Raw genomic sequence first — 71,907 nt, 5'->3', positions numbered from 1 at the left:
AGTTGTTTGAGGATGGTAAAACTGTAAAAGTACTTGATTAGTTTAAAAGTTTCATGTTTATGCATTAATATACATATTAAAAAGAGAATAGAATCCTCCTCACAAGATTACTATTCAATTTACTATTCAATTTTTAAATATTTTATTAACTATTATACCCACTAAATCACTAGCATAGTAATAATGTTTTTTATTTCCTTAATTTTACTTTTTTTCAACTAATTAAAATATTTTACAAAACTATATTTTTAAACACTAAACTTGGACAAGGATTGACTTTACATGTTTTATATGTCAGTTAAACGATTTTCTTAAACTTTGCTTTTATATTTTTTTTATTGTTCGTATTTATAATGAACGAAACTTTTTTCATGATTTAAAAGTATCAATCGTCGCATGGTTTTATATATGTGTTTCAACGTTTAATACCTCAACTTTAAATATTTTTTTGGCTTACTAATTCATGTTTATGAATTGGTGTTGGCACCGATGATACTAACCGAAATTGTGTTATTTCGCAGCCGTAACGTGCCAATTTTTTGGGTCTACATATGATAATTTGTTGTATTTTAGCATCGGCGGTTTTATTTATTTTGTTTAGTTTCGATGTCGTAACTTGATACAGACTGACTTCGGGTCGACTTGCAACGAGTTTATGGTTTTAACGTTTTTACTTATATCTTTTTTGGTCAATTTAACAGTCCCGTCGCGAAACGCGGGATCCTAATACTAGTTACATTTTGTTTTGGAATTTATTTATTTTTTGTATGATTTTGGTTTTATCTTAAAATCTTTTATGATATTATGTTTCTCTCAAACGTAAACGTGTTGGTCACGCCTTGCATAGGATCCGATCTTGACCGTTGAACCGTAAGATCAATCTGGTCTTGACTTGAAATGTTGAACTAAAAAACATATAAATGTCCTTTGTTAAAATAGAATGAAAAATTAACATATGAACTAACTGGTTTAATAAGCTCATAAAGTACATATAATAGTGTTTGAAAAATTAACATATGGACCGGTTCCATCGGGTTTTTTTGGGGTTTCGGGTAGGGTAGGGCCGGGTATTGACGGAACCGGTTCCACCGGGTCGGTTCTGGTTCCGGGTGAAGTTCTTGGGGGAAAACCAAAGCCCGGTCCGTACCCGCGGGTAAGGTAGGGTCGGGTCCGGTTCCGGGTATGAACCGCCGGGCCAGGTCCGGAACCAGTTCTTTTGTAAACCTCTAGTGCCAATTAAATCAGCAACCGAAACAACCTACAAAGAACTATAAGCCTTACAAGTCTTGCATGCTATCATGAAGAACAATAATCCATAAGAAAAAGCAGGCAACATCCGTACCCAATAAATCACACAAGTAGCAAAAGTTATTGGTATAATCTGAGAAAAGATGGATGTAGACAAACTTTACTTCTATACAACGGGATGAAAGAATAATTTTTTATTAGAATTTGTGGTCATGGACGGAAAAATTTAAGACAATATTAATTTATGTGTTTATGGTGTGAGAAAAAGTAACATAAACAAAATTTTTAATCATTTTGAGATCTGTATGCTGCTTTAGAGTTACGCATCAATAAAAAACTTCTAACATATTAAATGTATGAATACCATGATTACTTCAAGAAATTTACTTTTGAGAATTCAATTCGTTATGAATTAAAATGTTCTTTTTGGGTTAAAATTGTTTACATATGTTCATAAAATGTCCTTTTTAGAAAATATATAAACAATATGAATGAAAGTTTTCTTCATCGATTTTTGAGATTTTGAAAGCTAGACCGTAAAAAGAACAAAACTAACCAAACAAAAACACAAAGGACCATCGTGCCTCCCAAAAGTTTCAACGAATAAAATTTATTAGGGACACACTATACCATATAAAAAAACAATAAAATGAATATTAAGACAATAAGAAAATGTCGACAAGAAAAAACTCACCTATATTTTGACTTGAATAAGCCATATTTCTTCATCTAATGAAAATGAAAAGCACAAATAATATAGACAGAATTACAAATTTTGTCCTTTAAAAAAAGTCAATTTACGGTTCGTGTCCTTTGTTAAGTTTCTTTGCAGGCGGTGTACTTTAAACATTTTTTTCCTACACGTTATGTCCTTTACGCTAACTGGGTTAGAAAAACTCAGTTAAATACCCTCACGTGAAACGCATGTGAGGGCATATTGGTCTTTTCGTCTACCCTGCAACTTCATCATCATCTTCTTCTTCTTCTTCTTCATTTTGCATATCTCAATCAAAACCCTAAAATCATCTTTAATATGTCAAAATCAAATGTAATTTAAATATTTCAAGATATAACCCACTGTCTCCAACCTCCCGTCACCGTCTTCCCCACTCAACTGCCGCCACCGTCTCCCAGCTCCAACGACGCCACCGTATCTCACCTCCACTGCAGCTAAAAACCCATTAAAACTCTATATATCTCTCTAAAAAACCCTTTACAACCACTGCATCTACCGTCTACGACATCCACCGACGGCCACAGCGAACACAAATCGTCAAACTCTCGCCCTAGTTCCTAAATTAGCCCTAATTAGGGGTAAGCTTGATTCATGGATCGATCGATATTAAAACCATTGAAGCCAAAAATCGAACCCTAGGCATAATTCTAACCTCAACGTGGTGGTGGAGGCTACGCGTGGGTCGCCATGGTAATGGTGGCCGGAAAATCAATTGTGACGTCGATGGTGAGGACCAGACGGTTAAACTCTGACCTCAATAAATTTCATATATGCGAAAAGCATCGTGCAAGGTTTCCGATGACAGCTGGACGGTGGTGGAGGAGTAGCGGTATTCCGGTGGATGGTAATGGCAACCGGACTATGGTTGTCTTCAATTAGATCTGGCGGACTGTAGCAGCCGGAGCTTATCGAGTTTGATTTTCGGTCGAATTACATCGAGAAGAAGCCGGAATTTGATATTTGAAGAACAGAGTGGAATGCCGAGATTGTGATAATGAATTAATGATAATAATCTGGTTATTGTAAGTATGCGTTGATTAATTCAAAGGGATTTTGGATTTTTGTTCTAAGATTAAGATTAATTATGTTTTTTGTGCAATTTGTTTAATTGCTATTATATGAAAGGACAGAACTACCCTCACATGTGCCTCACGTGATGGGATTTAACTGACTTTTTCTAACCCAGTTAGCGTAAAGGACAAAACTTGTAGGAAAAAAAAGTTTAAAGTACACCGCCTGCAAGGAAACTAAAAAAAGGACACGAACCGTAATTCGTCTTATTTTAAAGGACAAAATTTGTAATTGGGTCTAGAAGAAAAGAAGGGGGTGTTTTCTATTTTGTCGGATGTACGTCGAAAACTGATTTAGGCTTCAGTTTCACTTAATAAATGATTCTGGACGTGTTTTAATAAGTTATGTATTATTCAACTATCAATAGTAGTAGAATAAAGATAATTATAAAGTAAATAAAATCAAATGATATCTCCTAACTATGATTATAATGTAACACCAAACTTTGATAATATATTTTTTCAAATATTCAAGCGGAAGGAAAACAAAAACTTAGACAAAGGCGGAAAAAATATGAAGATACATGCTTGATTGCAAGTAAAGCAGGAACACAATCGGTGATAGTTAAGCGATCAAAGCAAATCAACTGCAGCAACGACTATTTGTAGGTTTTTCATGTTTAATAATTATATGAAACGCGAAAGAATAAAATACTTCTTTGTAGAATGCATCATTTTCTGTACCTTATTAAATTATAACTCACGACCTAATTAATCTCTTTCTCGAAGAAAATTCAAAGTGACAAACGATTCATTAATCACAACCTAGGGGTGTTCAAATTCAGTTAAATGTGGGTTCGATTAATTGACGGATTTGGTTAATCGAAAACTCTTAACGATAATTGATGGTCAGTCAACCATGGTTCGGTTAAACGAGCGGTTATGGCTATTTCGGGGTTTTTTTCTGCGTTGAGTTTATGGTGCATAATTAAACCTAAGTTTTCCACTTTTGTTATCGATAGTTAGAATCATATTTCAATTATGAGGGTGATTCAATTCAAAGTGGTCGGTGTAAATATTAGAACTTTAATTTTGTCCTTCATTTCCTGGTCTTTGATTCAGTTTGAAGTTGTTTGATCTAGTAATGACAAGCCGGCCTGAAGAAGAATCGTTGCAAGGTTAATGTCTAGATATGTAGCTTGTGTGCATATCATAGGTTGACCTCAAAGGTACTACGAACGTATGAGTCATAACTAACTACAGTTTGTGCTACAAAGAAGGAAACTGACAAGGTATAAACTCTAAAAAAATTCAAAGTATGACAAGCAACTATTCACAAATCTATTACATTGACTAGCATATGATCAAAAGTTGAAATTTAAATATGGAAAATACTTCTATGTAAAATAAATGTTTCTTGGGATTGGTTCGGTTGAAGTTAGTTAACGAAAATACCTTAACCATAACCAATCGATTTGGTCGGTTTTCGGTTTTCAATTAATTTGCACTTTGGATTTTCATCCCTATACTTAAACTTCTACCTAAAAAATAAATGGTACGGCACAAACATCGTTCACTGCAATGTCATCATAAAATAGACCAAACCCTTGTCTTTTTCCAAAAGTGTGGTTGGTGGTTCGGTCTATAATTTTATCAAACCCCCTCGAAACGGAGTGTGAACATCCTGCAGCAGTTTTAACAATGAACCATGTTTTACCCGGATTACAAACGCAGACCGGCAGACCGTTGCTGGAAACTTTGCATGAGACTAGTGGCAATCTTAGATCTTGAAGTTCATTAATTAGGTTTGGTTGGCTATAGCCGACAGTCATCATGACATGCACGAAATAATTAAACCATATCAACACCAATGCCCACGACAATATTACTTTCTACAATTCTACTCATGGCCAATTAAGCATACTACAAATTCCACAAAAGCAAAATATGCTAATGATAGTGATTGCACTAAACTTGATTCCTTATATATATTTACCAAACATTATATAACTATAGGAGTATGAAACCTTGAATATTTCATTAACATAATTGCCCTATATATACAAGGAGAGAATCCCTCTATTTTGGGGATAAAATCACATTTCTAATAAACTAGATATACATTCAAATTAACAAGATAAACTCTATATTTAACACATGCTCTATTAGACCCCCGCAGTCGAATCCGGAGGTTTATGAAGGCTGAGACTGGCTCTAAAATAACGCCCTCGGTAAGCCCTTTGTAAAGATGTCTGCTACCTGATATCGTGAGGGGAAATGTAGTACGCGAACTAGTCCCCGATGAACCTGTTCACGAACGAAATGAATATCAAGTTCAATGTGTTTTGTTCGTTGATGTTGCACCGGGTTACCAAATAAGTAAATGGAGCTGATGTTGTCACAGTAGACCAGAGAGGCTCGTGAAAGAGGGCGATGAAGCTCAAGAAGTAAATTCTGGATCTAACAAATATCAGCAACCACGTCAGCTATACCATGGTATTCAGCCTCTGCACTCGAACGTGAGATCGTTGGTTGTCGTTTTGACGACCATGAAATAAGATTGTTGCCAAAATATACGCGGTATCCTGATATCGAGTGTCGTGTGTCTGGGCAACCCGCCCAGTCGGCATCGGTATATGCTCGTAACGTGGGGGAAGACACAGGACCGAGAGTGAGGCCAAGATCAGACGTGCCACGCAGGTAACGAATAATTCTCTTCAAACTGTCCCAGTGAGGAAGACGAAGAGAGTGCATGTGCATGCAAATTTGTTGGACCGCATACGAGATATCTGGTCTGGTGAAAGTAAGATATTGAAGGGCACCAGCTAAGCTTCTGTATAACGAACGGTCTTCAAATTCAGGTCCGAAAGAACCGAGCTTGCCTTTGGTGTCAACAGGTGTGGCAACGGGTTTGCATGATGTCATGGCTGCCCGATTAATGATATCATGCGTGCAGCTTTGCTGAGATAAAAACATTGTGTTACCCGTTCTTTTAACAGAGATACCCAGAAAGTAACTAACCGGTCCAAGATCTTTCATAGCGAACTCAGAGCTGAGCTGATCCATAAGGGTAAGACGAAGCTGTTCAGAAGAGTTTGTCAACAAGATGTCGTCAACGTATAGTAAAAGATACGCTGTGTCTTGACCCTGATGGTATATAAATAAGGAGTTATCACTCCGACATTGTGTGAATCCCAACGATAGTACAAAATCAGTGAACCGTTGGTACCATGCACGTGGAGCCTGCTTCAAACCATAAAGTGACTTCTTAAGTAAGCAGACGTGGTCTGGACGTGTCTTGTCTTTGAACCCCATGGGTTGATACATGTATATTGTTTCGTTTAAGTTCCACGTCTGGACGTGTCTTGTCTTTGAACCCCATGGGTTGATACATGTATATTGTTTCGTTTAAGTTCCCGTGTAGGAAGGCATTTGTGACGTCAAGTTGATGAACAGCCCATGCATGAGATAAAGCCAACGAAAGAACTGTACAAATCGTAGCCGGTTTAACAACCGGACTAAACGTCTCCTCGCAACCAATACCAACATGTTGACTTCGACCATCGCATACTAAACGCGCTTTATAGCGCTCCAAAGATCCATCCGATCTATATTTATGTCGAAACAACCACATGCTTCGGATTACATTCATGTGTGGTTGGCGGGGAACTAACTCCCACGTCTTATTATTAATAAGTGCATCGTATTCGTTAGTCATGGCATTCCGCCATTCAGGGTGGACAAGGCGGTTTTGGGAGATTTTGGATGCGGTTCAATGGTTGAAGTGTGTAACTTAAAGTGGGTTTTGGGTTTGAAAATTCTGTCCATGGCGCGAGTTTGCATGGTACGGGTGACGGATAGTGGTGGCAGTGGAGGATTAGAGTTGGGCACGGGTGGTGGTGTAGATATGATGGACGGACCCGTGGTGGATCGTTGTCGGCAGGAGTTTGTTTGGAGTAGTGGTTGCTGCTGTTCGGAAATGGGATGGGTGGCCGTGGTAGGGGCAGCGGCTGGGTGGGTCGTGGAGGCAGTAGCGGGTGTGGCGGAAGTAGATGGTGTGGTGGCGGATGAGGTAGTAGTGGAGGGATTTGGTTGCGGATGGGATGAGATTGTAGGTTGAATACGGTTCCACAGGCTAGGGTGTATGGGTTCAGTGAGAAAAATGTACAGGTCGGATGGAGGTTTAGGCATTTTGGCATATGGGAAAGTTGCTTCATCGAATATTACATGACGAGATGTTATAATTTGACGGGTGGATAGGTCAAGACAACGGTAGCCCCGGTGTTTGGGGGATAGCCGAGAAAGACACACGCGTTTGAACGATGTTCGAGTTTATGGATTGTAGTGGGGGGTTTGAGGGGATAACAGAGACATCCAAATACTCTCAGGTGGTCGTATGTGGGTTGACGATTATAGAGGGTTTTAGTAGGGTTGTTTAGGTTGTTTGGTTTGTTTGGGGTGATGTTGAGAAGGTAGGTTGCGGTTTCGAGAGCGAAGTGCCAAAAGGTATTGGGTAGGTTAGCTTGAGCAAGAAGGGTGCAAACCATGTTGTTAATGGTGCGAATTTTACGTTCCGCTTTGCCATTTTGGGAGGAAGTATATGGACATGAGAGGCGGAAGGTCATGCCATATTGGGTAAAGAATTGGTTGAAGGAACTATTCATATATTCCTTGCCATTGTCACACTGGAGTTGTTTAATTCTTTTATTAAATTGTGTGTGAATTAATTTTTAGAAGTGGCAGAAGGTGGGGTATGTTTGTGATTTTCTACTAAGAGGAAAAGTCCATAAGAAATCAGAAAAGTTATCGATGAATAAGAGATAATAGCGGTGACCCCCGGAACTTAAAACTAGTGATGTCCAAAGGTCACTGTGAATGATATCAAAAGGCAAACCAGTACGATTACAAGAAGCAATAAACGGGAGTTTAACACTTTTTCCCAAAACACATGGTTCACAAAAATTTTTATTACATTTAGAAAAAGAAATAAATTGTGATTTCTTCAGAGAATGTAAAGGTCTTGAGCCCGGATGACCAAGACGTGATGCCACAGTGATTGGGAGATCGCCACATTTGCTTTGTGAGAAGTCACCTTGGATAGCATATGTGGCGTCAGTAAGTAGAGATCACCGGTACTGTTGCATCTGAGGATAGGGGTCCGCATCTTAAGATCCTTCACAGAAAAACCGAAAGGGTCAAATTTAATGGATACCCAATTATCTGTAGTTAGGCGACGTACAGATAATATATTATGAATTAAGTTGGGTGCATAAAGGACGTTGGTGAGTTTAAGTGGTGGGTACGGGTCAGGTAGGGTCTGCGTGCCTTGTCCAATGACGGGTATAGTGGTGCCATTCCCAACGATTATATTACGATTATTGCAATTATTAATAAAAGACGAGAAGTTACCTAGTTGATTGGTCATGTGAGTAGTGGCGCCGCTGTCCATCGCCCATGGCGTTTCCGGTGGATTTAGTGACATGGTGTATAACGCCTGCTCGATGTCTGTGGGGGCGTATCCAGCGGCTAGAGATTGGCTTGGTCTCGGACCCAGAATGCCCGGTGATTGATTACCTGTTGGTCTAGGAGTTGTCGGGTACGGGCAGGGAGGTTGAGTTTGCCACTGCGCGGCTTGCATAGAGTTACCCCAGGCCGGTTGAAATATCCACTGTCCAGGCACATTCTGATAAGTGTTAGGAGTGTAGGGCTGCCCACGGCCCAAGTAGGTACGGCCACCAGACCGCCCGCGGCCGTGACCACGGGTTCTGCCGCGGCCTCGTCCTCATTCTGACTGGCTATCCGAGGTTTGATTTTCCGTGCGGATCATAGAGGGGTCGGGTTTAGTGGTTGTGGTGTGGAGGGCGGTGGCGGCGAGTTGGGAAGCATGGAGAGATAGATTTTCCTTCCGATCGTACTCGCGCATTAGTTTTGAGAAAGCCTCGTGGAAGGTGGGTAACGGGGTGAGGTTGGAGATTAGCATGGCTATGCCTTCGTATTGTTCATTGAGTCCCGAGATCAGTTGTTGGACCATCTTTTCGTCCGACAGTGGAGCGTCAACGTTGGCCAATTGATCCGCGATAACCTTGACTTCCTGGCAGTAGGCCGCCATGTTGTCGAAATTATCTAATCGTGTATGATTGAGTTTCTGGGTGAGGTAAATACAGCGGGACGATTTGTTATCTTGAAACAAAGTTTCAAGGGTTTTCCATGCTTCGTAGGCGGTGTTGGTTGGTTTCAGAATGGTGTTAAGAAGGTCAACAAAGATAGTGCCATATATCCATTGGAGGACTATGGCATCTAGTCGATCCCAAAGGTCATCAGATGGTTTGTTGGTATCGGCCGTAGAGGATTCAGGTTGGGGTGTTGTTTTTGGCAGCAGGTGGCCGTAGACCTGATAGGCTCGGCAATAGATTTTAAAGAGGGTTGACCAGGATGTGTATTGCCCGGAGGTGTTGTCAAGGGTGATTGGGATGAGGTTTTTGATATTGGAGACCGTGATGGCCGGTTGAAGTTTAGAATCCATGGGGAAGAGCGGTGTAGGATAGTTGAATAAAGAAGAGAGGGGTTGTTGATCGCCGGAATTAGAAGAAGCCGGCGGTCTTGGGGGTGGCTTGCGATACCATATAGAAGTATGAAACCTTGAATATTTCATTAACATAATTGCCCTATATATACAAGGAGAGAATCCCTCTATTTTGGGGATAAAATCACGTTTCTAATAAACTAGATCACAATCGAAGTTTTATATAATTTACTATATAATTTGAATGTAAACTAGATATACATTCAAATTAACAAGATAAACTCTATATTTAACCCATGCTCTATTAATAACTCATGATGATGTTTTAAGCATGATGATAATGACTCAAATTAAGCAGCCCCCATGCACTAGACATACGTGATAACCTTGTATATGTGCATTGAAACAAAAGCGAAATACACACCACCAGGTTCAATTTAGCAAAGCTCTCTAAGAATGCAATATTTCATTTCAAATTCTTTTTTTCCTCTAAAACGACTCATTTCAACTTGAGCCGAGCCCATTTTAATTAAACTCGTTTTAATCCGGACTTAACTAACACATTTCTCAATATTTTTGATACCCTACGTTTTCCTAGTCTAAACTCTAATATATATATAAATCTTAGGAAGCAAATTAAAAATGTTATCAAAAGATTGATTCTAAATGTACACTGATAACTTTGAAACACATATCTAAACATCTTTGAAACCATTAACCTCTTTGACGATCCAAATTCATCATATTTATTTTGTAAAACCTATGTTTCTTCCGGAAACATGAGTTGGCCAGACACTCTAATTATAGGCATCCGGCCAACATGAATTGCGTTGAAATACTTTTGTGCAATTCGTGCGTCAATCAGATTCTAACGAAATGACGGTTTCAAATGCACCAACCAACGCGCTCACCTTAGTCTTTCTTTTTTCACGAAGCTTGTTTACTGTCTCCTCTATCACATTATTATACGCCGTATTATCATTTTTATCAAGACCCACCCCTACATGGCTATTCACAGCCACCATATTCGTCGCTGTTTCTCTATCCTTTGCCGCCTTTCCACCACCGTCTCCCACCCGTTCATTGCCTTCCCTTTTGACTTCTTCCACCTTTTTGGATTCCACCTTTTTCGGTTCTTGATTTTCTTGGGCTACATTAGGCACCAAGAACCGACTAGCAATAAGAGCAATCTTTGGCTGTTGCTTGGGCTCTGGCTTCTTGTTCGGCTCGAGCTCCAACTTTGGCTCTGGCTTATGCTCTACTTCAGGCTCCTGCTTCTGTTCCATTTCTAGCTTAGGCTCTAATTCGGCTTCCAGCTTTATCTCCGGCTTATACTCCACTTCTGGTTCTGGCTCCAGTTTTGACCCAAGCTTTTGCAGCTCAGGCTCTAATTCCGGCTCCATTGTTTGCTCGGGCTTGTTCTCCACTTCTGGTTCTGACTCTAACTCATGCTCTAATATTGGCTCCGGCTTCTTCTCCACAACATGATTCGACTCTGACTCTTGATCTAGCTCTGGCTTATGCTCAGCCTCAATTTCCTGCTCTGATTCTGGTTCCGGTTTTGGCTCTAGTTCTGGCTCCGGCTTATGCTCCACCTCAACATTCATCTCAGGTTCTGGTTCTGATTCTGGTTCTGATTCTAATTCTGATTCATCTTGGCGACTCCTCATCTCTTGTTGATCATCAACCGATTCGTTACATGGAGAACTCACTTCCGATGCATCACATGATGGAGGGACAGAGTGATCATATTCCATTACCACCGAAGACCGCCTCGAATCAACAGATTCAATATCCATTTCACTCTCATCTCCATGTTGACTCTTGTCAAAATCTTGGTCAGGATTCAATGCATTTTGATCATCTTTCGGTTTTGATTTTGGAACAAGCTTTGTCTTTGGTTGTTTAATTACCTTCTTATTAGTCGCTCCATTACTAGAACTCTCCTTCTTAACACTTGTTGGGCTTCTCTTAGTTCCTGGTTTAGGAAGTGGAGGAGATTTCACAGGTTCTTTAGTCTTTCCCGTCAAATTGGGCGTTTTCAATGATAAAGATTTTGTGTTTTTTTCTTTAATGCTTGGAGAAGGGCTGCATAATCTATCTCGGATATTTGGAGAAGGACTGCGTACTCTATCTCTAATGTTCGGAGAGGGGCTGCGTAATCTATTATTAATGCCTGGGGAAGGGCTACGTAATCTGTTATTAATATTCGGGGAAGGGCTGTGTAATCTGTTGTTGACATTTGGAGAAGGACTGCGTACGCTAGGCGAACGCCCTCGAGCAGGCGTTGGTTGTTGTTTGTTGGCGGTTTGGGCAGAAGAATCAGGGTTTGGTTGAACCTTTTTGGTTTCATTTGGGGACGAGGCTGTTTTCTTTGTCGAGGCAGGATTCGTGGCCGGTTTCTTTTGTTGGGCAGAAGTTGTGGTTGCGGGTTTTTGTGTTGATGATGATGACGATGTTTTTTTACCATTCGTGGCCGCTTTTGACGCCATTCGTCGAGCCTGCAATGTTTGCAAGGATATTTGTTGATAGATAAAGGCTGATGATATCTTGTGGATTAAAGTGATGAAAATGGGATCTTCAAGGCGTTAAGGGTATCATAGGAAATGAAAAAGGAATCATTTATCATTGTATGCAGTCTGTTCCTTAATGTTTTGATTCCATAATTGATTCCATAAAAGTTGGAATGCATGAGTTGGTTTGAGATAATGTATGACAATTTGTGATGTTCCAAAGAAATTGGCATGGTTTGTGGGGCATCATGTTGTGTCTTAATGATCTGTTGATCAATCCATAAAAGTTGGAATCCATACATTTTTGGATATTGGATGTTTATAGGACAATAAGGGGAGGGGAGGCAGATGAGGGCATGGTGGTGGTGATTCGGGTAGTGACGGCATAGAGCGATGGTGGTCGTCAACAGTCACTTAAAAGAAAATGAGAAAAATAAAATAGAGCAAACTGTCAAAATCGTCTCCGAGGTTTGTTTAGAGATTTTATAAACTAGTTAACCAATATTTGCAACTATACTAATTAGTTAGCATATCTCTTGGGCTTTTAAGCCCAGAAAAACATAATTACTTCCCAATCGAAGGTTTGACTTGGTCTTAACTCTTAAGTGTCTTAACTAGTCTATTTATTTCATTGATTAATTCATTTTTTAAAATCATTTATTTTATTAAATGTACACTCTTATTGTGTTGTAGGGAGTTCTGGTCTGGTGGTGTCACAACGACTATCAAGTGACAGTCGGTGGTGTGGTTTCACGAGGGAACGACCAAACCAAACACTAAAGCCAGTGTATAGGCCCGGTTAAGACAACATAGTATAGTCAGAGTTTGACAAGGAGGCTCTCCAAATTGTGAAGTGTGGTGCCCTAACACATAAGAAAGATGTCATTCCAAAAAAAATAGTAACTATAATCAAACTACGTTATCATGTATCAAAGTTTTAATTTTAGGTCATTGTATGTATTACAGGTACAAAGATCGTCGACCATGTCTTTTTTTTTCGTCTTTTACATCGAATAGCTTTACTTATTCAATTAGCACCTTCACCGCTACCATGAACACCTTTAATTATAAAAAAATTATCACCCTGAAAAAAAATGAAACACATACAAACCAAAACATAATGAACATCGTCACCACATCCGACATCATAATAGTTATACACCCAACCCCGAGGAATACGTTCGTGTATAAGAGAGGTGTATTGTCCGCTACATGCCATTAGAAACAATGACAATGGTGATTAGTTTGTCTTGTCAACGTCTTATATGATAACTTATGCATGTCATCAATCAAACCTCGACTAAAGTAAGTTTTGAAAGCTTGATGAATCAAAATATAAGTTTGTTAATTCAATATTCGTAATATGACTGATGTTAAAAATCTATAAATATCCTTAACATGTGTTATTTCTAATATTCTAATGCTTAGCTTTTATTTAATCAAATAATTATTCTAGCAAGAAATAAATAAATAAAATTTTTACAAAACTGAGTACCCTCTCTATAATACTTCGGTCCAGCTATTGTATTCCTTTGTTGTTCACAATTTTTTTATAGTCATTAACTTTTGCAAGCTGTGTTTTTCATATATATTTAGAGTTTATATAAAGAAAATAAAGAATATCAACAACTGAAAAGGCCTCACTTAAAACTATTATATTAACTTGAATACTTGATACATTAATAAAAGGAAATTTTTATTTATATAAATGGAAAAGGATAATATATTTATGTCCAGCTTTACTGTTAATCTTGTCATGTTGCACTTAACTATGATCGCTGCTTTTTTTTATCAATGAAACAAAATATTTTATTTCTAAACTTTTAATTAAATAATGTCAATTATTTGGAAATCCTAAAAAGAAAATTAAAAAACTAGCATACCTACCAACCAATCAAACATATATGGTATGCTGGTATCAGTTAACAAATAATAATTTCATCATGTATCTTTTGTTAGGGTTAGGTTCAAATAAGAAGTTTAATTTTTCTAAAAAGGTTAGAAATGGGGGTATTTTAGTCTAACATTTTAATATCAAAACACATCTACTTTAATCTCAAAACCCACTTACATTAATTTTCAAAAACCCACTTACATAAAACCCAATTACATCTTCACTCATCTCCTACAACAACCACCACTCCACCGCCCACCGCCACCACAACCGTCACCCACCGCCACCACCTCACCGGAAAAGTCCAAAAAAACACAATGAAAAACACTACGAAAAACACAATGGAAAAAAACACTATGAAAAATAAAAAACACAATTGTATGACACAATGTAAAAAACACTATGAAAAATACTATTGTATAACACAATTTTGTAAAACACAATTTGGTAAAACACAATTTATAAAAAACCCACTAATTTTTTTTAATTTTTATATTACAATATGGTACTCATATAAAAGATAAAAAGACACTCGTTAGTATGTTGAATTTGTTTTTCAATAAAAAGGTCATAAAAAAAAGTTATGGACGTTTTAAAATGATGGGGGAATTGGCATGTGTCTTGCATGTGGAGAGAGAAAGTCAACAAATGTGTTATTCCTTTTATGCCCTTTACTTTGTGTTCACACTTGATTTCCCCCTAAACTAATATAAACCCTCCATGTTAAAAATCAATGGACAAGATTACTTCCTATCCTTCCTACAAAAACTATATTTCCTATTATAACATAACCCTCTTTTGTTATTTATAAAATACACTTTGTTTGCGTATTTCTTTTACATACTGAGTTTCTATACTAAGATATAGTCATCGTTATATTCTTTTTCACTAAGGGCGTGTTCGTTTCAAAGACTTTTTTTAAAAGATTTGGAATTGGAATTTGAATGGGATGGAATGTTTGAGAATCCCTATCATGTGTTTGATTGGTTAATATGTATTGGAATTGGAATTGGAATCTTCTTCATTCTCGGTTTTTTTTTTTTTAAGAACGAGGGAAATGGCGGAAACGTTTTTGTTTTTTCACATTTTTCGTTTTTTATTTATATTTTGAGTTATGATTTTTTTATTAATTTTTTCGCTTTTTTTTTTGAAGGGTTTTTACTTTCCATAACAATCCTTATAAAATAGGTGGGATTTTAAAATCCCATGAAATGTGGGATTTTTTGATGAGATTTAGTTTCCATTCCCATTCTTTCATTTAATGAAACGAACATATCAATTCATGGGATTTACAATCTCATTTTTTAGAATTCCTTCCAAATCCTTGAAACGAACAGACCTAAGTGGTTTTTTGATACATATTCTACCAAGTGATAAAGTCCCCTGTGGAAGTCTCATTGTTATCTGGGTGCGATACCATGAGACATGACCATTACTTTAAACCAATCCGTTATGATCTCCTAACTTGACATACAGAGAGATGTAAACGAGCCGAGTCTCTTATTTGCTACACCAGACTAGCTTGCTAAAAGCTCTAATCGTGTTGTTATTATTTTGTTACTAATTATGATTCTAATTTTGTTATTATTATTAGGTTTTTTTTCTTTATTAATGGAATAGAGTGAAAGTAGGTAGTTTGCTAATTGAAATAGTAGATTTTTATAGGTGACACGCCAAGTGTGGCAGAGTGATAAGGCGACATGACAAAATCTAGTCTAGTCAATATGAGTACTCTAAGATAAAAACTTTACTCATAAATACGTACATAAAAGTGGAGTTCAAAGGTCAATTTAAAAAGCTACATACAAACCAAGTCCAAACTTAAACAACATTGATCTTGGTTCGTTTACATCCCTAGACAAAATGACCACTGTAAACAAATTATACGCTTATTTTGGTGGATATATCTTATTATTTTAACCGTGATTAATGGCATTTGGTTTCGAACTTAGAAGTGAGGTAAGTAGCACATGACGATGTTGTAACTTGGCCTGGACAGGAGGTACGTGTCAATTAGTAGACGGTTGCACAGAATAAAAAAGTGCTAAAAAGGAGTCGACTCCACGTTCTACCTGTAAATGCCTACAGATTTTAAAATAAAAATCTGATTCCTGCATAACCAATTTTAGTTATTTTCTATAAAGGCATGTGATTCAAATGAGATATTTTTTTATTTCATACACTGCTTCCATGTACCATAGCTATGATTTATCTCTTGCTTTTCAGCTTTTCTATTCACTTGATCATATATTTAGATATGGTAGATTTAGTTTATTAAAGATTAAATGTATTAACCATATCACAACTAGATTCGATTAAACAATCAATATGCAAATACAATAGACTAGGATAGAGCCTGTGTGATACACGGATTGTTTAAAAGTATAATAAAAAAATTAAATTTAATAATATACATATTAACATATCTTATGGATTCATAAGATATAAATAATTTACTAAAATTCATAGATTAGTAAGATAATTCGTATTTGCATTTTAAAAGTAATAAAATGGAAGGTTGTGAAATTATACCAATTAAGAAAAAGAAAATATTAACATCAATTAATCCTAATTGAGTTGATAAGCAATAAACAATTTAAAAGTAAGGTATTTAATTTCATTCCCACCAACAACATATTTTTTATTTTATCATTCATCAAAGAAAAATTATAAAAATGGAAACAAAAATCGTAAAAATGAAAACTTCTAACACTGCTCGTTAACTTGTCAACTTGTTTATGATTTTTTTACTCATTTTTAGATTTTAGTGTTGGAATTTAAGTTTAGTATTCTGGTTTTTAGCTTTCCATATGGCTCATAATTTTTTAAAAAAATGAAAGTAATTTTCTTTTTAAAAAACTTTTATTACCTCTTAATTTCCAACAACTTATTCATTATTATTTTTAACTTTACAATACACAGTGTCATAGTTATTTATATATATATTTTTTCAATCTCAAGCTAAATATATAAAACTAAGTTTATTAATTAGGAATGCTAGATAAAGAAACAAACACATCTATAAATATCTAATTATTGATGTAACAAATGAAACCTTAATCTAATTATATAAGTTTTTCTAATATTATAAAAGTTCAAATTATTTATTTAATTTTGAAATTATACTATATTTAAAGAAAATAAAAAAAATTCTAAATGTAAACAGAAAATACAAGTGTAAGTATCTCTTGCATTGAAATGAAAACTGCATTTAAATAAAAAGTATTACTTTCGTAGATTAATTTACAATAAAAGAAATTCAAACATAGAAATTGAAAAAAATAAATAAATAAATAAATAAATTATTACTATGTAATACGCGTTGCATAGGTTACCTGTATATGGATGTTGTGTGTTTATTACTGAACAGTTTGAGGAGAAGTGCAAATGGTAAGAAATAAAATAAAAATAAAAATAAATAATAGTTTAATCATCAATCCACATGCTCTTCTAGAAATAAGCAATATTAGATGAGCTGTAGTAACTTATTTATTATTACTAAAATGATGATGTATATATATTAGTATATATATCCTATACCCGATGCAATGGGAAACAATTTACAAAACAGAGGATAGCTAGAGGATTAGAGGTTACCAACCATTCTATCGATGCTGTATCAATCAAACGACTTGCAGTTTAATGGTATCACAAGAGTTAACAGGAGTCTGATTTTTTAACTAATAAGGATTCAAATCTTATTCAAGTCTAATTGATTTTAGCATTTATTCCAATAAATACATAAATAAAAAAGTTTGACATGATCACATATGAGGGGTTTAAATTCCTACTTCAAACTATTAACTTTAGTTATCAAGTCTAGCTCGTTTAATAAGCTAATCATGTACGAATTGACCTACTATTTAATTAAACGAGTCACGTCTACTATAAAATTAGTATGTCGATTGCGCCGATTAAGAGTTTATTAAAGTGTATATATTTACTGTAACACCGTGAAAATACCCCCATCTAATTTTGGCTAAAAATATCAATTCTGAAAGTTAAAGGACTGAAAATGAAAAATTGGAGTTTTAAGACCCATCGCGCTACGCGATGGTCTCCTGACTAACTCCGTCGTGCTACGCGACAGAGAATCACACAGTTCAAGAAAAAGGGGGGCGCCGCGCTACGCGACGACCAAACCCAACTAGTCCATCGTGCCACGCGATGACCAGGTTAAGTAACCCGGGACACGTGGCCAACCACATGTCAACACGTGGCAGCTTCTGATTAATTGCAGCGTCGCGCTACGCGACGACCTTGGGGAAAAGGCCATCGCGCTACGCGATGCTCTGCAAAACTCGCCTATAAAAGGGCAGCTACGGGTTCAAGCCATTTCATCTCATTTTCACCTTCATTTCACACACTTAACCTAGGTAATCGTGCCAAGGGTGTTCTAGGGTGTCGAGGGCTGTTTTCGTGAAGAAACGAGGTGTCGTTACGCTGTTTAACGAGTTGCTGATCTTGTAACGAAGTACAAGTTGAATTGCTACTGATTTCTTAAGTTCTTAAGTCCCGTCGAGCCGATTAAGATAGGATTAATGTTAAGTTACTTTAAATACATAAGATATAGCTTAGTTAAGGGTATAGTCGTTAAACTATAATTATTTTCCAATTAATGTATTATAAAGCAAAGACATTGCTTCCACGTGAAGTAATGTTATCAAAGCTATTATTTTGACGGGCATGTAGTAATTGGAAGGGGGGGTATCATTAGTAGACTCTTCTTGCCTAAACAAAGCAATTCGTACAAATCCCAATCAACCGCGGGACCCGTTTGCTTACCTGGAGAAGTTTACCAACGTGATATCCTTTATTAGGCCAAAGCGTGCTATTCCAAACGTCATATGTAAATCCAAAGTATTTTCATAAAACGACTATAACTTGTCACACCCCGGCCTAGGGCTTAGGCGTATGACCAATAGTTGGTACATGTTTTGCAAATATATTAGAGTTACGTTCTTTTAGCGGAAGTCATAAAATATTATTATAATGAAATCTCGGGAATTTAATACCCGTTTTGATATTTCAAATACCTGCCATTTTAAAATATGATTCTTCAGAATATTTAAATTAAAACATATAAGGCATTAGATCACCTCTAATGACTATGTCTCCAATCTTCTAATCTAGCTTGCTTGTCTGTTCTACCTTTACTGTTTCCCTGAAATGTGGGGGAAAAATACGTCAGCTATGTGCTGGTGAATAACGCTGACTCAATAAAAACATTTTCATAAGTCATCATAATATAATCATATACAAAATCACCTTCGTTATGATACAACACCAATAGTGTTCAACGACTCAGTGAGCCTCATCCCATCTCATCAGAACTAAAAATACCAATAGACCACTTAATCGGACTTCACTCGCCCTAGAGACAGTCACTTGCCTCATGGTCAGTATGTTTGTAGTGGCTCACTACAAATCATATATGAATGGATCCAGACACATGTGTATTTTAGTCTGAGTGTTTAGTACTACCTTGCATCAAAACGTTTTAGAGGATTTGAACCAACCCTCGTGCAAATACTTTCATAACTCTTTTACGTATGGATAACAGTCCATAGTTTATAAGAGTAAACATCTTTTCAAAAAGACAGTACATAGACGTATTCACATCATAAAACATTTCATATTATAAAAAAGTTTGGACGTATTCACCTTATAATCAATATGTCTCACTGATAATTGTCTGATCTTTATCTCGGACCTATAGTACGAGAATAACATTCCATAAATAACTAGATCTACAATCTAGCTATAGACCTTAAGTCTATTTGCATAATCTTTACCTTGATATTCATTTCATATATACATACTACGTTTCTTTATCATGAAGAAACGTGCATATATCCCATTTCTTCATTCATAAGAAATATCTTTATGATAAAGAATAATATTTTATTCATAACCTTATCTTATGAAAGCTATATTTCACTTATTATCTGATCAATGTATAGAATATACCCTCGACTAGGATCTAAGCCATTTATAATAAAATAATCGGGCAGAACCCCTACCTTGTATGGCTTGTCTACGAAATGCCTAGACTTTGTGTGGGTAGCACTCCTACTTGCACGTACTTCTAGACCACAAACGTGTCGGAATTGTCGAGGTAATGGCACGATAACCGAGGTATGATGTGAGTGTGATGTGATGGGAGCTTCATCCCATGGCTGCCTATTTATAGCCTGAAGTTGTGCATCTTCGCGTATCGCGAAGCTGCACTAGCTTAGGTGAGTCATCACTAGGCTTGCCACGTGTCATTCCGGTCTGCCACGTGTCCTGCATCTTCGCGTATCGCTAAGTTGCCTTTCTTGTCATCTTCGCGTATCGCGAAGATGCTAAAGTTTCATTTTCAGTCCCTGGTCTTTGGTAACTTGTCCCATCTTGATCATAGCTCAAAATACTAAAGCGGCCCTTATGCGGCTCGCGGCGATGCGAAGTGCAAAGTGCGCTATCAAAACGCCACATTACGCCCATCGTCCGTGCGTGTGCGCGTCGGGTGCTTTGCACCCTCCGCTAGGACTAGTGAGAGTGGTTAGCCATACAAGAACATTTCCATGGACAACTCCTTCCTTATAAAGTGATTTCATTTCTTTCCCACTTTCCATGTGGGATGGAGTTTTCCTTACTTATTTCCTTAACATAAAAATGCTTTCTTTTCTTTGCCATACATTTCCTATTACTTATCTCATGAATATTTTTGGGTCCTTCATCTTTATAATTTGTCAAATTTAGACCAAAATTTTGTGGATGTGCTGATCAGATCTCGAGTCTGCTGAAACTGAATCAGACTTCAAGTCTGCTGATCAGACCTCGAGTCTGCTGAAACTGAAACAGACTTAAAGTCTTCTGAATAATACCAATTAGGTACTTATGCAAACCTATTATAATATATAGGTTAATAGCATACTGAAGCCAAGGAGGTTAATATTTCCAACTGATAATATAAGGTGAACACGTTAACCTTTTATTGTCTGAACTGATTTTACTCTTGTAATAAACTGGTTGTTTATTACGAAGAGTCTGATAAATGTTTGCATGAGATATAATCTCTAAAATCGTTATAATACAAAATAGATAATAAAAAGCAACTCAGACCTAATACACATGTGTCTGGATCCAAACATAACTGATAATTGGCATACAAAACCAAGTCAGTCATAACCGGTTCTCCAACAGGGTTACATAGCCTAGGGGAAGGTTGTCTCTGAACAGGGGCTGTGTACTCGGGGAACCTTTGAATTGTGTGTGTAGGGCAGTGGTACAAATCCTGGGAATGAACAGGCATTCCTGCTGAGATAGTGAAACAGAAAACTATGTTTGTATTTAACGACTGTTATAAATGTTTTATCGAGTCAACGTTTCACCAGCATATAGCTGACGTGTTTTTCCCACCCTTGCAGGTAATTAGATGACCGTAGATGTATACAAGGATTGGAGTCTTAGAAGATCGCTCGAGATGGCTCGTTTTTGAATACTTATAAATCCTTGTATTATTAATATCACTGTTTATAAAACTGAAACTTGGGTGTTTAATTCCCGAGTAATTTTGGTAATGTAAATTCATATTTTAATATTAAAAGACTTCCACTAAAATGAACTCGCTACTTTGATATATTTACAAAACAGGTACCAACTGTTGGTCACACTCCTAGTCCTTGATTCGGGGTGTGACATTTACAAGTTAAGAGGCCGCTTTAATATGTTAAAATCAATTATTGGACCTTCTCATAAAATTCAAAAGATAAATTAAATAACTATGACGTATTAAAAAACAGTCCATACCCGCTAAGTTTCACTTCCGTTACCAAAAGCAATCACAATCTAATGAAAAAAGTAACTCGGTGTGCCCCTAATGAATAACTGACTATTATTTGTTCCAATCAAAAAGTTTTAAATTGGTTTGAAACAACATAAATTAAAGTGGGAGCATATATACCGGGGTATTTATTCGTTAGAGTAAAATTGCCCTTGACAATAAATATGGATATGTCAAGAGTGTCACTGGTCACATCGACGTCGATATAGATTATTTTTGGTCGGTTAGTAAAATAGTTTGGAACGGGATTATAGAAGTTTTTGAGAAAATATTGGCCATGTGGAAAGCTCACTCCTTGTCCATAGGAGGTAGAGTTGTCTTCATTAAATCGGTGCTCGAAAGCTTACCGGTTTATTATTTTTCTTCATTCAAGGCGCCGGGCAAAGTGGTGGAGAATGTAGAAAGAATTATGAAGAGATTTTTGTGGGGTGGCTCTAACAATGCTAGGAAGATTAATTGGGTAGCTTGGGAGAGAGTGGCTCTTCCAAAAGAAGATGGGGGCCTCAATATCTCGAGTCTTAAAGAAACTAATAATGCGTTGTTGGCAAAATGGTGTTTAAAAGTGGAAACACGGGAGTTTGGATGAATATAGCGAAAGCAGTGAATAAAATGAAATTTGATGGTAGTAATTTTGGAGAGTTGATAAAAGGCAATCTAGGGGATGGGAGTAAGCTTAGTTTTTGGTATGACATTTGGGTTGGGAATATAAGTTTAAAGGATGTTTTACCCAACTTATTTAAGCTGGAAAAAAACAAGGTTTGCAAGGTGAGTGACCGGTATTGGAGGCAAGGATGGTTTGTTAACTGGACTTGGGAGTGGTCAAGACATCCTAGCTCGGAGCAAGAAATAAAAGATTGGGAGAAATGCTTTCAGTTAATAAGTGCAGCAAATTGGATAGGGGGTTCGGATTCCTGGCGGTGGCTGGGAAACAAGGAAGGGGAATTTTCGGTGAGATCGGTGAAAACGTTGTTAAGAAAAAATAAAGATCTAAGCAACAATTATATCATGAAATGGAGTAAATGGGTTCCGGCTAAGTGTAATATCCACGCTTGGAGGGCTGAGATGAATAGAATTCCGACAAAATTGGCACTCGAAAGAAGAAATATTCCGGTGGAGAATAGTAGGTGTTCATTATGTGAGTCGGGTTTCGAGTCGGCAGATCACATTACCAAGGGCTGTTTGGTGGCGGCGGTGGTGTGGGATCATGTTAGTCATTGGTGTAAAGTCCCTCCTATTTTTGGTTTTTCAGTTCGAGATATGTTAGACCTCCATAAAAATACTAAAATGGGTAAAACCGAGAAGGAGGCTTTTCACGGAATTGTAATTATTTCTTGTTGGAGTATTTGGAAAGCAAGAAATGAAAAGATTTTTGAAGGTAAACAAGTGAAGGTTGAAGACATAATTGGGGATATTAAATCATATGGTTTTCTTTGGTACAAGAATAGATCGAAAGATAGACATATAGATTGGTCGAAGTGGTGTAAATTTGTTTTTATGTAGTGTCTATTTTGTTTTGGTGGGGCTTCTTCCCGTTTAGTGGAGGTAGCGGTTTTGTAGCGTTTTGTTGTTTATAAAAGTTTACTGTTCGGAAAAAAAAATTTAAATAAGAACAAATAATTTTTATTTTGGGTACTAACTTGTTTATGTCCCCATCCTAAAATACAACACTTTACAAATCTCTGGTTGTAATCTTTTTCTTGGAATATAATCACTCCAACAAAATTCCCATCTTAGGAATCTTTTCCCCTATATATTTAAGTACTTTACAATCAATAAAAAAAGTTATTAAGAAACCAGACATATGTGTTGTAAAAACTCATAATATATAATTTGTTGTTCAATGCATATAGCCGTTTGAGCTTCTCTTCTTCACATGCTTCATAACTCTCTCTCTCCCCATTCTCTATGCACCACTGATTGAACTCTTTGTTTATTCATTGACTCATGCATCATAACTTTACAGATCTACACACCAACAAATGCTCCACCCAATATGCATGATTAATTTGCAAGGTCAGATTGCCACCATTTGTTTACTTCTCTCATCTGTCATTCAAATGTCAACAATTAACAAGCTAGTATTTGCTAAATATTGAATATTATTAACTTGTTTCAGCAATTTACCAGGTTTGTTTTGATCATATGTTCTTCAGTTTTGGCTTGTTTTTGCATAGCAATCAACAGTATTGATTTCTCAGGTTTCTTTCTTGGAATACCCGCCATTTATTATTATTCTTTTTTTTATATAAAGTTGGGTTTTGATCATTTGTGGATGGATGTATTTTGTGGGGTTTTTTGACATTTTTTTCAAAGACCGAACAGCATTAAGTTCTCCAGCTTCTTGATTTGGGTCCCACTGTGATTTGGTTGTATAAATTTTGCCAATTAATTTAGCCAAAAAAATAAAATTAGTGATTGTTGGGTTTCAAGTTTCAATCTGTAGTTGCTAAATTTTGATTTTGATTTTTTTTTTTTTGCAGATTTCTGAGCTTTCTTGATTATCCATTTGATGATGTTCATGTTCTTCTTCAACCACAGTAGATCAAATTGACCAGTAAGTGATTATCTTGATTCTTAATGAAACAAGTAGCTCTTTTCGATTACTTTAATCGTTTATATATTTTTCTATGATGAATATTAATTGAAACAGTTATGTGAGAAGTGTGCTATATTTTGTTGTTATCAATATTTCCTGAAAAAAGAGTTTATTTTTTCGTTGTTGTAGGACTATAATCTTTGGATTTTAATTTATGTTGGATAATATGTTAAGAGACGTTGATTTTGAATGAACTATTTAACTTAGTTTTAAAGTTAAAGTCTCTTATTTGGCATTTAGAGTGTCAACAGAGGTACTTATAAACGTCTAAATGGCCGAAAAATAAATTGTGTAAACCAAAAAGTTTGATAGGCATGATTAAATATTTAAATTAGAGTATGATAAAGTAAATTTTGGAGTTAAGAGTTTAGAACAAATGGTAATTTTTCGTGTCTAAAAATTACTGTATTTGAACCTTAAAAGTCAACATGAACTTTTGGATGAGAGGTTATATGTTATAATCCCGAAATTTGATATCTATGTTAATATTTAAAAGGCATGTCATGACTTGTGATGAATAAAACATTGGAGCTAAGAACTAACAACTCGTGGTGGTTTCGAATTTGAAAATTACTACGGTTGAAAACTAAAAGTCAAAGTTGACATCGTTCACATGATTAAGTATATTATGATCATTTAGTGACTTTCTGATCATTTCAATGCAGAATCAAACGATAAGCGTTGTTCACGTAATCTGAAACCAACAAATTTCATTACAAAAACGTATCTAAACATCGATATATGATCATCCAACTATTCTGAACCCGACTTCAAAATGGAAGACGGCAATGCCGAAGACATGGAGGTCGAAATATTGTCTTCAATGTGGCCTGAAGACATCGATGCAGCTGGAAAAAAGTTCAATGTGGAAGGACCGGGAGTGGATCAAGACTTATTAGAAGATTTGACTTTAACTGAAGAACCGAGCATAGCTGACTTCAAACGTCTAGTTGAGCTCACAAACTATAGTGAAAAGGGGTCTTCTCAATTATCGTACCTTGTAAAAAACTGGGAATGGAAACAAGAAAATGCGGTGAGACTTTTGAGAGAAGAACTTGAGACTTTAAGGAAACAACAACATGGATTTGAGCTCAAGAAGTTAGAGATTTTAGAAGAACGTAAGTTTGAAAATGATAATTATGGAGGTGTTAAACGCCCGGTTTCTATACTTGATGAAGTTTATGAAATCTTTCAAGATGTTCCCAAGAGGAAAAGTGATTTTATTGTTCAAGACGAAAGATTGGAAATAGAAGATGAACATGATACAAATACGGTTAAGTATTGGAAACAACGCGCTTTGCATATGGAGAAACTATTAAACGCGAGTGTCCAACGGGAACATATACTTTTGGAAAAGTTGGAAGAAAGTATTGAAAAGCTCGAGAAACAGTCGTCACCCGTCGAAGAACTTTCACAAATCTTGAAACGAGCCGATAATTACTTGCATTTTGTTCTTCAAAATGCTCCCGTTGTCATTGGCCATCAAGATAAAGAGTTGAGATATCGGTTCATTTATAATCATTTTCCAAGCTTGAGAGAAGAGGTAAATAACTAAAAATGTAATATGATATCGTGATCACCAAATGATAATATTGATGAAAGTTTAATACTTGTAACATGTTTTAGGATATTATTGGGAAAACCGACGTTGAGATATTCAAAGGTGGCGGTGTTAAGGAATCTCAAGATTTCAAAAGGGAAGTTCTTGAAAAAGGAGTACCGGGAAAGAGGGAAATTACATTTGAGACCGAGTTATTTGGGGCCAAAACGTTCTTGATATATGTCGAGCCCGTTTTCAGCAAAGCAGGCGAGACGATTGGTGTGAATTATATGGGAATGGAAATAACAGACCAGGTAAGACTCATTGTCATCTATTCTTGTTAATCATCCAGCATATAGATGTCAGTTCAACACGTTATACAAAAACGTTTCGATTTTGGCTGAATCTAGTGATATGGGTCAATAGGTTGAGCAGGTTAAAAAAACTCATGTTTGTATTTTATACATCAACCTGAAAAGAAAAAAAAAACAAACTTAACAAGTGTTGGTGCACGGGTCAACCCAACTCGTTTTGAACCGAACTTAAAGCAGCCCGCTATGCAATTCTGTTGTCATTAATGTGTATGTTTTCAAAGTCTCTACTTTTCTAAGTGTTGGGAAATCATGTAGGTGAGAAGAAGAGAAAAGATGGCAAAGCTTCGAGAGGAAATAGCCGTGCAAAAGGCCCGGGAAACCGAGCTTAACAAAACTATTCATATAACAGGTTTAGTGATTTTTTTTTGTTTGCTTTCTCCATTTATTATTATTAATTACTGACTTATGCAATTTAAATGTAGAGGAAACTATGAGAGCAAAACAAATGTTGGCAACCATGTCACACGAGATAAGATCTCCTTTATCTGGGATCATTAGCATGGCGGAAATATTGTCGACTACAAAGGTTGATAAAGATCAAAAACAACTCTTGAATGTCATGTTATCTTCGGGTGATTTAGTCTTGCAACTTATAAATGACATTCTCGACTTCTCTAAAGTCGAATCAGGTTGACTTTCTATCCTTTCTTGTATCATTTTTCATTTGACCATTATGAGATTTGCCAAGTTTAATGTTTAACGGTTTTTAAAGGTGTTATGAAGCTTGAAGCTACAAAATTTAGACCACGAGAGGTGATCAAGCATGTACTCCAAACCGCTGCGGCGTCACTGAAAAAGATGCTAATATTGGAAGGACACGTGGCGGATGATGTCCCCATTGAGGTGAGATATATTTTTCATATTTACCTAAACTAGTATTCCTTTTATCCTGTGAAAAATGTTTGTGGGTCTACCCAATCCGTTTCAACATGTACATTAACAGCATAACAAATTTGCAGGTTATTGGTGATGTTCTTCGAATTCGACAAATCCTCACCAACTTGATCAGGTAGATTCATTTAGGGATATTATTATCTTAATGCATACAACCTGACCCGACCCGTTTTGACCCGTACTGAAAATGACCTGTTTTGACCCGCCCACAATAGTTTTTCCACTTCAATTCTTTTATTTGATTATAAGTTATTTCGTGCAGCAATGCGGTCAAATTCACCCACGAAGGGAAGATTAAGATAAAACTTTATCTAATAGCGGACCCACGTCCCGAACATCAGAAAAAACATGAGAACAATGGGCCACAGTCACACGAAACAGTTGTGTGGATACGATGTGATGTTCAAGATACCGGGATTGGAATCCCAGGTACATTTCTACATTCTTAATCTTCCCAAAAAAAATCCATTTTTCTGCTTTCTAACCCACATTTTTGTAACTGCAATTTGCCAGAAACCGCATTACCGACCCTGTTTAAAAAATACATGCAAGCTGGCGCTGATACAGCTCGTAAATATGGCGGGACCGGATTAGGTTTAGCCATATGCAAACAACTGGTGATGTTTCTTGTAACATTCTTTTTTAAGGAACATGTTTCTTAAACAAGGTTTCTTTCAACAGGTTGAGCTCATGGGTGGACGGCTCACGGTCACTAGTAAAGTAAATCATGGATCTACATTCACTTTTGTCCTACTGCACAAAGTTCCACAAGCGTGTGACAGCTCAGATGAAACCGATGAATTCGAAGACGGACATGACAATGGTTCCATGGAAGAAGATGATGATGATGATGTACACTGCGGGTTTTTCCAGTTCAAGACACGGACTTTAGGCTCTCTTTTTTCTTCTAACCGGCCCGACCTGACACATGACAAAGTAGACAGAATCAGTGTTCTAGAGAATAATAATAATAATAATAACACGAACCACATGAGTGTCGATCAAGACCGCCCGTTTCACGATCCATGCATCCAGAAAAACCGCCCTTCGGTAACAAACACGATCAGGTTTGACTCTGGTCAAACTACAGCCAAGTCATTGGTAAAGTCTAAAATACTTCTTGTTGAAGATCATGTTGTGAATGTGATGGTGGCAAAGCGGATGATGAGGCAGTTGAATCAAGATATGGATGTTGTGAATAACGGGGTTGAAGCCTTGCGTGCGGTTCAACGTTATGATTACTCACTCATTCTTATGGTAACTTATTAGTGTTATTATTATTAAGTCACCATCAATGTACATATGCTTACAAATGTTGTGGATTTTATGTTGCAGGATGTATGCATGCCTGTAATGGATGGGCTTCAAGCTACACGGTTGATCCGGTCATACGAGAAAACTGGCAACTGGGATGAAGCACGCTCGGCCGGAGTTGACCTTCCAGATCAAATGTCAAAGCAGCCGAGAAAGAGAATTCCTATAATTGCTGTAAGTACATGAAACTGATTTGAAGGTTATTTTGGTCATTTTTATTGTTTTAACTCGGGTTAAAACTTGATGGTTTTGTAGATGACTGCAAATGCAATGTCTGAAAGTGCAGAAGAATGCTATGCCAACGGTATGGATTCGTTCATAACAAAGCCGGTTACGCTTCAGAATTTAAAGCAATGTCTTGAAAAGTATTTGCCTTCATAAGGCACCTTGTGAATATATATGTGAAGTTTGTATAGCGAGTGAATACGAGTTATTTAGGGAATTTTTTAATTGTTTTTCCCCAATTCGGGTTAAGTTTTTGTCCTCAAAATTCGGGTTTTAGATGGGTTGAATGGACAGATATTGAGTTAGACATTGACAAAAGAAAGTTACTATGTGGTTGGAATTGTAACTATCAAGTAGTGATTATGAAATAAACTGTTTCTGAAATAAGTAATATTTGTTATGATAGCAGATATGGAGTTAAACCTGTTTTATTCCATTATTTTTTAGAGACAGAAGTGCAAATTTTGTCCTTTAAAATGTTTACTTTCAAATGCTGCCGTTTATATGACAAAGTGTCTCGCTTTTAGTCCTTTTCTAAAACATGAATAACTTTTTTATATGTTAATTTTCAAAACAAGTTATCATAGAATCCAAAAAAATAAAATTCGTTAATTATAGCATTGTATTATTTTAATTTAGTATAGCGGTTGTTATATTAGGGAAAAAAAAGTTTTAAAAGTGTCTTGGGCATGTATAACAATACATAAAGAGTTTTTTAGAACAGTTACTCAAGAGCATATATTTGTGATTAGGAGGGTGCACATGAGTCAAGCCGTTTGCAAGCTACTCAAGCTTGGATCAGTAAAAAGCTCAAAAAGAACCGAGCTTTTTTGAGCTCGAGCTCAAGTCGGGCCCAAGCCTTAAATAAAGCTTGTTTAGTTATCGACCCTGAGCTCAAGCCTTGTACGGAAAGCTTGTTTAGGTTCGTCATGCCTTATGCATTTTTAGATTTTACCAAACTTCACTTCTATGAATTAAAGTTCTTAAAATATACAAAAATAATTAAAAACGTATATAAATTTATTATTAAATAATAAACAAGCCGAGCCCAAGCTTGAAAAAAACAACTAGCAAGCCGATCTCGTGCTTTAGAAAAGAGCTCGAGATAAGTTAAGCTCAAAACCCAACCCACCAACTTCAAAGTTATGGAGATGGGCTTGCACCCCAACACACACCTTATTCAAAAAAAAAGTTCAAATCTTTAATGAAGCATCAACTCATCAAGCAGCATAGAAAGTACACATCTACTTCAAAATTTAAAAATATTGATAAAATATGGGGCCACAGTTCCTAGATGCATTAATACCAAACCAATTGTACACAACAACACTAAATTTAACAATATTCCTTGCTGCTAACCTAAAAAAAAACAGAACCAATAATTATGCATTCTAAGGAACAAAGATACCAAGACTCATTAACTTCAGCTCAGCTGTCTACCAACCTGAAAAATATATCATCATCAATCCACCATGGCAGGTTAGCAACTCCAATAAACCAATACCTCCCATTTCATAAACCAACTTCAGAAACTTGATTCTTCCTTTACACTCTTGAGTTCCTCAATATGTACAAAGGAACCGTTCTCGGCTGATGCCGAAATGATGTCATGCTGATGCAATCGTAGGAGTTGGAGAAGCAGATAACTGTTCTTCAACACCGTTACTGAACTTACCACTCTGTTGTCTGACTTTAAAACTACCATGTCTCACCGGCCTCGGGACATAAAGAGAATTTAGCATTTTTTCAAGAGATTGAGCGGTGAACTTTGCATACTTGCTAGCACTAGAATCTTGTTCGACAAGTGGCCCGTAATTCTGCATATAGCTTCGGTAAACAGGCACAATTGCTTGAATAATAAGATGACATGTCTTTTCTCTTAACTCTTTATCCAAAAGAACCCAAGTTGAGTGCTTTTTGTAAATCTCATCAAAAGCTTCATTAAAAGCTTTAAGTCTCTTTTTCACAAGATCCCGTGCAGTGGCTCGCCCTCCCGAGAACAAAATCAAACCTTCCCGGCTTAAATGAGACGGAAGTTTTGCCCAACTTTCTCTTAAAAAGAGAGTCGAAAAATATTCTGCATAATCTTGGTGACCTTTTAACCATTGATCACCCAATAAAGCTCCAATCTTTGTACCTTTAAGATGCTTATAAAGATGCCAGTGATTATTCATCAAGAAAACATACGAAAGAATTTGATCATTATAAACTTTTGACCAAGTTTCAAGATTCAATTCAATCGCTCGGATTAGGTTAAGAAGCTCATCATGAAGAAGACTTTCTTGAAACTTTTCATGTTTCCAACTTAAAAGACGGTTAAAGTCTAATCTTAAACGATTTAAAGATGCAAAAATGTCTAATAACTTCAATAACTTTATCGGATCCTTCTTACTCTCGGTGACCGTTTTCCCAAACTGCAAAAATGCAAGCATGCCCGCCTGTGCTGCTATATTTGCAAAACAACCCCTCCATACATCCAGCCCTAACTTCTCAAAAACATCATTACAAAGCTTATATTCAGCTTCAAACAAATGCTTAACTGCAAACTCTAAATGCTTACTCCAATTCGCTATGTAACCTTCAATATTCTGCACATTATTAAACTCTGAAACTGAAATCTCCAAATAATCCAAGTTCAGCGCGCGTAAACTCGCTCTAACGATTGAGCTACGCACATCAACATAAATAGATTTGCAGTTTTCAAGCCGGTTGTTTGCAATCAAGCCGCTAAGAATCTCTTGTAACTTTTTAATAACGGGAACGGGTAACGGGGACGGTGAAATTACAGCCGGTTCATCTTTCAAAGGGGATGACGACATAGGTAATGGGATACTATTATCAGTCAACAGGCGACGAAACTCGCCTTCTAATCTATCTAACGCTGCCACTAAAAGCCCGCCATCAAGCCTACCCTTTTCTTCATTCTGCAACTCCTTTAAATAATCTAGTGCCTTTTTCAAACTAGAAGTGTACCGTTCATCCGCCACATTATTATCCTGCAAATACTCAACAATATCATCCAACCACTCGATCGCCATCCTACAATTATCCGACAAAAACTGCAACGCATCCTGTTAATTATCCAACACCTTAAGGTACCCCGAAAGATCCGACTGCGGGTCCGACAACGACTTCTCCAACCCATGAATCGCATCAAACACCTTCAACACAGCCGCGGCCGGCACAACCGCTTTATTAATATGCCCACCGACCGCATCAGGCGCGTCCCGTTGTGCCCGAATTGGTCGAACCGCAGCTTCCAAACATGGCAACCTCTGATTAATCTCATCTAACCTCGGCCCGGCCTGTTGCAAACTTAACCCTAAAGTTTTCGACTTTTCAAAATTAACCTTTAATAACTTCCTTGCAGACATCAAATTCATAATACCCTCTTCACCTACCGACTCCATATTATCCAATTTCACAAACCCTAGACCCAAATCCCAAATTACCCAGATCTAGGGCACAATCGATTAACTTCTAGACACACGAATCACTTCCAGTTGAGCAAATAACTCATAAAAATCGAAACTTGAAGATCACAAACCCTAGAATTGAAAAATGAGATTTGAAATTGAGAGAATGTGAAAGAGGAACTTACGATTGGATGACGATTGATGTGATTTGTGAAGTTTGAAGGCTCAATTGAGTGCGAAATGTGTGAAAGTGTGAGTAATTGGAATTGGATTTGAGGAAATTGGGGGAAAATAAGAAAACCCTAAAAGGCTAAAAGGAGATACATACAGTGAAGACTGACTGATGAGTACACACACACGGTGAACCTTTTTGAGACTACTTTTTCTCTCTTTTTGCCTGTTTGAGGCATAAATTCATGTTTAAAGCTTTTATTTTTGCTTTCAAATGTAAGTACAATTGGGCAATTAAGACTTTGTTGTGGTAAGTTTTTGTTTTGAGTGCGATGCATAAGACGGGTTTTCAGTATAAAATTGATTTTGGAAAAATATGAAAAAGACTCAAATATTTCACTATATGTCTTCCTTGAACACTTCTTTCTACTTTACATGCAACATTGGGATTAGAGTGGTCGAATATTGAACACTCGGTAATTAGGAACTGCAACCTGACTTGAAAAATCTAAACGCTGAATGATATGGCAGGCCAAGAGTTAAGGAGGTGTCACAAATAGTTAGAGGTGCAAAGATCGGTTTTTCAAATACCCGGTTCCGGGTATAGAACAAGGTTCGGGTATGATCGGGTATTGGTAATATCTTGGTCGGGTTCGGGTATTGTCTCTAAAAACCACATCCTGTGCATCGTGTTCGGGTCAGGCATAGAACTAGGTATTTTAAAACCGGATATTTGAATGCCCTACTTTCGGGTATTGAAAAACCCATATTTTCGGGTTTTTTCTGGCTTTTTTCCGGGTATTTTTTCAGGGTTGTACTTATTAGGGCTATTTTCCATGTATTTTTCTGATAATTCCGGGTATTTGAAAAACCTGGTTCCAGTTTTCGGGTATTACCGATATAAATCAGGTCCGGTTCGGGTATGGGTGTTGGTACTAAAATACATACCCTATCCGTACCCTACAGGTTGAGTACGGGTATGGATCCGGGTATAAAAAAACTCAATTGTGTTTTTTTCCCGGTCCGGTTCCGGGTTCAGGTTTTTTGTGCACCTCTATAAAACAGTGATGCATTTTAGTTTTAGAGTTGGCCAGGAGGCGGTGCGGGTCTCGATGGCTGTTCAGAGCTTGATTTCAATATACTCAATCGGATTATGATACATCTATTGGATTTATAAAGACCATTAACCATTTAGTACACAAATCTGCTTCTAAGAATGCTTGCAGATATCACAATTTGTTAACTTGATTTTGTCTATTGCTATTACTTTATCATCACTTTTTAAAGAAAAAAATTATGTGTAAAGACCAGTTTTTCAATACTCGTTTAGAGCATTTAAAATCCCAAAGATGACCTTATTCGTCATGCATATGAACTCTTACCACCCTCTCCTCTCTTTTAAAAATGCTCAAAAACTATTTAAAAGTTGAATATTTTAGCCATAAGTTGGATCCAAAGTGCTTTAGGAGAAAAAAAAAAACATAAAGAATATTCTTTAGAACAGTAACTTTATGGATGAATATTTGAAAGAAGAAAAAACCTTACATGTGGGCTTTATTCTTTTATGCACCTCCTTCAAGATGAAGAAAGCAAATAATATAATAAAATGCTGCAATGCTATGGATTTATGTAGTGGTATGTTAATATTATTCCATACATTTTCAAATATAAAACCAAGTAACTATATATAAAACATCCTATTTTAAAAACCAATGTCGGTGAGGTGGTTCATCATTGGTTTCTCATATGATCTCTACAGACCGGCTCCGAGAATTAAAAAAAAAAAGAATTAGGCTGAATATGAAAAGTATTTTGGGCTTAAGTAATGATTTTTAAATTGACTTACTTGGATATGATTTGGGTTGTGTAAAAAAACTAATATATAAAAATAGGCTTAATCATGCCTCAAATGAGACTAAAACTCACAACCTTTTGATTGGGAGTAATACCCCTTTACCACTAGACCAAATTAGTTGTTATGTTATTGAATTTAAACATTAAATATACATATCTTTTTTCATAAAAATACATATAATCTTTATAAAAAAAATTTGGGGCTAGCGAGTGGTTGGGCCTATGGCCGTCGACCACCTAGCCACATGCCATGGTCGGCCCTGTATCTCTAAGAGCATCACCAATAAGGAACCCTAAAAAAAGAAAAAAATATATCTTGTCAGCTGTCACATCAGAAAAACATTACTCTTCAAAATCTTTATAAACCTTTCTAATAAGAAAACTCAAAAACATGTCAAATCATCACCATCTTTTATATTTAATTTAATTACGGATCTTTTTATTTTAATAAACTATATAGAGAATATTTACATGTTAATAGTTTCAAAATTTGAAACGTAAATATTGAAAGTTAATAAATTATTTTAAGAGTAGAGTAGGTTTAGAATAGAAAGTATGTGTTTGTAGATTAACAAAAAGTAGTAAATTATAGTAAAAGTAAAAGTAATAGACTATTTAATTTAAATGTTAAATTAATTTATTATTTTAGTTTATAACATCTATTGTTTATAATTTTAAGTAAATTTATATTTTAGAACTATGTATATAAATATGTACATATGCTAATTCATATGGAAATAATTTTTTTTTCAATTCAGCCCCAACCCAACCCAACCCATTCATGGCCCACCATCTCTGTCAAAAATGTGTTTTTAAAGATTCTTATAAAAGAACTTCACTTCAAGAAAAGTCATCACATTAGAGTTGATAACTAAAAATCTTCACCTAGGATTCAAGAATGTCCAAAAGTCTCTTTTTATTGTAGATGGTCTAAGTTTTATAAGATTACATAAAAAAATAACTTAAAGGTTGCATAAATAACCCATCAATTTTAGTTATGAAAATAATCCTGAACTTCGTTTTACTTAGAACTCAGAAGTCCGAGCCGTACCGACCAATTCTTGCTGCAACACGCAATTAGATCGCAACTACTTTTGCATCAAGTTTTAAATGTTTCACTTACATTTTTTTTCTTAAATCCCTTAATTTTTGTTGGGCGTTCAAAGATGTGAACATTCTTTTCAAAATTTATTATATTTTTTAAAAAATAAATGACCTAAATGAAACATATGAATCCTAACTAGACAACCCACATCACCCGTGTTTTTAAGTTGTGGGGCCGCATTTGGATGGGTATGATGGAGTTAATGATCCTGTTGTTCATGGCCAATATCCAATGGCATGATCTTTGTGTTGGTTGTTTGGTCAATTTTATAATAAATAAATATATTAAGTGTACAATAAATGTATCAACTAGAGAAGGATTTTATTGAAATTGAAAAATTAAAAATAAATGTAAAAGTGGAGAAAAAGTTGAAATGTAAGAACAGAGAGGAAATGAGTGTTTTTTAATTACTAGTAGAAATAGAAATATGATATGGCAGCCGACTAATGTTAGTATAGTAATAACTAGGGGTGTTCTTTGGGTTAGTTTTTCGGGTCGGGTTATTCAGGTTTCAATGTTCAAATTTTAGACCCAAAACCCAACCCAAATCTCTCATGGTTTTTTCGGGTTCGGGTTTTTTCGGGTTGGGTTAATCAGGTTTTGAGTATCCTAAAAAACAAAGCTTAAAAAAACTACAACACTAAAACAAAAGCAAACATGTTTTTTCTCATTCGTAACGTAAATAACAAATAGGAAAACAAGAATAACATGGTAAACCAAACTAAAAAAGAGTAAAATTTTACAAAGTCTAGTCATAATAAACAATACAAATATAATCGTCTTCAATATGTCGTGATTAGGATATTCGATTATAGTTGTTTTTAGTCATAAATCAAAAACATTAATAAACAATAAATAGTATATTCATAGTAGGTGGAATGACAGCATTAGATATAGACATGTTATTATCAGGTTTTAAAACTAAAAGTTTATTCGGGTTGACCCCAAACTCAGAATTCAGACCCAAGAACCAACCTGAATTACTTCGGTTCAGGTTCGGGTTGTCTTTTCTCAGGTTCGGGTTTGTCAGGTTGGGTTAGTTCGGGTTAGGGTACGGGTTTTCTCGGGTTAGGTTTAGTAACACACTGTTAAATAAAAAAAATCCTTTTAATACAGTTGTAATCCAATGGCTGAGCTTTTCCATGTTTTTTATTTGATATGTTTGTCACACATCAAGTCAGTATCAAAAGTAGTTTCTTTTCCTATTGATCATGTGTTAGTATAGTAACACACTGTTAAATAAAAAATCATATCAAAAGTGTTGCAAATCCCTTAGCCAAATAGTATGACCACAAACCACCATACACTAAAGAAAATGTGTGCATGCTGGCCACTTGTATTTAATGCAGTAAAAACTTTACCTTGCTAAAATAAAAACAAGCATATCAAAAATCCAAGTTTCACTGCCCAAACAATCTTTGCAACCATCTTATAACAAGTAAACCCAAGAATATGGGGTATAACAGAACTACACATATATGCACTTTTACCTGTCCTAAACAAATTTGAAAACATTTTCAAGGGCCAACTCATCTTCATACTATATGAATTAGAAATCTTGATTTTGAAGCAATCTAGCCCAATTTATTGGTGAGGTTTTAAATTCACCGAACAAGATCTGTGATTTTCTGATAAAAGATGGAGAAATCACACCCACTTGTACTTGCTGTAGCTATGTAAGAAATAAACTCATTGAAGACGAACCAATCTACGGTTTTTAAAGAACATCATATCTTCTAGTAAATGAGAACCTGCAAGTAAAACAAAATGTTAGTTAAATTTAAAACTTAAAAGCAGCCAAACATGTATATTTACCATGAAACACAAAACTAAAAGAAGAATCTGACCAGATCAGCTGCTTCTCAAACTACAAAAACTGCAAGAAGCGCATGTATCAAAGCCCAATACAGAATAAGACTTAGTCGAAGAGCAGGCTGTCGCATCAATGTCCTATCACATGAAACCCTGAAAGATAACATTTTTTTAAATCACACACACATATGCGTGGACGAGTGTCTATGTATATAATTTTTAGAGGGAAGAGAAGATACCATAAGCCATCAACAAAATCTGTAACGGGCCTAGTGAATCTTGGGACAAGTTTTGATGTAGTAAGAGACTTGAAACCATGAGCTGGATGAACAAAATAAATGACTGTTATACCCTCAAACCAAGAAGACAATTATATTCTTAAGCGAAATACGACCAATACCTTTATCATCATCGTCATCATCTAGCTTATCTCTATCATCTGAATCCACGTCATCTATAGAAATGGCAAGCTGATCGTTGTTTACTTTACGCAAGCTTCGAACTTGAGGTGCCACAGAGGTCCCTTGTGATGGCCATTTATTTAACTGCACAGAAATTATGAAAAAAAAATGTTTATATACATGAACCTGGTAGACTTTGTTTGTAACTTAGTTAAAAAATCACTTACCAGAGGTTCAACTTCAACAATTTCGGAGGTCGCAGATGCTGGTTGTGCGGAAGAACCTTCATTTTCATGAAAACTTAATTGAGTTTCCTTTTCCCTTAACGAGCGCGTCAACTCATCAACTTTGCTTCTCTCTGCTTGCAATTGAACATCTTTGATTTGTGCCACCTGGCGTGTATCTTTTAATTCTGAGATTATATTTGTGATTTGCTTCTTGAGTATTTCTTTATATTCTTGAACTTGGTCGTTTTTGTTGTCATCAAGATTCACCTCACGTGTTTCTACTCCAGAAGCCATCGAATCTAACCAAGTCAATATGTCTTGGAACTCGATCAAACCTCGTTCATCAGTTTTCAGTGCTTGCAAGGATTCACTGGTGATACATGTAATTTCATCCCTCAAGAACGAGATTTCTGAATCACGTTCTTGAAGCTGAGATTGAAGCTTATCAACTTCAGAAACAAGGGTTTCTGATAAATGATGAAGTTCATCAAATTTGCTCACGGTTACTGAAAGCTTTTTCAAAGCTTTTCCACGTGCTGAGTCAGCACTTTCCAAATCAAGATTCTTTTGCTTAACAACTTGTTCCAGTTCAGTAATTTTGTTTGTTAAGTCTTCCATTTGGGCCTCCTCTTCATCAAGAGCCTGCAATAATGCTTCATTTTCTGCAACCAACAAACAAAATTTGTTAAATCATAATCATAAATTATATAATTAAAACAGTGCACAATCAATATCAAGACCTTGTTCTTTTGCTGCCATTGCTTCTGTAAGTGATTTGACTTTTTCTTGTAAGTCAACCAATACGGATTCTTGACCTTCGAGCTCTTTGAACCTTTGTTCCAACACGTTACACTGATCCTTCAAATCATCTATATGAGCTTTTGCAGATTCAAGTTCTTGCAAGTGGCCCATGGCAGTTGCTTCGGCTCGCTTAATCTGGCTCACAAGTTCCACAGAGATTCTATCTTTCTGAACATCTTTTTCTGTAAGTTCCTTTTGTAAATTGGAAATTGTAGCCTTCATTTCCTTTAATTCAACTTCCACATTTTCAGTCTGAACACTGCGAATATCCTTCACAGCCGACAATAATCTGTTCACAATACTCGTGACACCTTCTTCAGAGACGGAAACAGTTTCTCCACTTATAATATCTTCAACAAATGAATCATCTGCAACCATTTGACCTTTGCTTTTCTCAATTTCCAAAACTGACTTCTTGCAAGCTTCATACAAAACTGAAACGTATTTGCGTAGTTTTAAGTTTTCAGTTTCTTTTTGTTTACCTGTGGACTCTAACCAAGCAATCTCTTCATTTGCAGATTCAATGGAGTGTTTATGGGAAGTTATTTCTTTGTAAAGAGTTGGTACTTTTTCACATAAATGAACAGCTTCTTCATGTAAGTATTTTGAATGGCACTGAAGCTTTTCTTCAAGAGAATTGATATTAGTTATTAAATCTTGCATGTGGGACCCAACAAACCTCCATAAATCGGTGATGGTGCTGTCATTGTGTAGCTCTTCTGTCTTGCTATCTAAGAAAGATTTGAACTGCACATTGACATGAAATGAGCATCTAATTAGAAATATAAAGGAGTAACTGTATAGCATGAGTTGTAAAATTAACTTAAAAAAAAAGGAACAGATGCAATCTGAAGTTAAAAGACTAAGAAGTGCAACTGATTGCTTACCTTGGACTCTGACCTGGAACTGTTTAGGGCTTGACCACCAACATTAGAAGCATCACTTGATTCCAGTAATGATTTAAGACCAGCTCCAAGATTAAAAAGATAATCTAACTCGTTAGGCAAGACATTGTTAAGCAGATTAGAGATTTTGCTTAATCCAGGAGTTAACTGTTCTAAACCAGATTTCAAATTTACAAGTTCAGAAAACTGGCTACTTCTTTCCTCTGAATGAAGAGCAGATAACTGTTCAAAACGTGTTTGAGATTCACGTTTAGAAGCTTCTGCCGAATCCCTTTGCCTTGATAACTCTGAAATTTCTTCTAGAAGATCTTCATTTCTTTCTTGTACTTCATTCAACTCAGCAAGAAGTAATTCAGCAGCTCTTTTGGATTTTCTTGAATCTTGTTCAGCAGATGTTGTTGCAGCGTGTAAATCTTGAACTACTTGCTCAATTTGTTTCATTTTCTCAAATGGGTCATTAGTTCTCGAGTCAACCCCAAGGTCAATCTCGGCCAAAGCACCTAAAATCCTGCTCATTGTGTTTCTTTTATCAACCAGCTCGTTTTCGGATTCATATAGACGGTTTTTGAGGAATTGAATTTCAGAATCTTTATTTTCCATCAATTCTTGTGAAGCAAACAAATCCTGCATCTTTTGTTGGAACTCCAAAATTGTGTTTTCCCGAGCTTTAATTTCGCCATTCAAACGGTCAACCTGAGAGGTCAGATCATTGATGGTTTGCTTCATACTGTCTCTCACTTGAACCAAAGATTTCCCTTTTCTCACTGCAACATTTAACTTCTCTTTAACTGTAGCAGTCTTCTGCTCTTCCTGAACAAGTAAATTCTTCAATTCTTGATTCTTTAACTCTAATGTTTCAACTTCAGTGGTCAAAGTTTGAATTTTTTCCACAAGTCTCTCTCTTTCATCCTTCACTTGCTCTAAATCACCTTCAACTGCCTCCAACTTTCTTTCCAACTCCTCTTTAACTGCAGCAGTGTTGTGTTCTTCTTGCACAAGTAAGTTCTTTAATTCTTGATTCTTGACCAGTAATGCTTCAATTTCATTGGTCAAAGTTTGACTTTTCTCCACAAGTCTTTCTCTTTCATCCTTTGCTTGCACTAAATCACCTTCAACTGCCTCCAGCTTTCTTTCCAACTCTTCATGCATGTTTGACTGGTCAAGGCTTCTTTCTTCATACACAGTGGTGTGTTTGTCTGCTAGCTTCCTCAGTAACCCTTCCAGACACTGAATATCACTTGTATTTGAATCAAGATCTTCTATTTCTGAAACTTGAAGCATCTCCTTAACTAAACCCTGCAACCGCCTTATTTCACCATGAATATGATGTATTTGCTCCTCAACGACACGTTTTTCATCCAATTCTGAATGCAACGTATCAATTTCATGTTCAAGTTTTTCATTCTCAATTTTGTATAATGCAGCTTTCTCAGAAATTTCATTATAATCACGACCTTGAGCTTCCAAACTAGCAGACAGCTGTTCTCGTTCATCAGTGACAGCCTTTAGAGTGGACTCAATGTCAACTAATCTCCTTTGACTTTCTTCAAGATCAGCAGCAAGTGATTCACGAGTCTGTTCCAGTTCACTAATATCTTGCTGAAGGAGGGCACAACGGTCATTTGACTCCAAAAGAGCAACTCTTAACCACTCGATTCTATCTTCTGGCTCCAGTGATCTAAACTGTGAGGGCATATTTATCTTACCTAAAACTTCTTCCCACCTCTGCACAAGATTATTTCTCTCCATTAATGATTGTTCTAGCATCTCATTTTGCTCGGCCAACCCATAAAACTTATTTTGAAGTTCTTCATAGTTTCTTCTCAATTCATCATCAAGACCTGAAGAAGGTTCTAGAACTTCCCTCCAACCATCCAAATCCCTTGAACCAGATTCAGGATACGAGCGTGTTCTTTCAATTGTGCCAGGTTGATTTGATGCAGGAAAAGGGTTTTGAGACTGCGAAACTGATTTTGCTAACCAATCAATTTTGTCAATGATATCTCTGTCATGGAAATCTTCCGGAAGATCCAAATCTTCAAGAATTTCTTCGATTCTCTGAAGAACAGAATCTTTAAGAAGAAAAGATTCTCTCAATGCAGTGGCTGAGTTTCGAATGTAAGAAAGCTCGGATTCAAGAGCTTCCATTCTCTCACCAGCTTCAGAATATGTTCTAAGTTTTGCTTCGGTTTCTTGAAGTGTGGCATCTTTTAACTGTAATTCGTGCAAGCATTTCTCCAGCTCATTCGAAATTGCTGCAAGATTCTGTTTTAAACTTTCACGTTGTTGAATTAAACCTTTTCCTTTTGTAACAGCAATGTGAAGTTTTTCCCTTAAAGCAGATACACGCTGCTCAGATTGACCAAGTTCAGTTTCCTTTGATTGAGTATCAGATTGAAGATTAACAATCTGCTGCATTGCAGTAATCAAACTTTCTTTCAAAACGTGACTTTGAATTTCATATGAAACGATTGACGACGTTAAGTGGTCGATTTCATTCTGCAAATCGATCGCTTTTGTTTCATTAAACTTCAAGTTGTTGATCAGAACATGAATAATAGACTCGAGGGAAGACAGTGGTTCATCCGGTTTGATCTTGATGTTGTTGAGCGTAACCACACTCTGAATATCTTCAAAGAACTTGGAAATAGCATCAGGATTAATGCACCTTTTATTTAACGCCTCCATATCTTTCATCCTTCTCAATGACTCCAAGTTGTATGCTCTGTTCTTGGATTCAAGTTGTGCCCGTTCATGAAGTACCATTATTTGCCTTTCTATAAAGACATCATAATTGCTGATTTCAAGATGATCCAGCTGCTCACGCACAGTATCATCTTCAATTTGTTCTGTAGACGGGCCCGAATCTTCTACAAGTTTCTGAAGATTATCAAAGACCTTGTGTATCACATAGGACGCCAGCTCATTTGTACTTTCTAAATCCTTGTTCGTCTCAGTCATATGATCTGCCTGCTGTTGCAATCCATCCACCTGTTGCCGCAATTCTTGGATTCTTGATTCAGTGTTGGATAACTTTTCTGTAAGCTCAGAGCTCCTTGTTCTGGAAGTGATCACTTCCTGCCTCATGTTTTCACATAAAGTTACAAGTTCACCCTTTTTGGCTTCAACAGTGAACACATATTGCTTCACATATTCATCCAAGATCGCATTTTGTAGAAAAGTTTCCTCATATTCCACCTGGAGATCATTCATTGAGGTTTTGCAGTTAGTTAATTCTGCCAAAGCCTCGTCCTTTTCAACAGTCAAGCGGTTGACTTCTTCTCCAATTCTGATTTTCTCTTTTGTTACCAAATCAAGATTCTCACTTAACTTAGGAAATTCTGCCTGTAAACTTTCCACCAACCGTCGTGATTCTGATAATTCCAAAGAAGCTTCGTTACTACTGTGGACAAATTGCTCATTTAAATTGGCATTATCTGCATGTGATAATTCCAGTAAATATCTGAAGTTCGTTAACTCGGTCAAAGCCTCGTCCTTTTCAACAGTCAACTGGTTCATTTCTTCTCGAAGTCTTGTTTCCTCCTTTGTTGCCAACTCAGCATTCTCATTTAATTTAGCAACTTCTGAACGTAAACTTTCTACCAATTCTTTAGATTCCAACAACTCCATAGATAACTTCTTAATCTCCTTTACAACGTCCTCTTTCTCTTCCTTTTCAACAGTCAAACAGTTGACTTCGTCTCCAAGTCTGGTTTTCTCTTTTGTTACCAAATCAAGATTCTCACTTGACTTAGCAATTTCTGCATGTAAACTTTCCACCAAGTGTTGTGATTCTACATATTCCAAAGAAACTTCCTTACTACTGAGAGCAAATTGCTCGTTTAAATTGGCATTCTCCGCATGAGATAATTCCAACATGTATCTGCAGTTTGTTAATTCTGTTAAAGCCTCCTCCTTTTCAGCGGTCAACTGTTTGACTTCTTCCCCAAGTCTTGTTTCCTCCTTTGTTACCAACTCAAGATTCTCCTTCAGTTTAGCAATTTCTGAACGTAAACCTTCCACCAAATCTTGAGATTCTGACCACTCCAAAGAAAACTTCTTATCTTTCTCTTCCACTTCAACAGTCAGACGGTTGACTTCTTCTACAAGTCTGGTTTTCTCCTTTGCTACCAAATCAAGATTCGCACTTGATTTAGCAATTTCTGCCTGTAATCTTTCCACCAACTGCTGTGATTCTGATAATTCTAAAGGAACTTCCTTACTACTTTGGGCAAACTGCTCATTTAAACCAGCAGTCTTCGCGTGTGATAATTCCAGTAGAGATCTGCAGTTTGTTAGTTCTGTCAAAGCCTCCTCCTTTTCAATGGTCAACTGTTTGACTTCTTCTCCAAGTCTTGTTTCCTCCTTTGCTACCAACTCAAGATTCTCATTCAGTTTAGCGATTTCTGAACGTAAAATTTCCACCAGTTCTTGAGATTCCAACAACTCCAGAGAAAATTTCTTAGTCTCCTTCGCAAAGCCCTCTTTCTCTTCCTTTTCAACGGTCAAATGATTGACTTCTTCTTCAAGTCTTGTTTTCTCTTTTGTCACCAAATCAAGACTTTCACTTAATTTAGCAATTTTTTCTTGTAACCCTTCCACCAAATGCTGTGATTCTGATAACTCCAAAGAAACTTTCATACTACTGTGGGCAAATTCCTCATTTAAATTGGCAGTCTCTGCTTGTGATAATTCCAGTAAAGATTGGCAGTTTGTTAATTCTGCCAAAACCTGCTCCTTTTCAAGGGTCAACCGGTTCACTTCTTCTCCAAGTCTCGTTTCCTCCTTTGTTACCAACTCAAGATTCTCATTTAATTTAGCAATTTCTGAACGTAAACTTTCAACCAAATCTTGAGATTCAGTCAACTCCATGGAAAACTTCTTATTCTCATTCACAAAGTGCTCATATTCAGAAACATGTTTTTCTTTTTCTTCTTCCAGTTTAGCAAGACTTTCTTTAAAGTTGACATTTTCAGCTTGTGATGATTCAAGTAAAGATTTGCACTCCATTAATTCTTTCTTAAATTTCTCATTCTCCAGAATCAAATCTTCTTTCTCCTTCTCAAGCGTATGTTTTTCCTCGGTCAACGAAAAAGCATTCACACTCAAGTTTTCTTGTTTCAGCTGCAATTCTGACAGCAAATTCCTGCTGTCAACCAATTCAGATGACAAATTTGACAACTCATCTTCAGACCTTTTAAGTTCAATCTGAAGCTTGTCCATTTCACCTCTAACACGGTCCAGTTCAGATCTACATGCAGCAATCTCTTCAGAGAAAACTTTGTTCTTCCCTTCAACATCACGAAGTGAAGTACTAAGAGATGATTTCTCATAATCAATTTTCTTTCGTGCATCCCATTCTTCACACAGTTGCAAATACGTCAGCTCTTTTTCAAAATTATTGATATATAGCTGCTCTTTAAGTCTTTCAGGTAACTCAGCAGAGTCAGGCTTCATATCACCATCATCAACTGCCTCTCTTGCCGCTAACACAAACTTAAGTTCATCTTCACTTAAAAGCTGTAATGCATTTGCAAGCTGAGTGAGGCTAACTGGAACGTACTCAGAATCGCCCGATCTCTGAGGCAACTTTACACCCCCGTCATCATGAAATCCCGCCATGCCATCTTCCTTTGGCTGAATTGTAGATTCAGGACCAGAAGCTTGAGGCCCATGTTCACTAGTTTGTTCTGCAGCACTGTTTGAATGTTCCATCTTCATGTCTTCTTCAAATTCCCCTGATTTAGCTTGATCTCTATCATCCTTTTCAACATGTATAGAACTGACTGTATTATCTGGTACTGAACGTGAATGATCAAGTTCCAGCGTAGCTCCTACCAAACAACAAAAAGGATCAATTATAAACCATAGAAACGAATAATTTAAAATTTTAAGGGCCCATATTCATTTAAATAGTTAAAGCATGTATATTTGTAAAAAATGGAAATTGAGAACAAGAGAATACAGGCACAACCTACATCTGATACCTGATCTTCCCCACATGCAGCCTCCACGCCACCTGATTTACCAGCAAAATTGTCAACAGGTTCCATAGACACATGATCACTTTCAGGTTTTCCTTCGATATCAATTGATTTTAGAGATAAATCAGTTGGCATTGCATCATTAAGATTAGAACTTTGAAGGTTTTCATCTGAAACTGAAGTATTAATCGACACATCAGTCTCAAAAATTTCTGATGGTAAATCTGATGTGGATGAGAGATCAGGAGTCGCCATGTCAGCATTAGATGAATCAACAGACTCTGTGGCTGAATCTTGAGCAGGCACTGGAGATTGTTTCTTTCCCTTTGTTGGTTTAGCAGCTGAAGATGATTCATCAGTAATCACATCAGGATCAGCCTTATTAGCCTTACCTGAGGATTTACCGCCTTTACCATCCTTCTTTTGACGATATTGTTGCAACTGATAAAGCACACAAACAATGTCAAAACCAAATTTTCACTGTTCTAGAGTGCACCCTAGAAATATTTCTGAATGAAACTTATATTTCTTCCGTGCTGTACCATTATAGCAAATCCAACAAATAGCTTTCAATATATGAGTTTAAATGATAACTTGATGATAACTTGACTGTCTATAACTTGAAACGTATAATGTACATTCTACAACCAATACATATGTAAATCTTGATTTCAGTATAATTACATGTAAACATAATTCTAACTAAATAAGCTAATGCAGCTACAGGTAAATAAATCTATCAGCAAAAATCAATGCACTAAATCAGCTAATTACAGCATGATATATATCTAGTTTGTATGATGAAGCTGAAGCCAGTCCACCACTTTCAATTTTTACAGTCAATATGAGACACAAAACTTATGTAACTGACTACTCAATGCATTGTCACCGGAATTAATGAGGGCTGACTAGTAGGTTTGTCTTACTGTTAATTATATCATGCTAAGAGAGTTCTGATCTCTTAAAACCTCTAGGGCATTAGTGCATTACTGTGATATGCAGACACAAATTCGGTAGAAATATGCAACAAAACTAAAATAAGGGATTGACATTAAAGAAGTGTTTATATGTGCATTTTCAATATGCGTATTGTGTTAGGTCTAGAACTGATCGGAATACACACACATACCATCTCACGAACACACAATCAGAAAATAAAAGGCAGAGCACAAGTATTTACACGTTTCGCTCAATGTGACCTACGCCCATGACCACAGCGGGTGTTTTATTATTAATCGGGTGCTCAAGGAATAACAAGTACATATGAAGAATATATATAGAGACTAAAACGAGATTCAGGTAAACAAGCGAACAGCTGGGCTAGGGCCGGCTGCCCTGTATGTAACCGAAACATATTGCTACTTGGAGAATCATATTATCAATTATTCAAACCATCAATATCTTACATCTAAACCTTACTCGCAATTCAAAATGAGAAATTTAACCTAAATCAATCAAAACATCATAAACACATCCAAAAGCCTCATAACATTAACCAAGCTTTATGTATTATGTAATTAGGTTTTAGGGTTCTACAATTTCCCCCTTTTTACCTAGGTCAATAAATCATAAAACCCAAATCCTAAATCAATTAATAAGCAAAAAGAAAAAAGAAAAAAAGGTAACCTTTTTACGGCCAGCAGCGAGCAGATCGGTTCGGTTTTTATTCTTATCCATTGAAGGGTAATGAATTAGGATAAAATGGTGAAAACCCAGATCATGATATGAATCTCAACCCACAATAGATCATCAAACACCTGCAATTGGGCATAGAAATGATTTGATTTGATAGATCGTAATAATAATAAGAGAGGAATTGATGGAGGTAACCTGCAACGAGCTGGATGAGGGATTTGGATGGATCTTGTGGGTTGAATTGAAAGCGTTTTTAGGTTAGATAGATCTGTATTATATTTTGTTGAATGAATTGGAACAGGAGGTGTTTTTGATACGTAATAAAATGCAGGTGAGGTGGGTCAGTGTGTTTAGGGTATCTTTCAAGATTACGATTTGGTTGGAGGTTGGTTTTATAAATTATAACCTGTATTCATAAATTATTATTATTAATTATTAATTTTAATTAATAATAACAACAACCAGGAGTCTAGGATTTAGTACTCGCGCTTGACGCCGGGACCGTTAAACCAAATGAAAAAACATACATAAAAGTGTAAACCACGAATGTATTGTGAGTCGGCGCAAAATCGACCAGTATCGGGTTACGACATCGGAAATAAACAAAAGAAATAAACTCAAAAAATTATCACGTGTAGAAAAAAAACGGCACGTTACAGTTGCGAACCGACGTAAATTCGGTATTGGCGCCACCAACACAGATTTATAAACATGAATTAGTAAGCCAAAAAAACATATTTTAAAGACACGATATCAAACGTCGAAACATAGATATAAACATGTGACGATGGGATGATTTTAAATATTAAAAAGTTTTGGTCATTGTAAAGACCAACTATAACAATACTAAAACAAAGTTAAAGAAAATCGCTTAACCGACAAATAATACATGTAAAGTCGACGATTGATATAATTTGTTAAATATTATAATTAATTAAAACATTAAGTAAAATAAAAGGAACATAAACATATGATAATGTAAAGAGAGAGTTGATGTTGAATCTTTTATTTTTAACATGGTACTTGTGGCATTAACAATAAAATAATATGGAATTGAATAGTTATATTTTAAGGAGAAAATCACCTTTTTAATATGTATAATAATTAGGGAGGGGTGTTTACGGTTCACGGGTTTGGTTTTTACGGTTTTTATATCAAACCATAACCAAACCATTGATGAAAAACAAAGTGTTGACAATTGATCAAAACCGTGAATAGATTTTGATTGTGATTTGTGAGTTTGTGAGACAATAGTATAAATGACTAAAACAAGTTCCGATGGTCGGTTGTGATTGTTCCAAAATATGAGAAAAACAAATCAAAATCTAATCTAGTTAGAATAATCTATATATCTATCTATTATAATAAAATAAAATAACTGGAACACATGTCAATTGGATATTCATTCTTAGCTAATATTTCTCGCTCAAATTGTTTTCCTATCTTTAATGAAAATTTATTGTTAGTGTAATCAAAACATATTAATCTATCATTTAATAAAATAACTAATTACCTAAATTATATAGATTAAAAATATGCGAGTGTTTATCAGTATAATAAATATATATATATATTTAATGAAATCGTATCTGCCTTTTTTATTAAATCAATATATAAACACTTTTCAATGTAAAAGATGAATGTGATAAAAATTAATGAATGATATTTATAGGTCTAAGAAAATAAAAACAATAAGAAATTATGAATGAATAGCAACTTTATTCTCACCTGTTTATTAAACCTCCATGGATCCATGAAGTTCTCATACATCTCTTTCGTAATACAACAACGTGTTTTAGTCATGCTAGTTTTATATATGACATTCTCTTTTTTATGTCATTTATAATGAAATACCTTATCATCTTTTGTTATAATTCGTTATTTCATTAAAAAAATATAATTACAACTTATAAAATCACTTGATGTATTTTTTTTCGTGATTACGAAGAAATTGCTTGAGAATGCACCACGTATTGGTATAAAAACTAGTATTAAGCCCTCGCGTTGCGGCGGGAGCGTAAAACCATGAAAAAGATAACATTGAAACATTTTATCGAACTTGCGTGTTGATATATGTGTTGGGCCCGTGCTTCGTGGTGGGACTGGTAAACCGAACGAAAAGTATATGTAAAAGCGTTCAACTACGCACACATGTTGTGGCGTGTTAACATGAAAAATTAATTCAAACATAAAACATAATAATAACTATGTTGACTTACGATCGAAACATTGAACGGGGAAAATTAGACGTAAAAACGTTGATCCGCAGACGCTCATTTCAGCGTGTTAACTCACAGTTTAGAACAGAATTTTAAAAGATGATAAGTATTGAGGACCCAAAGTTAAAAATGAAAAAGTATTGGGATTAAAAATGAAAAATGGCTTGTGGCAAACTTGTAAAGAATAAAAAGTATAGAGGTTAAAAGTTAATAATTAAAAACATAAGGTTAAAAGTTGGAAAGAATAATATTGAAACACATTTAATGCATAATGTACACATGTTTATGCATACAAAACTTGCAAATTGTATATATATATATATATATATATATATATATATATAATTACATTAAAAAATATAATTTGAACTTATTAAACTATTTAATTTGATAAAATATAGGTTTTTAATTTAATAATTTAATTTTTATAGTTTAATTGTATTTTTCATGTATTACACGGATTCTAAATGATTAAATTACATAAATAAATAACATCAAGGTTAGACATTGCTCCCTTTTTTACATGAGAATTAAGATAGAAATCATCACCGAGTGGTCACTTTTGTGACTTTTATTCAAACCTCATGGACAATTTTAGCCGCTTACTATTAGGGCTTTTCGGCATGCTTTAAACGTTGGCCCAATATAATTATCATACTTGTGGGCCAGACCCAAACTTAAGCTATTATCTATGTATAATTAGAAAGTCTGGTGACACAAAGATTTTTTTGAGTATTTTATTAGTTTATTTTGTTTTTATGTTAATTATTTTGATGTAACCAATTATAATATCTTGGTGTGTTGGCTATTGCTATGTTTGTTAATGCTCAGGAAAATAATAAAAATCATTGCATGTTCGAGGCACTTGGTTTCAATTTTCAAGGCACTTCGTTTCAATTCTGTGGAGGCATCCTTCATTTGAAATGAACTTTTTTTTAGTTATTTTATGTGTTTTTGTTTAAGTATGTTAATATAAACAAGAGTTTTGCCGTCGTAATTACCTTATTGGGCCACTGGTGTCACATGTTAATATAAATAAGAGTTTGACAGCACCTTATTAGTGAGGACATTTTTATATTTATTTTGTTTAGCTCTGATTTGTAAAGAACGCAACGAATACCGATTGAATTCCGATTTTGTAATGAACGTGACGGAAATCCACCAATTTTGCATAAACTCACGCTTTTGTTTTAGTTCCAACACCGTAACAAACGTGACAAAACCGGCCAAATTTGCATAGACTCGGCAGGAATCGACAACGGTCGGGCTTTACCAATGCTCGAGCCGACACCAGTACACCACCTCATCGGTCCACCTCAATTTTTATATTTTTTGTTTTTTTGGTTTTAGTTTCCGTACAATAACGCACATAACCAAAACCAAACTAATTCACATCAACTTACCGTCTACAGTGGCGGAGCCACATTACCCCCACCGGGTTCGGCCGAACCCGGTATTTTTTCGGTTTTCTATATAACCTATAGTGCCAAATTAATGAGCGAACCCATTTGTTTTCGGCGAGCGAACCCAATATCGTTCTAAAAAAATATATTTGAACCCATTGTTTGTGAAAAAATTTAGTTATATTCTTTTAGTAATGAATATTCTTTTTATAAAAGACAAAGCTTTTAAAAGACTAAAAATTTTATTAACAAACATCATATATGGGTCAATAATAATCCATATATAGATTATTAAAAAACCCAAAATTACGCATATAATGGGTCAATAAACCCAACACAATTAACATTTTAGACATAATACATAAATAATTAATAAATAAATAAACAAGCAAAAACATCGGCTATCGCCTCAGCAACCAATCAACTTCTTTCTGTCGACCAAACGACCATTGCCTCATCGCCTTTGCCGGTTCGCCTCAAAGTTTCAATGATCGCCAGCAACCAATATTCGTCGGTCTATCGTCTGTGATATGCTTTTTTTCAATGAAGCATGTGAAGACGGATTTGCGTAATTATTTGGGTGACAATTATATGAATGATTCTTGTATTTGTTATATTAAAAATAAGTTCTTTTTAAAAGTCACGATTGAAGATATCGTTTTCAAAACATAAAACACATAGAGAGTTATGATATGTAATATCTTTTTATTTAATATGACTTTTTAATTTACTGATTGTTAACAATATATTTTTGTTATGATAGTGATATCGTATTTTATTTATCGGACCCAATGATCGACCTGACCCGACCCATTCGGGCCCGAAAACTTCAAAAAGTCTCCGAACCTATAAGAAAAAATTCCTGACTCCGACACTGACCGTCAAAACACGTAGTTTTTATTCACGTCCGAGTTTTATCAACATGCTACGGGTGTTAAACGTTATCACCCAACAAATTAAATTCATCAAAAAGTGTAGTGGGTCACTTATCCAGACTTTGGAGCCATTCTCATCCTTACACGTGGCCAGTTAGTCTTCCAAACCTGTTATGTAACTCCAAACCACATGCTTTCTGTTCACCTTCAACTTTCAAACCCCCAATTGATCATCTCATAATAATAATAATAATAATAATAATAATAATAATAATAATAATAATATTCAACCAAACCCTAGGGCTCCATACCTCCAACTCCAATTCATCAACAATAATAACATGACCACCGCTAGCTGTCATCTACACACACCGTTCATACTCATAAACTCCAGTTGCTACAGAAGAACAACCTGTTTACCTATTACTGTTAGTAGTAATCGGTGTTCCGGAAAACGGAAGGTTACGAAGGCCGTAGCTGCCGTGTCCACCGGCCGTGCTCGTGGTGACGTCAGCGGAGGTAATCGGAGTGGAGGAGAGGAGTTGCAGGTGACGTCGAAGCCGTCCACTAGTAGCAGCGCGTTGGAGCACTTGGATATCGAACGCGGCGTTTGTATTCCGTTTCGCAAGTATACACCCGAAACTGTGAGTAGTTAACTAACTCTAAACATAAACACTTTCTGTTTTTAATTAATTAGATAGACTAGTTAAGTAGTTATTATGAATTATGTGTTAGGATCAAATACAATTATAAATGGCTTGTTGTGAGGAGCCGCGTACAAATAACTAGAGTAATTATGCTAACACTGTGCCGAGTTCCAGCTCGGGCACGGATCGTTTAATACATGTTAATTAAGCTATATATGTGCATAATTATTTATATATGTTTTGTGAAAAACCTTAAACGAGCCTAAGCTTGGCTCGAGCTCGTTTAGTACCTTAAACGAGCCAATATTCGGCTCAAGCTCGGTTGTGCAGTTTAAAGTTAATACATAGAAGTCCAAAATAGGTAAAATGAAAAGATATGCACGGGCGGTAAGGCTCGACGAGCATAAATGAGCTTCCCATGCAAGGCTCGAGCTCGAGCAGCTCTAATCGTTTGCACCTGTGATTAATGATTATTACTCCGAGTTTTTGAACAAGAGTAAATATTATTCATATATTAGTGTTATTACTCTAGTTCAAAACTGTAGAGTGATGATAATTACTCTAGTTATTTGTACGGTTAGTAGGTAAACATCATTTGTACCAGATCCCACCTCTATAAATTATAATCACACAGTTTGGAATTGTTTGTGAATGAAATATGAATTGTGTGTTTTTGGGTGTTGAAGGTTAAGAGTAAGGTGTTGGAATCACAAGGTGCAATTCTGTCACTGGTTGGTAGAGGAGTTGAGATTGTGTGGAAATTAGGGTTTTACTGGACTAGATTGGTGTATGATTAGTTGGTAGGGATGAAGAAGTTGTTCCGTTTCGTGCTCGCCAGCTCAGGAACTTGTTATGTGATTTAGGGCCTTCATTAAAGCTGGCCAGGTTAGTTTTTCAATTCTAATCTCTCGTTGGATTGTTTTAGCAAGTTAGTTTTGATTTATTTACACTATTGCAATTTACCACAGGTTCTTGCAAACAGACCTGATATTACTAGGGAAGATTATATGAATGAACTTTGCATTCTTCAAGATGATGTTCCTCCTTTCCCCAATCAGGTTATGATCTGATATATGATATATATATAGTCCCTTCAAGAAACGTTTTTACTTATTGGTTTATACATTCTTTAATATGTGAGTGGTTAATGATGTTTTAGGTTGCTTTCAGCATTATAGAAGAGGAATTAGGGCAACCTCTAGAAGCTATTTTCAGCAAAATTTCATCAGAGACTATAGCTGCTGCAAGTTTAGGTCAAGTTTACAGGGCTACTCTACGTGCATCAGGAGAGGATGTTGCTATTAAGGTTAGACAGACTAATGAATCTCACTCTTTGTTTTGTTTCTGTTTATAATTGTAGATGGAATTGCAACTTGCTATAAATGGAGCATAACCGTTGTTGTTTTTGCAGGTTCAAAGGCCTGAAATAGAGCCTATAATATACAGGGATCTTTTCCTTTTCAGAACACTTGCTTCATTTTTAAATGGAATCAGTCTACAAAAGCTGGGTTGCAATGCAGAGCTTATTGTTGATGAATTTGGTGAGAAGCTTCTGGAAGAGCTTGATTATACATTGGTACTGTTCAGATTACAGTATTTCATTTCTGGAAGAAGTATAAACAAGACAGTATTAATTACATAATAACTTGAGTTCTTTTGTTTTGTAATTATCAGGAAGCTCGCAACATTGAAGATTTTGTCGAAAACTTCAAGGGTGATCCGACCGTTAAAATTCCCAGGGCCTACAGACAGCTATCTGGTTCACGTGTTCTGGTTATGGAATGGATTGACGGAATCCGGTGCACTGATCCACAGGTAATATGATATGCATATAAGTTTTTCAGAACGTATGAACCATTAGATCATGCTTGATGCTATTGATTTCTTTTTTCATTTATCTCAGGCCATTAAGGAGGCTGGTATAGATGTAAATGGATTTTTGACTGTCGGTGTTAGTGCTGCTTTGAGACAGTTGCTAGAATTTGGGTTGTTTCATGGTGATCCTCACCCTGGAAATATCTTTGCCATGCGTGATGGGCGTATTGCTTATGTGGACTTTGGGAATGTTGCTCAGCTAAGTCAAGTAATGTTTGCACTGCACTATTTCTACCGCTATATGAATGTAATGTTGCCGTCCGTGATTGCTGTTTTGAAACCAATCTGTTGTTTTCTGTCTGTTCATCAAAACAAACAGATTTTGATTGATGCTGTTGTGCATGCTGTAAATGAAGATTATGCTGAAATGGCAAATGATTTCACAAGACTTGGATTCCTTGCAAAAGGAACAGATGTCTCACCCATAATTCCAGCATTGGAAGCAATTTGGCAGAATTCGGCTGGAAAAGGACTAGCTGATTTTAATTTTAGAAGTGTTACAGGTAAACTTTGTATTTTGATTATATATATGCATATCTGGCCACTCATTTAGTGTATCTCATGTAATTAACAATCTTTGATGAAATTCATTTTGATGCAGGAAAATTTAATCAACTTGTTTACCAGTACCCTATTCGGATCCCTGAAAGATTCTCTTTAGTCATTCGTTCGTTACTGACTCAAGAAGGCATCTGTTTTACACTGAAACCAGATTTTAAATTTCTCGAGGTAAAACTGCTCTTAAATGTCACATGATGTATCCTTTTGAGGCATATTATTGGAAGTGATTATTCATTTTCTGTAAAATAGTTTTTATCACATTACATATTAATAGCAAAACACTTTACCAGGTCGCATATCCATATGTTGCAAAGCGCCTTTTGACAGACCCAAACCCTGCTCTTCGAGAGCGCCTCATACAGGTCAGTTACTTGCTATTTTACACGGTTTCTTTAAATCTTGAATTTTTGAAAGTCATGTATCTCATTTTTTCTTACTTTAAGCGATTTAATTTATATGTTAGGTTCTTTTCAAAGATGGTGTTTTTCAATGGAAGCGACTTGAAAACTTAATTGTGCTGGCAAAGGAGAATGTGTCAAAGATGAGCAGTAATCCTGCACTTCAAGGAAATAACGCGTGCGTACCTAAATTATGCAAACACTTGTGAATATATATCTCTTCTTCCACCCCCCCACCCCCCCTAAAATGAAAACAAACAAGTTATGAATCTAAAGTATAATGTTTGGACTTGTGATCAGGGGAAGCTCTAGAGAGTTGAAGGTTCAAAAGAAATTGGATCTAACAGACACCATTAAAGACGGAGCTCGCCTTTTTCTGGTTGATGAAGGAATACGTAGACAACTTCTTCTTGCATTAACAGAAGACTCTAAGCTTCATGTTGAAGAGGTATGTAGAACATGATGGCTTATGTAGGAGTGAGAAAATGGGTGGGTCTGGCAGTGGGTCAAAGTATCCACTTCACGTTATCTTGGATTTATAGCTTTCAACTTACGTTTGTGCATTTTGTAGCTTGTTGACGTGTATAGGCTTGTTGAAGACCAAATAGACATACCCTCAGTTGCATTGGAAGTAGTCAGAGGTATGATTCATTAACTTATGATACGTCATCTTACATTCTAACAACCTTACCTAAGTTTAACTGTAGTTTCATAAAACACGAAATATAATTTTTGAAAATGAACTAGACAATGGTGTTTGGATGCCATTTTGAAAGTGATTATGTGAGATTGAATACAATCTCTGTTTTGAATGTTTTGATCTACCTGCAGACTTACCTTCAGCTGCCCGAGATTTTATGCTTTCCTGGAGTGCATCTGTGTTGTCTGATAAATGATTCAGGTTTTTGGCATGCCTGGTCTCCACCTACACATTTTTTATTTATTTATTCCCCTTACAGTTTCCACATAAGCCATAGAAAGAGCCCCACAATATGTTGTTGATAAATGATAAGAAAAAGGACATAATACTTACAGCTGTATAGAATCAATCCACCAGATAATTGGCTAAACAAATTTCATGAGTTGTTAGGGTGATATATTATGTATATAACACAACAATATTGGTTTTTAGGAGCATATAATGTATTTTGAAGGACATCAAGGCATAAATAACGATTGAAAGAGATGTTGTAATGGGAGTTGAATCTGAAACTTGACGATGCACAAATGGTGGTGTTGTGGTTGTATCTTACTCTTATGCAATTATGACACTTGTGCACGCGAGGTCGCGAGCCATGTCATAATATCCTGGGAAATTTACTTTGGCTTTCCCGTCACATATAAAACGCCTCTTCTCAATTTTGCCAAAATTGAGTAGTTTTCATCTACACCATTTTTTATTTATTTGTCATTAAAGATGAAATAAGCTACCACAGTAAAGTTACATTACATTACGCACTACTCCTCTGTTATATACATATCACCAGATAGTAGATTAGTTCAAATACATATAGATAAACCCTAGACTAAAACCAGCAAACTAGAAGTTCCAGGAAGGTTTAGATCTGTCAACACAAGACAAGAATTTAAACTCTAAAGCTTACACTCGATTTGCTAATCAATACACCCTAAATTTGTAGCAAGACTTGGATCTGCCAGGTTAAACTTTATTCATATAATCATTTGCTTCGGGGCCTGCCTCTTTTAGTGTTGTATATTCTTGCTGCTCGTTTTACACTTGGGCTATCGGTCTCGTTAGTAGAAGTGGGGTCATTGGAACTGCCCTCAGAAGCTAGAATGACATCAGCCACTTCCGCATATTCACTATTCCCTTTGACACGATTCACATCATCACCCGTTTTATCATCTTTAAGCTCTTTTTTCTCTGCACTCTGAAGCACAACAAAGATGAACAAATCATGTAACTTGGCAATAATCAACAGTTTTTAGTCAGTTGTGTAATTGGTCAAAACGGGTAATTTTCTACATTTTCTATCCAAACTTGGTATTTTACAAATAATTAATGTGTGAAAAAATTATGGCGGTGTTTTGTGGCCATTGAGGTTACCTGATGTCTCGCCTTGATTATCGGAAGGGATGACAAGGTTGGGGTTGGTACATTATCTTGAGTGGTTCTCGTATCTGAAGCGAGGAAAAAAGGCATAAAATTAAAAATACATAAAAGGCTGTTGATTAAAAAAACATAAATGTACAAATAATTGAAATCACTTAGAAACATGAGGCGGAAAACCGACCCTTTGAAGCCACTCTCACAGTTTCATTCCCGGGTTTTGGTGCTTGTAAAGAGAATAGTCTTTTTGGTTTAATATACTCTATGGCCTTGGAATGCAACCGCTGCACTTCATTCTGAATATTCCATGATCCACCAGAAAAATAATTCCTCTGTGACATCAAAATGCGCTCAAAAGATGGATAAGAAATTCAGTGAATCAGTAAATATTAAAAAAATATACCAACAACTTACCGGGTTTTTTTTAATCATTTTTCTTGCTTCCATTATCACTTTGGTGCTAATATTTGGATTATCTGTTTATGATCAAACAAAAACATTATCAACACATTCAGGAAAGAACTCAACTGTCAAATTAGAGACACTAATGCTCAAAATCTTACTTGATCCAGCATTCACTCCCTCTCTCATGGTATAATCCACAAGTCGCGAATTGATGATCTTTATTATTCTATCGCATTCTTCCCTGTTAAAAGATTTATTTATAAACATATTCATAAGTAAAAACAAAAAATATGGAATATAAAGAATTGCAAAATGTGAGGGCAAAAAGATTGTTACCTTGAAAACCGATCGAGCACAAGTAATTGTTCAACTAAATATAAAATCTCACTCTTCCCCGACGAACTGCATTTGTTCTGGTGCAACAAAAATTACATTATACATTTTTAGAAAAAAAAAACAAAACTATGGATTAATGTATGTGGATGTCACCCGATTAATTAACTCTTCTTTAAGCCGTCCATACATAGAAAGTCGAAACTACTTCAGGTCACCCGATTCATGTCGGATATTGAAAATGCCATTAAAAATCTTAATTATAAAAAATTAAGAATTGTTAATAACGATTAATAACCTACCTTATTAAGCTCAGCACCATCATCATGTTCATTATCTTCTTCTATACCACCTTCTGTGAAAACAAATAAAATAAAATATTTCAAATCCAAATCAATAAACTAGAAGACAGAAAAGGGAACCACCACCAGCCAACCAAACAAATAGTGAGGCTTGTTTTTTACATTACAACAATTTAAACATTTGTCTGTTAATAACTTATTATGTATTGATTTCAGTGGATCTATCATCAAAGTAAGATTTCTTTGACAAATAGTCAAACATTTTACTTAACTTGTGCCAAGTCAACTGTCAACCTACCAATTTTGCATTTTTCTTCTTGTTTCAACAAGAATTGACCAACAACAGTGCACTCAATTAACGTTTCTCTGGTTCCTATATAATTGAAACAATATATATATGACACAACATTGAAAAGTTTATACATTCAAGTTTTGCCACAATACTTTTAGGCCTTTCAACTTTGTCCAAAAAACTTTTACACTTTTACAAACTGCACAAAATTTTTAGCCTTTTAAATTTGACCACAAAACTTTTACACTTTTACAAACTGCACAAAACCTTTAGCCTTTCAACTTTGACTAAAACTTTTACAAATTGCACAAAACTTTTAGCGTTTCAACTTTGACCACAAACTCAAAAAAATTACAAAAAACTTTTAGCATTTCAACTCTGACCACTTTTACAAATTGGTCACATAAAACCTTTTCACCTTTAACCCCAACACTTTCTACTTTAGACTTTGGTGACTAAACAATTTTTTTGACGGTAACCGACCAAGTTCCCACCGCAATGCTCGTGATTAAAGCAATCATAATACTCGCATTTACCAGAATTATAATCCAAATGACACTAAGATTAAACATTTAAACTGCATTTTATTAACATGTCAATTTTACACTAACCAAACCCTAATTTTAAACCAATTCCAATACCTGAATCAGTATCAGTCTCTGAAGAAGAAGCCGAACACTCGCCCCAAGTTTTCGGGTTCCAAAGAGATGAAATAAGTTTACCCGCACCGCCGGCAACATACTTACCCGAAATAGCAATTGCATTATGCCAATTAGGGTTTACATTTACACGCTGAGTAGGGCGGTCATACGGCGTCTTTCTGGCGGCAATTCGTCGCCGTTTCGGTATTTTGCCACCGGATCCGCCGTCTACGGCGGCCTGAGTACCGGAATCCATGGCGGGAAGTGGATTTGCTTAGGGTTTTTTGTGGAAATTGAAAGTATGTGAAATGTGAAGAGAATTGAATTGGTGTTGACAGTTATTGTGGCGGTTGATGATGATGAAATGGTTTATATAGTTGTTGGTGGTAAGTTACATTTCTAGTCCCTTAACAATTTAACATATTGTATCTTGCATATATTGTTTAGTCAATCTTGTATGCGACTGACCAATTGACTGAAGACGAAGAAATTACAACCTGGACTGTTCTTTGAATCGTGTAAGCATTATCATATAACCTTATTTGTAGGTTACACACAATGATTTATTGAATTAGACGAGTTTTTGGTTGATTATGTGACTTGATGAAGAACCAACGAGAACTCTTATAACTTTCTGTTCTCTTCTCCGTATGTATTTGATCTATCGAGCTAACCCAAAAGAAATAAGGGAAAACCCTCTTTTTTCAAAGTAATAATCATCGGTGTCTATAGATCACCAATTCATCATTTTTTTTATTAAAACAGCAGGGCCTTCAATTCAGCCTGAGTGTCAAAAAGAAAAAAAAAAAGCCTAATGTTATCATAAAACCCAAATAACATTTATAATTAAATCGAGCTCGTACTCCCGCACCTCCTAACTCGTTTAATATCTAAACACTATTTCCTCGATTGATAAGTTAATCCAATAGTACTAAAATGACCAACACGGTATCCTCCGGTTGGTCAACAATCTCCCTCCACTAATCACAAACAAGAGCTTTAAACTTTGGTTCTTTTTTATATAGTATCAATAATTTTTTATCAAATAATTAAATGTCTGAAGAGGTAGGTCCCAGCAGAGCCCAGTTGGTCCCGCAAGACTCACCTTGAACAGGGACGTCTGCGCAAAGGTCATCTGCTCCCGCAGGACCCACCATGCTGAGAGAACCTTACGCGCAGTACGCAAGCTGTACACGCAGGGAAAGCCTCCCAATGGTGAAGTACCCCGCCTGTTCCCGCAGTTGCGGATACAAGCCATCAGGGAAGGCTACCCGCAGACAGCAGGGCTACACGCACAAGACAATAGATACTTCAGTAGTCACACGAAGGAATGAGCAAGACGGGAACAATCCCGCCAAAATGAGCCAGTCCGTATGATTCTGAAAGATCTGTACTATACCTACCAAGGTATGGATAGGACAGACAATCTGACCAGAACAGCCCATGAGCCAATCACAGGGTGACAGCTCACCGACAACAGTACGAGGAGGAGCACCCTCTAGTACTGTTTCACTATTAGCCGCTGCCTACTCACCAACCCTTACTGCGGGGCGTGCGCAGCCTACAGTTGGTGGAATAGTGTTACTGTTGGCCGTAACCTATTCACCAACCAGCATGGCCGGCGTATAATCCACAGTAGGTGGGACGTGCATAATCTACAGTTGGTGGAATAGTGCAGCCGACTTTGTTACTGTTGGCCGTAACCTATCCACCAACCAGTATGGCCTGTGCACAGTCCACTGTTGGTAGAACAGGAATACTATTCAGCTGGCTGTACCTTCTAGGAAACCTACCTTCGGCTATAAATACTCCAACATCTTGGAATGGTAAGATCATCTGCTACCCTGTTATCTAGCAATCTCTTAATATACACTTATATTCAGAGCAATCTAGTCTGATTCTCACGCCGGAGGGTGGTCACAAGGAGGAACCCCCCCTTCTCAGTGACGAGCTTACGGTGTCTGTTTTGCAGGTCTCCTGAAGAACAACCTTCTCAGCTAGATCTCACCCGTGGGAAACATTACTTAACCCCCAGATTATCTATAATCTGTCCAGGGTTCACTTAGTGTTTCTTCATTGGCGCCATCCGTGCATAAAAGCTAGAACTAATTTAGTTTTTTCAAATTTTTTAAAGAAATGGTTAACGTTACTCCGGTCCAAAGGCCAGTAACCGACCAAGAAACCCCGGTAACAACCCCAGCAACTGGGGGGAACACCGGCGGTTATACAATCCTTACGAACACTACCCCGACTACCCAAGCCGGGGCAAGTGGAGTAAATATTCCACTGGGGTTCACCGATACCCAGCTGGAAAAACGAACGAGGGTCCCTCGCCAAACACTAGATCAAGTGAAGGCGTGGGCCGAAGAACGTCAGAAAGAGTTCCAAGCTGAGTTGGACGAACGCTTGCGTTCAGTTCAACAGGCTGACGAATTCGGCAGTACTCGCCAACACCTCATTATGAACAGCGAGGGCGAGTACTCAGACGAGAGGGAGGAGTCCGATACCGACGCAAACCCTCGCCATAAGGCGAAAGGGAAGCGTAAGGAAACGGACTCCCAGCCAAAAAGGAATTTTGGGGAAGCCTTTAAACCAACAAATGCGGAGAGAAACCCGCGTGACTTCTCCAAAACCTTTAGACCAACTGCTACGAATGCAGGAAAGTCAAAATTTGCGAGGGACATTGCGGAAGCAATCGCCCCAAGAAGTGCCAAACAAATGTCCAACATTGGCACTTATGATGGTCTATCCGACCCAGACGACCATTTGAACAGGTTCATTGCGGGGGCTACCGTCAGTAACTGGACGGAACCCACGTGGTGTTACATGTTCCAGATGACTCTGGTCGGAGCAGCCAGGGCATGGTTCGATCGTTTACCGGTCCACCACATATATGACTGGGCGGACTTTCAGAACAAGTTCAGCCAGCACTTCAGCCAGCAGAGGAAGTATACTGAAGAGCAGTGGACGATCCTCAACTGCGTTAGAGAGGAGGATGAATCTTTACTAGACTTCATCACCCGCTTCAACTCCAAGAAGCTGAGTCTGGGCAACATAAGTGAAGATCTTGTTCGCGCCGCTTTCATCCAAGGCGCCGAGTACCCAGAGCTTATCCGCACACTGACGGGTAAGGACGGCATGCCATCGACATGGGATGCCATCATGACGGCAGCCAAGCGCTTTGCCGAGACGGAGAAGCAGCTGGGAAGAGATCTTCCCCAGAGTACACACCTCTACACGCAGAGGACAAGGGAGAACAACGTTAGGACCGCCCGGCAGAACAAAAAGAGGCGGCTAGGTATTTGGCAGTCAAGGGTAAACTTTGACACCTCATCCAGCTCTCGCCCTCTTGTTGGCGGAAGGGACAACACGCACCCTTCAAACCGAAAACACCGGTGGACGCCACTCACCAAGAGCGTCACGGAGATATTTGCCACGGAAAAATTGCCATGGCCAAAAGCCCCATTGATCCGGCAGAAACCTAATGCGGATCAAAACAAATCCTGTGATTTCCACGGGACAAAGGGTCATGGTACTGAAGAGTGCACATCCTTGAAAGACATTGTTGAAGCATTTGTCAAGGATGGAAGACTTGCACATCTCGTGGCATCAATCAGGAAGGGAGGAAGGAATGACAACCGGTACAGAGGTAACGGACGAAAGCCCGTCGACATCAGCATCAACATGGTTCACGGCAAGGTCGGAGGAAGAAAAAGACGAGTGACAGAACCATGCGCGTGGAAGGAAGCTGAGGTGCGCTTCCCGCGAGTGCCAGGAGGCCCCAGCAAAGAAGGCCCCATCGTCATCAAAAGCCAGCTGGGGCATTACATCACTTCCCGCACTCTTGTTGACAACGGCGCTTCGTCAACAGTGATGTACAGGCAGTTCTTTGACAAGCTGGATGATGAGGACAAAGAACGCTTGGAAACGGTCTACGCTTCAATGGAAGGGTTTGACGGCAGTACAGAAACCCCCCTGGGTATCCTATCTTTCCCCGTCACTCTTACAGATGGAAAACACTCCCGCCCAGAGGATGTGGACTTTGTCGTGATGAGGAAGCCACACCACACGTACGACATTCTCTTCGGGAGAGACGGGATGGCAAGATTCAACGCCGTGGTATCTTCAGTCCACGGCATGATGGGATGGCCAACAGCTGATGGTGTAGCGATGATCACTGGCATTCCCCAGGTATGCATCGCATCTGTCTCATCTAAACCCAAACCGAAAATGGCTAAACCAACCATCACCGAACCGGAAAAATGGGCCTTCAATGGCAAATACCCCGACCAGGCCGTTACCATTGGACCAACAATCGTTGATCCCACACGCACCTTGCTCAAACGCTTACTGCAGAAAAACGCTGACATCTTTGCGTGGACACCAGCTGACATGACTGGTGTACCCCGAAGTAAGGCGGAGCATAAGCTCAAGTGTGATCCGGCTGTTACGCCGGTCGTACAAAAGCGCAGAGTAATGGGGCCTGAACAAACTAACGCGTGTAGAACCCAAGTCAAGGAACTCCTTGACGCAGGCATCGTACGCGTTAGTAGATATCAAACATGGGTTGCAAATCCCGTAATGGTACCGAAGAATGACAAACAATGGCGCATGTGCATAGATTTCAAAGATTTGAACAAAGCATGCCCCAAAGATTGTTATCCGTTACCAGAAATTGATCTTAAGGTGGATTCGTTAGCACCATTTCGCCTTAAATGCTTCCTGGATGCGTATAAGGGGTACCATCAAATCCACATGGCCGTAGATGACCAGGACAAAACCGCATTTCGGACGCCCGATGGTACATTTTGTTATAAAATGATGCCATTCGGACTTAAGAATGCAGGGTCCACGTACCAACGACTGATGGACAAAGAGTTTCATGCCCAAATCGGGAGAAACTTGGAAGTCTATATGGATGATTTGGTCATCAAAAGCCCCGAGCCAGAAGCGATGTTGAAAGACATTGAAGAAACTTTCAACACGCTCAGAAAGATAAACATGAAGCTCAACCCGAGCAAGTGTTCATTTGGGATGGAAGAAGGGAAGTTCTTGGGAGTCATTGTTACTAAAGATGGCTTCAGAGCGAACCCTGAAAAGGTCGAAGCCATTGTTAGAATGGAATCACCTACCACCATCAAACAGGCTCAGACACTGAATGGACGACTAGTCGCACTTAATCGTTTTTTGGCAAACCATGCGGATAAGTCGTTTCCTTTCGTGTCAACATTGAGAAACTGCTTAAAGAAAACGCACTTCCGCTGGACACTAGAAGCGGAAGCAGCTTTTCAGGAGATTCGGTCACGCCTGATCGAACTCCCAACACTTACAGCACCACAAGCGGGAGAGGAGTTAATCCTATACCTTTCCGCAACAGATAGAGCAACCGGGGCAGTCCTGCTAATAGAACGAAAAGGCATCCAGATGCCAATCTATTATGTTAGCCGTGTACTAACAGACGTAGAAACTCGGTACTCTACCCTCGAAAAATTAGTCTTAGCACTTATACACGCTTCACGCAGGTTAAGACGATATTTCCAGGGCCACCCAATCACCATTCTCACCAACTTCAAACTCTCAAACGTTCTAAGCAAACCCGAATTATCGGGACGTCTAGCCAAATGGGCAATTGAATTGGGAGAATATGCAATTAAGTACAAGCCAAGACCAGCCATAAAAGGCCAGGTCCTGGCCGATTTTATTGCAGAAGTCCCCGCTTCGCGGGAGAAAGAGTGCCAGGAGGAGGCTCAACCCTCCCCAGCACAGGACATCAATGATGTCTGGCGACTCTACACTGATGGAGCCGTCAGTAACGAGGGTTCAGGCGCAGGGTTAAAATTGACCAACCCAGCAGGCCAAGAATATACTTACGCTATTCGGTTGGATTTTCCAAGTACGAATAACGAAGCCGAATATGAAGCATTCTTGGCCGGATTGAGAATTGCGCGTAAGATGGGAGTGAAAAACTTGGAAGCCCACGTGGATTCCATGCTGGTGGCCAACCAAATAAATGGGACGTACACGGCTGTGAACGACACAATGGCCCTGTACCTCGCCCAGGCAAAAACCCTTATGCGTGATTTTAATGATTGTAAAGTCATACATGTCAAGCGCAGCGAAAACAAATCTGCGGATGCGTTAAGCAAGCTTGCATCACTAGCCTTCACCCACTTGGGAAAGGACATCCGCATTGAACTCCTTGAAGCACCATCAGTCCCGCACAAGGAAATTTGTGTCATCCAAATCGGTACAGAAACGTGGATGACACCAATAATAAATTACCTTGCAGCAGGAACACTACCAGAATCAAAAACACAGGCAAGAAAACTACGCTGTAAAGCACTGAATTATCAACTTGTCAATGACATCCTTTACAGACGTAACTTTCTTGGCCCACTCTTAAGATGCGTGGACAACCAAGATGCTGACTACCTCCTAAGGGAAGTACACGAAGGCATCTGTGGAGTACACGCAGGTCCCCGCGCTGTTGTAGCCAAGCTAAACAACGCGGGATACTTTTGGCCGGGGATGCATACGGATGCACTGGCATACATCAGAAAATGCAGGTCTTGCCAGCTTTACGCACCCAACACGCACCGCCCGAAGAATGAACTTGTTCCAGTCACTTCTTCATGGCCATTTCAGAAGTGGGCCATCGATGTGACAGGCCCATTTCCCACAGCAGCAGGAAATGTTCAGTTCCTAGTGGTAGCCATCGACTACTTCACCAAGTGGATAGAAGCAAAACCTTTAGCCCAAACAACCGCGAAACATATCAAAAAATTTATTTGGGAATTTATTATTTGTCGTTTTGGACTTCCACAGAATTTGGTGAGCGATAATGGCACCAACTTTGCTGACAAGAAGCTACAACAGTGGCTAAAAGAACTTCAAATCACCCACACCTTTACCTCAGTGGCACACCCGCAAGGTAATGGTGAGGTGGAAAGAGCAAATAAGAGCATCGTCGAAGGCATCAAGAAGAGACTATCGGAACACAGATCCGGCTGGGTGGACGAGCTTCCGCACGTCCTTTGGGCAAACAGAACGCTGAAAAAGGCCAGTACGGGAGAAACCCCGTTCAGCCTCACTTATGGCACTGAAGCCATGGTCCCGGTCGAAATTGGTCTACCCTCACCAAGGGTCTTGAGTCAGCCAGAAGACAATGATGCGGAAAGACGGTTGGATCTTATGCTAACCGAGGAACGCAGAGACTTAGCCGCAGTGCGTGAAGAGAACTACAAACGACAAATGCAAAAGTACTACAACACGCGGGTAAAACTCTGCAACTTCAGTCTAGGAGACTACATACTGCGTAACAACGAGGCTTCAAACCAAGAGCGCCCAGGAAAGCTGGCCCCGGTCTGGGAAGGGCCATACATTATCAAAGAAGTCCTGGGAAAAGGCGCATACCGGCTTGAAAGGCTCGATGGTACTCCCATCCCAAGAACATGGAATGGAGCTCAATTACGCAAATGTTATATGTAGATCAATTCCAAACTTGTAAAGAAAAGGCCTAGAGCCACTTCTAATGGAAATGATTCTCCTTTCACAATGTATTGTTAGCCTTACCTTAACTTATGAACTTCCCATGTGCCGGTATTCACCGCATCAATGTGTGAAGTAGTTGCGTGTGGAAGGCGGCAAAACCCGCATAAACAACGCCAAAAATAAGGAAAACCTACACGCAGGTCAGATGTAAGTAAAGTTTAGCCATCCTTGTAAGTGCAAGTGACGGTCTTACCCGCACAATCACGAACAAGGAAGCAAAACTTCAACCTATCATCTACCACGTTCAAAGGTTAACTTATACTAAAAAAGGATAAGAAAAACCTACACGCAGGTCAGATGTAAGTAAAGTTTAGCCATCCTTGTAAGTGCAAGTGACGGTCTTACCCGCACAATCACGAACAAGGAAGCAAAACTTCAACCTAACATCTACCACGTTCAAAGGTTAACTTATACTAAAAAAGAATAAGGAAAACCTACACGCAGGTCAGATGTAAGTAAAGTTTAGCCATCCTTGTAAGTGCAAGTGACGGTCATACCCGCACAATCACGAACAAGGAAGCAAAACTTCAACCTATCATCTACCCACGTTCAAAGGTTAACTTATCCTAAAACACTTGGAAAATTGCTAATTTAAAGTATGCAAGTCATATAAAGCAAGGAATCCAATGAAAGAAGCGGTCTTAGCCGCACAAATATTTATATTTCATAATTGTTCGTTACAAGAATGGCCGGGTAACTACCCGCCTACAAAGAATCTATACAAAGTCTATCCTAGCAGCGGGAAGGGATCTTCAGAATCAAGCTTCAGGACCACTTCCACTTGGACCCGCCCCATCAGTAGAGCGTGGCGGTTCAAGGAAGGCCTTGAGGATAGCAAGTCCATCATCAGCAGCAGCGACTTCCTTCACCTTCTCCACCACCGGATGCGGAAAGGCGGCATATTGGTTCACCGCTTGGTCATATGCAGCTTCGGTGTCCACATCGAACAAAGGGAAGTTGGAAGGCGGGAAGCCTCTCTCAACGAACCCTAGACCAAGCAGGAAGCCGGCCTTTTCCCCATCCTCATGAGAAGCGTTGAGGGCTGCGCTCATGGCATCATCATAGGTAGTCTCTGAGAAGACCCGACGCACAACCTACAGAAAAAAGATACAAGTGTCAAAACACCTTTTCTATGAACAAAGTAAAGCGTGAAGACGTAAAGATAAACATACCTTAGACAACGCTTCTCGAAGAAGCCATTCCTTGGCAACCAGAGCTTCTTTAAGGGCGGCTTGAGCTTGGGTGCAGGCGCGTTCGGCTTCGCTTTTGTTAAGGTTGGCAAGTAGCACTTCCTTTGCGGCAGCCTCTTCGACGCCCTTAAGCTTTCGCTCAGTATGGTCAAGCACACCCCTCTGGTCCAAGATCTCCTGGAGCTTCTTGGCATCTTCCATTGCCAAGGCATCATGAGCACGTTGGAGAGCCTCTAATTTGGCCTTGAGCTCCTCGTTCTCCATGCGTAAAGGCTCAGCAACGGCTTCAGCCTTGGTGGCCCTCTCGGTCGTGTTCCTCGCAGTCTCCTTAGCTAGCCGAAGCTGTTCGTTAACAGCTTGGGCAGCCTTGGAGCGGGCCTCGAGTCGCGCTTGAACCTCGACCTCAAGGGCCTTGAAGGCCTTCTCCTTCTCCGCAGCAGCTGCGGACAGTTGTTGGTTCTCCTCCCGAAGAGCCCGCGCTTGAGATATGTCCTTGGCGCGAGCTGCTTTCAACTTGTCGTTTTCACGACAAAGCAGCTCGACGCGCGGCTGCATCCGGGCCTGGAGAACCCGAAGCTCATTGGTTAGCCTACCCTCCTGGTAGCTAGCCATGGCTTCCCCCAACGCACCATGGGGAGCAGCGTGGCGAGCCAATTCCACGCACTCCACAGGGGTACGAAGGGTTGTTCCTCGGCAGATGTTCCATCGCGGAACATACACTTCATTGGAATCCGACACTGCAAAAGAAACAAAGCAGTTAGGAAAAGATGAAGAAAAAAATATAAAAGCGAAAAGAACCCTACACACCTGTAGGGTCGATCACAGGCCGATAGCCACCGAACCCATCGCCTGAACTTAAGGGAAATCCATCCAAAAGGTCGGGCAGATGAGAAGGTGGCAAAGATTGGCGAGAAGCCCTGCGCGTACCTGATGGGCCGGCCGTCGTTGCCGGTGGCGGAGGCATAGTAGTGGCCGCCGTGGTCGCCGTCGGGGTCGCCGCCGCAGAATCTGCAGCAATTGTAACCGCCGGCTCGGTGAAAGATGCTGTAAAAATCGCACTTACCACCGGCGGTGACGTCATCTCGGCCGGAACAGTCGGCTCAAAGGAGTGAGCAACTGATCCAGCGGAAGCAGGCGCAGGCGCCTGGGTCGTCGCCTCAGGTAGGCTGACCAAGCCTACCGTCATCGGCGGAGAGGTACTCCTCTGCGCTCCACCCTGGAATGCGTCAACATCCACGCCTGCACAAGAAGATAAGTGTCAAATAAGTTTATAAAGTGAAATCTACAAAGATAAGAAGGATGTTTGTACTTACGGGTTCTCTTGAGCTTGAACGTACGGACGGGCGGGGACGAATCCGATGGAGCCGGTCTCTTGACGCCGGCCACCGTCGTCGCCATTGGTACTCCAGAGGTAGCAGTTGTAGCCTCCGGAACAGTGGTCTTCTCGCCACCGGGGTTCCCCGCCACCTCTTCATTATCTGACTCGCTGTCAGATAAGACCACTGGATCGGCCGTGGAGGCCACCTTCTCCTTCCCTTTCCCACCGGCAACCCTCTTCTTCCGCACCAACGGAGGACCATCTGCGGATTCCTCAGAAGAAGACAGGATGTCAGGAATTCCAGCAACGGGTACAGCATTGAGAGGGGTAGGATAGAATAACGCCTTACCTGGCCGCCGGTGGCTCAGGATCTCGTGGCCCAGCGGATAGACCTCCACAAACCGATCCGCTGTTTGCTCCAGGATGGGCAACTCGTTCTCGTCTAGAGCACGAGTACCCACCCGCACGGGACCGTCAGCTTCCCGCGGGTACAGGAGCGAGTCCAAATTGTTCCCCTCTGAAAGAAAAGAAATAGTTAGAAGACAAACTTAAATCAGCAAAAAAGACAAGACATACCATAAGGAATAGAATTCAAACCGTATTCGAGAAGGATGGGGAACCGAGACGCCTCCTTCCATACCCGGCTCATCCCCAGCAGTACCATCCCGGACTCCGGAAACCGGTAAACCGGAGATTGGACAAGAGAAATCTTCGCGAACCATTCCGCCTCCTGATAGCTGGAAGCGTGAAGGCTCGGAAGCGCTTGCCCCTTCTTGAACTTCATGGCAACGGGGATGGCGCGGGCAGAAATGTAGAAGAACTCCCGCTTCCACGATCGGAGACTGCGCTCGGTCGCGCAAATCTTCAGACCCTTGATCCGGGTCGTCAGGGTGTACCACCCCTGGATGCACCTCCAAGTATAGAAGGTCATCAGGCGGTCCACATAGGGCTCAATGCCCAGAATTCGGCACACCCACTCGAAGTGCCGAACCTTGGCAATCGCCATCGGATGCACCTCGGTCAGGTGCACACCGTGCCTCTCCAGGACACAGTACACAAACTTTGTCAATGGGAACCTAAGGTTCCCATAAACAAAGAATGCATCATATACCCCGATCTTGCCACTGGGGGCATCGTACACAGTCTGATGAGGTTCAGGAAACTCAGGCTCAAGAGACTCAAGCATGAATTTCCTGACAACATACTGGTACAGATCGATAGGTAGAGCACACTGGCACTCGCCAGCAGTACTCCTATCGTCGACAACAGCTTCAGCATCATGAGAAGACATTGCAAAAGAAGAAACGATTTCGGAGGAATGCTCAATTAAAGAAGAGAGTATTCACCAGAAATCGCCTTAAGAGATGAAGAGAAGAGGTGAAGATGTGAATTACAAAGGACCCTCTCCCCCTTTATATACTAATCGCAATTAATGCGATGAATTTAATGCGGAGGAGAGAGAAATCAAAGGTGCAATGAAACTATGACACGTGGCAAAAAGCAGGCTGGCAACAGCTGTTGACAGGACGCGTACCATTAATTTCGCGGCCACGCGCCCGAAAAACAGCGCCCACGCGCCTGAAAAAGCGTCTGGAATGACCATGTACTGTCACGTCACCATAACTTCCTGCACGTCCTGACACAGTCAGAAGAAACCGTCGCACGACGTTTCAGATGTTTGGACTGTTCCTATCTTTCCACCAACTCTTCGAATTTCGAAATTCAAAATTCAAAAAAGATTCAAAAGTAAGCGGGAAAACACCCCTTACCTTGGCAAACAAATAACCGTCAGACGGATGCGGATACAGTGTTAAGGCAAAACCCTTCACATACCTAGCACCCGCAGGGAATTGAAGCCAAGAATACCTTGGCAACCAAGTAACCATAAGCCGGGTGCGGGTACAGTGTTAAGGCAAAACCCTTCACAAACCTAGCACCCGCAGGGAATTGAAGCCAAGAATACCTTGGAAGTAAAGCCAAGAATACCTTGGAAGTAAAGTAACCGTAAGACGAGCGCGGGTAGTGTTAAGGCAAAACCCTTCACATACCTAGCGCCCCGCAGAAAATTGAAACCAAGAAGGATCTTCTGGGCAATGCTTGCGGATAGAGGAGTAACATCCCCGCATAATGGGAACGTCGAGAATTATGTTGTTTGAAACTCCGTGATGGAATTGGTGGTCTTAGCATAATTGATCACTATGTTGAAAACCACCAAGACCCCATGGAGACTATATACAAGTAAGACTCAACGCTCCTGACTCGCGAGAAGGTTACATACCTACCCGCATCATACCCAAAGATCAAGCAAAAAAATCGGGAATTTTTGCAAGTGACATTAGGAAACCCGCGGGAAGAATCCCCACGGAGAACCTTAAAACTAAAAACCTTTTCAAAACCCTTTGCTTAAAGTCCAAAAGTTCACCTCACTTTATTGAACATTCATGAGAAGAACATTGGACTGGGGGGACTTGAAGAGGTAGGTCCCAGCAGAGCCCAGTTGGTCCCGCAAGACTCACCTTGAACAGGGACGTCTGCGCAAAGGTCATCTGCTCCCGCAGGACCCACCATGCTCAGAGAACCTTACGCGCAGTACGCAAGCTGTACACGCAGGGAAAGCCTCCCAATGGTGAAGTACCCCGCCTGTTCCCGCAGTTGCGGATACAAGCCATCAGGGAAGGCTACCCGCAGACAGCAGGGCTACACGCACAAGACAATAGATACTTCAGTAGTCACACGAAGGAATGAGCAAGACGGGAACAATCCCGCCAAAATGAGCCAGTCCGTATGATTCTGAAAGATCTGTACTATACCTACCAAGGT

General features: G+C 38.1%; 4 protein-coding genes and 4 pseudogenes across 6 annotated transcripts; 3 read left to right on the top strand and 5 right to left on the bottom strand.

Moving 5' to 3' along the window:
- The window catches only part of LOC143603511 (uncharacterized protein At4g28440 pseudogene), a 551-nt pseudogene extending 487 nt beyond the window's left edge, over nt 1–64 (top strand).
- An 8,712-nt stretch (nt 65–8,776) lies between these two features.
- Nucleotides 8,777–9,652, bottom strand: LOC143603507 (uncharacterized). The gene has a single exon (XM_077080284.1). It carries the CDS (start codon nt 9,650–9,652, stop codon nt 8,777–8,779), a length of 876 nt encoding a protein of 291 aa, XP_076936399.1.
- Nucleotides 9,653–25,022: 15,370 nt separating this feature from the next.
- LOC143603510 (histidine kinase 5-like) lies at nt 25,023–28,865 on the top strand. Its single transcript, XM_077080285.1, has 10 exons — nt 25,023–25,891; nt 25,975–26,202; nt 26,518–26,611; nt 26,685–26,891; nt 26,975–27,105; nt 27,222–27,271; nt 27,419–27,585; nt 27,670–27,773; nt 27,838–28,413; nt 28,492–28,865. Exons 1-10 carry the CDS (start codon nt 25,124–25,126, stop codon nt 28,654–28,656), a joined length of 2,490 nt encoding a protein of 829 aa, XP_076936400.1. The 5' UTR covers nt 25,023–25,123; the 3' UTR covers nt 28,657–28,865.
- A 1,095-nt stretch (nt 28,866–29,960) lies between these two features.
- On the bottom strand, nt 29,961–32,418 carry LOC143603506 (exocyst complex component EXO70A1-like; annotated as a pseudogene).
- Nucleotides 32,419–36,837: 4,419 nt separating this feature from the next.
- On the bottom strand, nt 36,838–45,102 carry LOC143603513 (uncharacterized). The gene is made up of 7 exons (XM_077080286.1): nt 39,370–45,102; nt 38,422–39,229; nt 37,682–38,343; nt 37,454–37,598; nt 37,293–37,374; nt 37,089–37,206; nt 36,838–36,992 (listed from the first exon to the last, which is right to left on the bottom strand). Exons 1-6 carry the CDS (start codon nt 45,100–45,102, stop codon nt 37,104–37,106), a joined length of 7,533 nt encoding a protein of 2,510 aa, XP_076936401.1. The 3' UTR covers nt 36,838–36,992; nt 37,089–37,103.
- LOC143603505 (uncharacterized) lies at nt 44,539–47,261 on the bottom strand. The gene is made up of 4 exons (XM_077080283.1): nt 47,202–47,261; nt 46,998–47,128; nt 45,375–45,812; nt 44,539–45,221 (listed from the first exon to the last, which is right to left on the bottom strand). The coding sequence occupies exons 2-4, from the start codon at nt 47,046–47,048 to the stop codon at nt 45,105–45,107; spliced, it is 606 nt and encodes a 201-aa protein (XP_076936398.1). The 5' UTR covers nt 47,049–47,128; nt 47,202–47,261; the 3' UTR covers nt 44,539–45,104.
- A 4,583-nt stretch (nt 47,262–51,844) lies between these two features.
- On the top strand, nt 51,845–56,145 carry LOC143603508 (protein ACTIVITY OF BC1 COMPLEX KINASE 1, chloroplastic-like; annotated as a pseudogene). The gene is made up of 14 exons (XR_013148071.1): nt 51,845–52,147; nt 52,837–53,039; nt 53,119–53,208; nt 53,310–53,456; nt 53,562–53,726; nt 53,825–53,965; nt 54,054–54,233; nt 54,333–54,528; nt 54,627–54,754; nt 54,877–54,948; nt 55,050–55,162; nt 55,285–55,432; nt 55,556–55,625; nt 55,816–56,145. The product of XR_013148071.1 is annotated as a protein ACTIVITY OF BC1 COMPLEX KINASE 1, chloroplastic-like (transcript).
- Nucleotides 56,146–56,661: 516 nt separating this feature from the next.
- Nucleotides 56,662–59,284, bottom strand: LOC143603512 (protein KAKU4-like; annotated as a pseudogene). Its single transcript, XR_013148072.1, has 7 exons — nt 59,029–59,284; nt 58,096–58,148; nt 57,797–57,873; nt 57,619–57,701; nt 57,273–57,531; nt 57,053–57,090; nt 56,662–56,876 (listed from the first exon to the last, which is right to left on the bottom strand). The product of XR_013148072.1 is annotated as a protein KAKU4-like (transcript).
- Nucleotides 59,285–71,907: the final 12,623 nt, after the last annotated feature.

The sequence above is a fragment of the Bidens hawaiensis genome, unplaced genomic scaffold, assembly GCF_021521415.1.
Source record: "Bidens hawaiensis isolate Kalapana, Puna unplaced genomic scaffold, B.hawaiensis_p1.1 tig00062068_1, whole genome shotgun sequence".
Classification (NCBI taxonomy): domain Eukaryota; kingdom Viridiplantae; phylum Streptophyta; class Magnoliopsida; order Asterales; family Asteraceae; genus Bidens; species Bidens hawaiensis.
This window is presented reverse-complemented; position numbering and strand designations above follow the sequence as displayed.

Excerpts from the sequence above, each read along its gene's own strand:
- LOC143603507 (XM_077080284.1), bottom strand. The coding sequence starts at position 9,652 with ATGTTAATGAAATATTCAAGGTTTCATACTTCTATATGGTATCGCAAG.
- LOC143603510 (XM_077080285.1), top strand. The coding sequence starts at position 25,124 with ATGGAAGACGGCAATGCCGAAGACATGGAGGTCGAAATATTGTCTTCA. Across the intron at positions 27,586-27,669 it reads TACCGGGATTGGAATCCCAG|AAACCGCATTACCGACCCTG; the intron begins GTACATTTCTAC and ends GCAATTTGCCAG. Across the intron at positions 27,774-27,837 it reads TAGCCATATGCAAACAACTG|GTTGAGCTCATGGGTGGACG; the intron begins GTGATGTTTCTT and ends TTCTTTCAACAG.
- LOC143603513 (XM_077080286.1), bottom strand. The coding sequence starts at position 45,102 with ATGGAACATTCAAACAGTGCTGCAGAACAAACTAGTGAACATGGGCCT. Across the intron at positions 38,344-38,421 it reads AATGGCAGCAAAAGAACAAG|AAAATGAAGCATTATTGCAG; the intron begins GTCTTGATATTG and ends TGTTGGTTGCAG. Across the intron at positions 37,599-37,681 it reads TTGTTGAAGTTGAACCTCTG|TTAAATAAATGGCCATCACA; the intron begins GTAAGTGATTTT and ends ATTTCTGTGCAG.
- LOC143603505 (XM_077080283.1), bottom strand. The coding sequence starts at position 47,048 with ATGGATAAGAATAAAAACCGAACCGATCTGCTCGCTGCTGGCCGTAAA. Across the intron at positions 45,813-46,997 it reads TCGCTGCTGGCCGTAAAAAG|TTGCAACAATATCGTCAAAA; the intron begins GTTACCTTTTTT and ends GTGCTTTATCAG. Across the intron at positions 45,222-45,374 it reads CTGCATGTGGGGAAGATCAG|GAGCTACGCTGGAACTTGAT; the intron begins GTATCAGATGTA and ends GTTGTTTGGTAG.